Source organism: Musa acuminata, chromosome BXJ2-8 (assembly GCF_036884655.1).
Source record: "Musa acuminata AAA Group cultivar baxijiao chromosome BXJ2-8, Cavendish_Baxijiao_AAA, whole genome shotgun sequence".
In the NCBI taxonomy this organism is placed as follows: domain Eukaryota; kingdom Viridiplantae; phylum Streptophyta; class Magnoliopsida; order Zingiberales; family Musaceae; genus Musa; species Musa acuminata.
In genome coordinates, this window is record NC_088345.1 from 44,861,207 (window position 1) to 44,917,626 (window position 56,420).

At 42.5% G+C, this 56,420-nt stretch overlaps 5 protein-coding genes and 1 long non-coding RNA gene across 6 annotated transcripts; 4 read left to right on the forward strand and 2 right to left on the reverse strand.

Annotated features, from left to right (window-relative positions):
* The first annotated feature begins 11,303 nt into the window (after positions 1–11,303).
* LOC135584616 (uncharacterized protein C24B11.05-like) lies at positions 11,304–13,246 on the forward strand. Its single transcript, XM_065119102.1, has 9 exons — positions 11,304–11,456; positions 11,628–11,694; positions 11,773–11,838; positions 11,911–12,008; positions 12,095–12,132; positions 12,218–12,305; positions 12,388–12,660; positions 12,724–12,789; positions 12,872–13,246. Exons 2-9 carry the CDS (start codon positions 11,634–11,636, stop codon positions 13,025–13,027), a joined length of 846 nt encoding a protein of 281 aa, XP_064975174.1. The 5' UTR covers positions 11,304–11,456; positions 11,628–11,633; the 3' UTR covers positions 13,028–13,246.
* A 3,724-nt stretch (positions 13,247–16,970) lies between these two features.
* LOC103995452 (telomere repeat-binding protein 2) lies at positions 16,971–22,411 on the forward strand. The gene is made up of 10 exons (XM_009416049.3): positions 16,971–17,269; positions 18,291–18,406; positions 18,485–19,340; positions 19,445–19,654; positions 19,747–19,809; positions 19,926–20,005; positions 20,482–20,732; positions 20,909–21,220; positions 21,307–21,370; positions 21,726–22,411. The coding sequence occupies exons 2-10, from the start codon at positions 18,311–18,313 to the stop codon at positions 21,900–21,902; spliced, it is 2,109 nt and encodes a 702-aa protein (XP_009414324.2). The 5' UTR covers positions 16,971–17,269; positions 18,291–18,310; the 3' UTR covers positions 21,903–22,411.
* Positions 22,412–26,872: 4,461 nt separating this feature from the next.
* Positions 26,873–30,156, reverse strand: LOC103995451 (receptor-like cytoplasmic kinase 176). Its single transcript, XM_009416047.3, has 6 exons — positions 29,755–30,156; positions 28,700–29,046; positions 28,370–28,505; positions 28,104–28,246; positions 27,901–28,024; positions 26,873–27,637 (listed from the first exon to the last, which is right to left on the reverse strand). Exons 1-6 carry the CDS (start codon positions 29,816–29,818, stop codon positions 27,177–27,179), a joined length of 1,275 nt encoding a protein of 424 aa, XP_009414322.2. The 5' UTR covers positions 29,819–30,156; the 3' UTR covers positions 26,873–27,176.
* A 2,472-nt stretch (positions 30,157–32,628) lies between these two features.
* LOC135619622 (uncharacterized) lies at positions 32,629–36,660 on the forward strand. The gene is made up of 2 exons (XR_010489424.1): positions 32,629–33,057; positions 35,389–36,660. It is a non-coding gene; the product is annotated as an uncharacterized LOC135619622 (long non-coding RNA).
* A 6,480-nt stretch (positions 36,661–43,140) lies between these two features.
* LOC135619623 (heat shock 70 kDa protein 4-like) lies at positions 43,141–47,767 on the reverse strand. The gene is made up of 2 exons (XM_065121808.1): positions 47,475–47,767; positions 43,141–45,092 (listed from the first exon to the last, which is right to left on the reverse strand). Exons 1-2 carry the CDS (start codon positions 47,686–47,688, stop codon positions 43,360–43,362), a joined length of 1,947 nt encoding a protein of 648 aa, XP_064977880.1. The 5' UTR covers positions 47,689–47,767; the 3' UTR covers positions 43,141–43,359.
* A 1,574-nt stretch (positions 47,768–49,341) lies between these two features.
* Positions 49,342–51,865, forward strand: LOC135619624 (heat shock cognate 70 kDa protein 2-like). Its single transcript, XM_065121809.1, has 2 exons — positions 49,342–49,627; positions 49,997–51,865. The coding sequence occupies exons 1-2, from the start codon at positions 49,414–49,416 to the stop codon at positions 51,730–51,732; spliced, it is 1,950 nt and encodes a 649-aa protein (XP_064977881.1). The 5' UTR covers positions 49,342–49,413; the 3' UTR covers positions 51,733–51,865.
* Positions 51,866–56,420: the final 4,555 nt, after the last annotated feature.

Below are 56,420 nucleotides of genomic sequence, written 5' to 3' on the forward strand. Positions count from 1 at the left end.
TCCATCGACAACGACGTCCGATCTGGTTCAAAGATTCGAAAACGACAGGGTCTTCTCCCTCACTTTTGTTCTTGCTCTGTAGCCCTCAGGCAGCAGATCAATTCATGCTCGAAGGCTGCACTGCCATCACTGTAACAAAGCAACACCAGTGGCTGTAGCGCGCTATATCAGTTAGGGTTTTTTTTCCCTCGAGTTCTAGATGTCAGCAAGGGAAGGAGAAGAAGTAGCGTGGAATCACAAGAAGAAGAAATCGGTCACTATATCAAACAATCTTACCTCTGCATTATGTTGATCCAGTGACTTCATCTCTTTCCTGTTCTATCGGATGGATGGCGACTCCACGGTAACTACATGACCTAAACACACATGAGAGGATCGAAGCATTAGTTGAATGGTCCATAAATAACATACTCGTTGGTGGAATTGCCACTTTTTGGTCCGCTCAAGCTATCGTGTACATATCCAACAACCCATTCTCATCAGAACCACAATAACTCACTGATGAGGAAAACGTCAAACCGAGGCTCTGCCGGTGAAGAAAGGTGGTAATTCTCATGTTCACTTACAGCAATCTGATTGGTGACGGTGGAGGAAGTGGTTTCTTTCAAGCTATGTAATGCTTTAGAAGTGTGTATCAGAATAAGCTACACGTGTGATGGAAATCATCACCAAAAAATCAAGAGAACCAGGTTGGTGACTTTCAAATTATTGGTTCAGCAGAAGCAACAGAGTATTGTGGATTGACATGATACTTTACGATCATGCTTTCGGTACCATCACAACCATCAATTTACAAAAGATGTATGCATCAACAGCTGCAGTCTGTTCTCAAAGAAAGCAGATTCATGACCGGTTATATAAGTACCGTGAATTGATATGCTGCACATATTTTGGATTCCAACTATGTCACGATGCGCATCACATTGTACCCTTGCCAAGTCAGCACGGGAGGCGTATCCCCATGTCGACGAGCTGAGACACGTACAGAGAGGCGCCGCCTCGACGAGTCTCACTCTGGAAAGCTCGGGATGGCGCCACATAGCGTCGTTCCTTGCATAGCAGGCGACGACTGAACAATGGTACCATCTCGTCACTCAAGGTTGATCGTCGCGCCAAATCCGCATATGACCAATCCCCGCGTAATTGTATAAAAGCCCCGGATCGACATCTAGCCAAGGGAGAACAAAAAAGAGAGAAAAAAAAAAAAACTACTAACTTAACCTACGAGGTGTTACGGACGGTCGTCGTGCACCCGCAATAACTCCATTCAACGAATCGTTCGTCACTCACATCCACATATACAACTTCTTAGCAGCATGTTTTGCCTTGGTTTTGAGTCATTTTGCTTGTACAAATGTAAGTTCGAATAAGTTGCAGCGTTACCAAGTAATCACTCATCGAATCGAGCAAAATAGCCCAAAACAGCTCTGTTTTCTTGTGCCACGGGCTGTTTTCTACAGTCCGCCTCCGCTAACCAAAACGTCAACCATCTCAGCCCCTTTGAACCTCCCAGATGGCACAGGACTGGATGGGGCTTCGATATAGTGTCGGGTATTGAATAATCTTTCGCAAGTTCACACGTTACCTTGACAGGAATTTGTTGTTGCGCCCGGCACCCGGTGAGCAGCTATTTGTGGACTTGTAGCTATTCATTCAACTCTCTAATGTCTTTGTTTTCCCCCTCTCCCTCTTTTCTCTTGTGCATGCAAGGTGCTCGCTAAATTGCTTGTAAAGCTTCCCCTCTTTTCGCGAGACGTCGGGACTTGTCCGTCGCTCGTTCTTTCAAACTAATTAACTTTCTCTTTTTACAGGTCCTTCGAGACCTACGAGAGGTTACAAGTGGGTTGATCTTTGTGGAGCAATATCGCAAGGGTGAAGCGCAACTTAGGCAATGCAAGCTAAATTCTCGTCTTTACCGCAAAGGTGCCTCTCGACTTAGGCAAGGCAAGCTAAGTACGCGTTTTAACCGCAATGGTGCCTCACGCATTAGGCAATTCCAGCTAAGGCCGTGACATTATGGTATCAGAGTGGGCAAGCACTTCGAGCGAGCAGTGAAGGAACTTCGTAACTTCGCCATGGCAAAGCATTGTGACGAGTCAAGCAAGACGGGGCAAGCCGGACCCTTGCCCCAAGTAACCACAGGTGGGCTGCATGTGCATACTCGCTCTTATGCTATTGGAGCCGCTCAAGAGGAGCGCAGCAACAAACATGATGAGCGAGAAATTGGCTACTCTCCACTGTTGGGAAATCATGGGGGGCGACATCATATGCGCAGCGGAAGAACAAGAAAACAAAAATCCCCGATTCCCAAAAAGATGTTCGTCGTCGTGCGAAGATTGGTGCGCAAAAATCCGTAAAACACAAAACTGCGTATAGAGATTGTGTTACCTAGGGAGATCGTATATCCATGTTTCCTTGCAGATCCTTAGGAGAGGGTGAAGGAGGTCAAGCGCCCTCCTCTCTAGCGGTGATCCACACAGCAGGGTTGCGACGACCCTCCTCAAAACTCCAGGCCTCTGAGGTGGAGAGGGAGAGGAGAATAGGAAAGGCAAGCAAAGACTCTAGCCTATAAGGCTGTGAATCCCTCCTATTTATAGAGATCCCGTGTCAAACCCTAATGGGTCCTTCCCTAGTGGGTATTGGATCTGCATCCAATAAGACAAGGGGTTCATCGGATATCTCATATCCGAACCTCTACTCATCGCAATGCCTACCATATGTATGTGACCCTCTAGGCCCAATATCGAGCTGGCCGTGAGTCATACCTGTCAGAACTCCTTCTAACTTAGTGAATTATTATCTCTGTAATAATTCACTCGACTCATCGACTACGGACGAACTAGGCCACTACGCCGTAGTCCCCAGACGATACAGGGGAATCCAATCCATTGGACCTGTCTGTCCTCAGTTACCGTATATCGAGCATGGTGTTGTCAGACCCACACGGTTTCTACTCGAGTCTTGCTCTAATCGGATTCTCCCGGAGAACTCTTTCTCTCTCAACCCGAATGACCCTGGCCAGGGATTTGTCTGAGCAAGAACACATGAGATATTCCTCTCATGACGCCGAGAGTGGATGATCCTCTATCGACACTCAATAGCCCTCGTAAGGTCAACTACAACTCCCAATGACCAGCTGTACTAGATCTAGGACAGCCAAACCTATAAATCTGGTATCAAAGAGTGGAGCACTCATACAGGACATCCTTGGTGTCTCAAGTCTAAGGACCAGATACACCACTAGGACTACGGAATCGCTGTCTGACAATAAGGCATCATCAACCATCCAGCATTCCGTAAGCGGATCAATCAGTGAACTCATTCTCCAATGAGCACCTGTACTGTATCCCTAGTGTCCCTACACGAGCAGCTATGAGACCAGCTGCATCCATCATATGGACGGGTATACAGCACACCAGTCTATCCGGTTATCACGATGTCCCTCTCGAGTAATCTATGACCGGGATTATTTAGGATATATGTTTAAAGGTGAATCGATCTCATTATCGTGATCTCATCACGATCCGATTCCCATTGCACAAATCCAAGGACATCACAATATATATATGCATTTATGCAATAGTTATAAAGTGATATACGCCAAAATATAATAAGCAAAAAGATTCGGTATCAAGTCACACGTGCCATCACTCACGTGATTGGCTTGCTGGGCACCTATGACTAGCATCCGCGAGCGGAGGAGACGCAATTTGAAGCGCCAACTGGAAAAAAGAGTCACAAGGAGAGACTCACAACGACGGAAACCCGCTTGGATGTTCTTAAAGCGAGCATGGAGGAACTCTACTATGGCCAACAAAGACTTATTGGGGTAGAGAGCTCACAAGAGGAAGCGAAGTCCAGGATCGACAAGGTCAAGGCCCTAGTCGACCGACTATATGATGACACCAAAGACTCCGTGCAACACTTACAGGATGTTGTGGCGAAACTCACTTCAAAGGTAGCCATTCTCACAAGAGCACTAAATGCGAGAGGAAGCAACACCCGCATTGCACCACCACAAAACTTAATGGCACCCGAGCCTTATGGTTATGGAGGGGCCAGAGATGCCAAGGAGCTCGAGAATTTTCTGTTCGACATGGAACAGTACTTTCGAGCTACGAGGCCCGATTCTGAAGATACCAAAGTTTCTATAGCAACAATGTATCTGAACGGAGATGCGAAACTTTGATAGTGAACCCGTTGAGAGGAGATCCAACAAGTCAGTGTCGGGTTGACATTTGGGAGGACTTGAAGCGGGAGTTGAGAACTCAGTTCCTTCCGGAGAACACAGAGTTCGTCGCAAGAAGGAAGTTGAGACAACTCCGCCATAGTACTTCCATCCGAGACTACGTGAAATAATTTTCTACGCTAATGATGGACATATAGGACATTTCCAAGAAGGACAAGCTGTTCAGCTTCCTCGATGGTTTGAAGTCATTGGCTCAACAAGAACTAAATCGAAGGAATGTCACCAATGTGGTCGGGGCAATTGCTACTGCAGAAAGGCTCACTGACTTTGTTTCCTTTGAAGACTTGGAAAGAAGGAAACAATCTTCAGGCAATCACCCTCCAAAGTATTCTCGAGGGAAGGAGCTCGGGGGCGAACTGTTAGGTCCAGCCCATATGTGGACTTGAACAATTGGGCTTATTGAGCCCAAATTAAAAAGATAGGGTTTGCAAGGTGCAGCGTGCGTGTGTGAACAAAAAACGTGAGTGTGCAGCGTGCAGCGAGCGGCGGCTCACATAGAAAAGAAGAGAGAGAAAAAGTAAGGTTTTAGAGTTTTCTGCTTGACGATCGGTGGCAAAACGTTCTCAGTTTTGGCCCAAATCATATGTGGAGAATCCTTACAGCAAACTCTACAATCCTAACGGTGTTGATCTATAGTTTACCCTCTCTAAGGTACTTTCCTGCTATATTCACTTTGTGAGACCTAAAATTTCATTACGATGAGATATATGATCTTGATGTTATTGTGATCCTCTGATTATTCTAGAAAAGATCGATTGTAAACCTGTTATCATTACTATTGATAGTGGAAGTTTGAGGTGAACTACGGTCCCGTGGTTTTTTTCATATTTGGTTTTCCACGTTAAAAAGATTTGGTCTCACTGTGTGGTTGTTTTTTGCTCTATTGTTTATGTTGTGCTGGTTGATATTTTCATTTGGATATTAAGTCGGTATTTTTGATGAGGAACCCATTTTGATACACAAAGAGGGAAAAGAATATTCCGCTTTAACATGTTTTTCCCAATACGAACAAAAGAAAAAGAGTTCCCATAAAGGGTCAAGCCCGAAGGGCAAGGCCTTGAAACCTGGTGGATGCTTCTTGTGCGGAGGGCAAAGCTTTAACAGCTTTAACAGCATCCATCCACCCCCCTCAGTCAGACAAAAGCAAAGTTGTTGCTCTTAGTTCGAGTACTTTTGAATCCAGCAACGACGACGAGGAGTCGCAAGGATCTCGGATGGGAGCAATGCATTTATTGAATGTCATGCGAGGTCAAGTGGGGGAGAACACAAAGACAAAGCTATAAAAAGCAGGAAGTGGTGAGCTGATGTATGTAGACATCAAGCTAAATAGCCAAATGACCCGTGTAATGGTGGACACGGGTGTTACCCACAACTTCATAGCCGATCGAGAAGCAAAGCAACTTAGGTTGATCTTGGAGAAGAGCCCAAGTCGAATGAAGGCGGTGAACTCAGAGTCCAGGCGAATCTCCGAGTTGGCAAAGGGAGTTCCCATCAAGATCGAAACATGGAGCGGGAACACCAACACGATGGCAGTGCCATTGGATGACTTCCAAGTTATTCTTGGAATGGAGTTCATGCACGCGGTGAAGTTGGTGCCTATGCCATTCCTAAACTCCTTGTGTATGATGGGAGGTGACGACCCTGCGTGGTTCCCGTCTCTGGGAGAGGAACCAAGGAACCCCAATATATATCGGCATTGCAATTGAAGAAAGGGGTGCAAAAAGGTGAATTAACCTTCGTGGCTGCTATGAAGCTAGAGCCACTCGATGAGAAGGCTATTCAAGAACCTATTGTGGTGACAAACGTCCTAAAAGAATTCACTGATGTTATGCTACCCGAGTTGCCGAAGACTCTTCCACCACGCAGAGGCGTGGATCACAACATCGAGCTGGAGCCAGGAGTGAAGCCTCTAGCGAGACCACCCTACTGCATGCCCCCACCAGAGTTGGCTGAACTCAAAAAGCAGTTAGGTGAACTGCTAAGCGATGGTCACATCCGCAGCTCTAAAGCACCATTCGGAGCTCCAGTCCTCTTCCAAAAGAAACAAGATGGGAGCCTTCGACTATGCGTCGATTATCGAGCCCTTAACAAAGTGATAGTGAAGAACAAGTATCCCATCCTACTCATTGTGGACTAATTCGACCAGTTGGGTAAAGCCAAGTATTTCTCAAAACTCGACCTTCGGTCGGGGTATTGGCAGGTGCGCATTGCTGAAGGCGATGAAGTGAAGACTACTTGTGTGACCAGGTATGGAGCATTTGAGTTCTTGGTGATACCTTTCGGCTTAACCAACACTCTGACCATGTTTTGCACTCTCATGAACCAACTATTCAAGGAGTATTTAGATAAGTTCGTAATCGTTTACTTAGATGATATCGTTGTCTATAGTCAAATGCTCGAGGAGCATGTCCTGCATCTTTGGACAATTTTCAAGGTTCTCAAGGAGAACACTTTGTTCATGAAAAGGGAGAAATACTACTTTGCCTAAACAGAGATCTTATTATTGGGGCATCGAATTGGTGATAGCTCCATTCGCATGGACAAATCAAAAGTGCAAGCGGTTGCGGAATGGCGAACTCCAAAAAATGTACCAGAGTTGAGATCCTTCCTTGGTTTCGTCAACTACTATCGACACTTCATAACGGGATACTCGAAGCATGCAACTCCACTAACGGAGTTGCTGAAGAAGGAGCAACCTTGGAAGTGGTCGGACAAGTGTGAAATAGCTTTCCAAGATCTGAAGGATGTTGTTATGGAAGAAACGGTGCTCAAATTGCTAGACTATGGGGAGCCTTTTGAAGTCCATACAAATGCTTCAGATTTTGTTATTGGGGGAGTACTCATGCAAGAGGGTCATCCGGTGGCCTATGAGAGCCGCAAGCTCAACGAGACCGAGTGGCGATATCTGGTGCATGAGAAGGAGATGATAGTGGTGATCCACTATCTACGAGTTTGACGACACTACCTTCTCGGATCACGATTCGTGCTGAGGACAGACAACATCGCCCTGAGCTATTTCCAAACACAGAAGAAACTTTCCCCAAAGCAAGCACGATGGCAGGACTTCTTAGCTGAATTTGATATGGCAATGGAGTATAAGCATGGAAAGTCAAATGTCGTGGTCGATGCATTGAGTCAGAAAGTAGAGCACGTGAATGTCATACAATTGGAGGGGGGAGGCCAAGCAAGTCAGTTGCACTCTAACTTCCTTTCCAGAATCAGGGTTAGACTGTATAGTGACCCCCAGGCAGTTATCCTGATATAGCTCATCAAAGAAGGCAAGACACGACGATTTTGGGTTCAGGAGGGACTCGTTTACACAAAAGAGAATAAGATTTATGTTCCCCGAGTGGACAATTTGAGGCGTGAACTCTTAAGAGAGTGTCACAATTCCCTTTGGGCTGGATACCCACGCATTCATAGAACGTTGGCTCTCGTGGAGAGGGCCTTCTACTGGCCAAAGATGGGGATTGATGTGGAGGAATATGTTTGAACATGTCTCACTTACCAACAAGATAAGGTGGAGCAGCGAAAGCCGGTGGGACTTTTGGAGTCGTTGCCCGTACTAGAAAGGCCATGGGAGAGCATTTCCTTGAACTTCATATCAAGCTTACCACTTGTAGGGAGACTCGGATTGATACTCGTGGTGGTCGATCGATTATCATAGTATACAACTTTCATTGCTACTCCCCTACACTGTTTAGCAAAGGAGGCGGCCAAGCTGATGATGAAGGATGTGGTGAAGTATTGGGGAGTCACGCATAATATCATTAGTAATCGAGACGCTCGGTTCTTGGGATGATTCTGGACCGAGCTATTCAAATTGTTGGGGTCAAAGTTATACTTCTCCACAAGCTTCCACCCCCAGACGGATGGCCAGACTGAAAGGATAAACTCGCTCCTAGAGCAATATCTTTAGCACTACATGAGTGCCAACCAACGAGATTGGGTGAAGTTGTTGGACATTGCCCAATTCTCTTACAACTTGCAGCGGAGCTCTGCGTTCAACAAGAGCCCCTTCGAGATTATTATAGGACAACAACCATTAACTCCTCACACCATAGCAATCAGGTATACTGGGAGTAGTCCGTCAACCTACCACTTCGTAAAGGAGTGGCACCGAAATGCAGATATTGTGCAGGCGTACTTGGAGAAGGCGACAAGAAGAATAAAGAAGTGGGCAAACCTGGGAAGGCGACCACAAGAGTTCAAGGTCGGTGATTTGGTGTTAGTCAAGCTCCAACCAGTATCACTTCAATTCTTTAGGAACAAAGTCCACAAAGGATTGGTGCGCAAGTATGAAGGGCCCTTCCCAATTATCAGCAGGGTAGGCAACGTCTCCTATAAATTACAGTTGCCAGCGTGGTTCAAAATTCACAATGTTCTTCATGCCAGCAACCTAAAAGCCTACCACTCAGATCCACAATATGCTTCCTGAAGTGTTTCAACTCGGCTACCACCCACCACAGCCTCCTTCGAGTAGCGAGTTGAAACTATTCTGGTGGTTCACAAGAAAAAGCTACCCAATGGAGTTGAGCAGACAAAGTATTTGGTGAAGTGGCGAAAGCTTCCCCGAACTGAAGCCAGTTAGGAGCCTGAAGATGCCCTATGACATGAAGAAGCAATCATCAACAACTACCAACAAGCGTCGACGAGGGCATCGACAGTTTAAGTGGGGGAGAATGTTATGGACGATCGTCGCACACCCACAACAACTCCGTTCAATGAACCGTTTGTCGCTCACATCCATATGTATAGCTTCTTAGCAGTATGTTTTGCCTTGGTTTTGAGTCATTTTGCTTGAAAAAATGTAAGCTCAAATAAGTTACGACGTTACCAAGCGACCGCTCACCGAACTGAGCAAAATAGCCCCAAAACAGCTCTGTTTTCGTGTGCCACGGGCTGTTTTCTGCAGTCCGCCTCCACTCACCAAAACATCAGCCATCTCAGCCCCTTTGAACTCCCCGGGTGGTACAGGATTGGATGGAGCTTCGGTATAGTGTCGGGCGTTGAACAACCTTTCGCAAGTTCGCACGTTACCTTGACGGGAACTTATTGTCATGCCGACACCTGGTGAGAAGCTGTTTGTGGACTTGCAGTTGTTCGTTCAACCCTCTAAAGTCCTTGTTTTCCCCCTCTCCCTCTTTTCTCTTGTGCACGCAAGGTGCTCGCTGAATTGCTTGTAAAGCTTCTCCTATTTTCGTGAGATGTCGGGACTTATCCGTCGCTCGTTCTTTCAAACTAATCAACTTTCTCTTTTTACAGGCCCTTCGAGACCTACGAGAGGTTACAAGTGGGCTGATCTTTGCGGAGTAATATCGCAAGGGCGAAGCGCGACTTAGGCAACACAAACTAAGTTCGCATCTTTACCGCAAGGGTACCTCGTGACTTAGGCAAGGCAAGCTAAATTCGCGTTTTGACCGCAAGGGTGCCTCATGCTTTAGACAATTCCAGCTAAGGCCGTGATAGAGGGGCCAAAGTCAAGAACCCCTCGACACGGGCCTTTGTGTAGGAACTCGACGACCCATGGAAGCACAACAATCCCAATCGAGAGGCACCTTCCCAGCAGACGGCTTCAGCATCCCGCCCTCCTGATCCAGTCAGCTTCAACACTTCTCCTAACCAATTGAGAGATGCCTTCCTGTAGACGATGTCGACGGCCCGACCACTAATCCAGCTAGCTCCAACACCTCTTCCAAGCGACCGAGAACTCCGAACATCGATCCAAGGACAAAGTCGTGCTGACTCTTCGATCGCGACGCATTAGTTCACTAACACTACCAGGATTTGAAGATTGACGATTGCTTCTCCTCCATTCTATGTGGTTACCGCGAGTCAATGATAGAACGAGTGAAAACATTGGAAATTGATACCAGTAGTTTAGTTGATAGTCGTAGAAATCAATGAACAGCAGGTTCAAATATTTTAGTTAGATGTTCTTGTCACAGTCTACAAATATCAGATTCAGAGACGAATAGTATGCTGCGCCTAAACAAATTCCATACGCCATCCTCCTCTCTTTTCCTCTCGCATTCCTCCATGTTAGGTTCACTACTTCACAAAAAAGATGACCCACATCACGACGAGAGTCCCTGTTTCTACTGCAAGCTGATACGATGACGATGCTTGGAAATAGAACAGGTGTGTGGTGATCTCAGCTGATTTAGAAGCAGTAATCCCATGTTTTAATCTTGTCTATGATGGATGAGCAATATAAAGCATTATAGATTGGAAATTGAACAGGTGTTGCTGGTCGCCACCGTTGTTGCAACTCCATCGATGACAAGATATTTTTGTCTGTAGTTGACCTTCTTCGGTTGAATTAGTAGGCAGAAATCCCAAGTGTGAGTTGCAGACAAGAAACAAATGGTTCGGAAGCTGCAGACGAGAAGCATTGAAGACAAGACAACCCCACCTTCAGTTTGGAAAAGATCAACAACACAAATAATGATGAATCGGAGAGTGCACAACAGGTCGATGACAGCGAGCACCTCCGGGGCCAAAACCGACGTGACAATCCATCCATCAGCTGCTTTCTCTTTAATCCCCGTGGCTACTGTGGTCGAGGTGAATCAGAGAATGGACGACAGCCGTCGATAAATTCCACTCTGAAGCGTGCTTCCCCCCCCCCCCCCCCCCCCCCCAAGAAGATTTGCTCAATTCTTCCTCGTGCAATTGATTAATGGTTCAAGAGCTAAGAACAGTCCTTTGGGCGTCAGGGATGACGACGATGTATTTTCTTATGAATAGATCGGAAAAGTACTGTTCTTTTTCGTATTTTAATATCTATCTATATGATCCTTGGCGGGCACGACACGCCGTTCGATCTCGGCCGAGCACATCGTTTTGGACGGTCCGCGTTCCTCCGACAATGTCGCCGCCGAATTAGATTTGGCATGCGTACTTGTCCGGATATTATAATCAAGAAACCAACCAATGATATGCTGACAGCTGGACGGCTCGGAAGCCTGCCAGCGGCCTTCCTTGTCCCCTTCTCTTTTTTATCTCGATTAGTATCTGCAACAATTAGGAGGCCAATTGATGGCTTTTGAATGCTGCCAATGGCAGCCAGAGGAGGCAACGGCTTGCCTGTTCTATTTAAATGGACTCCTTCCGACCTCTCTTCTCCCCTCGCCTCGTCCTCTCCCTTCTCATCGTTGCTGTGTTCTTGCCACGTTCTCGTCGATCTTTCTTCGATTAGGAACAGGTACTGTTCGACTAAGATTTCTTCACGTTAAATCAACAGAAAACTATAACAGGGTCGCAGTTTGCCCGAAAATTCTACAAAACGGGTGAAGATTTGATCGGCATTGGCTAAATAATTCGCTATACGATGGCTAAAAGTTCGACCTTTTCGTGTTTTGGCTGACTATAACAGATCAAGATGGAGTACGAGGACCGACACCGACGGGCGCAGCGACGCAAGCACGATTGCCTGCTCTTCGGTACGTTTTCGGATTAGGGTTTCGAAGTTTCGCTGCAAGCTACTCAATGCGCAGGTCTTGTTGTGTTCTCGAACGCAGATCTGGATGACACGCTCTACCCTTTGAGGTCCGGCATCGCAACCGAGTGTCTCAGAAACATCCAGGGTATACATTGACACAGTTCGACTGTATTCTGACAGCGACTGTGTGTTCTAACTCTTTCCTTTCATGTTTCAGATTACATGGCCGAGAAGCTCGGGATCGAGCAGACAAAGATCCCGGACTTGTCGAATCTGCTGTATAAGAGCTACGGGACGACAATGGCGGGCCTACTGGTATGCAGAGTTGCTCCATTTCTTCTTCTTTAGACTCAAATCCGGTACAGTATCATGATGTTGTCTTCGTGCCGTCCGTTGTTCAGGCCATCGGCTACAGATTTGACTACGACGACTACCACAGGTTTCAACTCAACTCTAATCTTGCTCTTTCTGCTTCGCTGATGATGACGATGGATGGTGCCGTTGACTTCAGCTCTATTCGACAGCTTTGTTCATGGGCGATTACCTTACGAGAATCTGAAGCCTGATCCCGTTCTCAGGCATCTCCTGCAGAGCCTTCCAATTCGTAAAGTTGTAAGCTGTTCGAACTTTACGTCAGAGATCATTGAGAGTTCACTTGGCAGAGGTGCTGAGGTCTTTTCCTGTCCCGAAACAGATATTTACCAATGGCGATAAGGTGCATGCTAAGAAAGTGCTTGAAAGGCTTGGGATGGAAGACTGTTTCCAGGGAATTATATGCTTTGAGACGCTGAATCCACCATCGTCTTCCTCTGAACAGGAAAGCACAGCAGATATATTTGACATTGTTGATCACTTCTCTGACCACAGAACTGGAGCTGAGCTGCCAGAGACACCGATAATCTGCAAGCCATCTGCAAACGCCATGGAACGTGCTCTCAGAATCGCTCATATCGATCCTCAAAGAACGGTGAGATGCTCTGTCCTTCACAGACAAACTAAGACTTGATCTGACCGAACGAGTCTCCTGCAGATCTTCTTCGATGACAGCGTTCGCAATATCCAGTCGGGGAAACGCATTGGCTTGCACACAGTACTGGTAGAGTTCATTATGCTGAAATCTGCCTATGCTCGTTGAAATGATATGATCCATTGCGACTGATGTCTCACTGTGGATTCAGGTTGGCACTTCACATAGAATTAAAGGTGCAGATCATGCATTGGAGAGCATCCACAACATCAAGGAAGCATTCCCTGAGCTCTGGGAGGAGGGTGATAAAACAGAGGATGTTCATCACCCGCGCAAGATTGCGCTGGAGACATCCGTGATAGTTTAATTCTTCCATGAAATTACTGTCAGAGGAGGATAGCAAGTCCGCTTCATGAATGTAATCAAGGGGAAGGAAAGAGGCCAAGCATAACATGGATGAACTTTTCCTCCAAAAATCCCCTGTTCTGCTGCTACATATGACTTGTACTCCATGCTCGGAAATAAATCATTTGGCTAAACGAACAGACATGCAGAATGAATCATCTGTTCTTGTTTCCTGTTTGAATTCTGGTTTTTGTTGTAGCTCTGTGATGAGAGATGTCATTGAGTTGACCCTTTTGCTGTAGTATTTATTATCTCGTACAAATTAATGCCGGGTGAGGTTTGTCTGATGCTAAGAAAAGGTAAGCCATGGCCTCCATTGCTGAATACTAAGAAATTAAACCAGACAGATCAATCTGTAGCTCGTGCACCTTCCATCATGTCCGAATATTCTGCAGGTCAGCGGATTCAGATCCATGCTGGTAGTATCTACTCTAATCCAAGCTTTATCCAACACTGGTTCTTCCACTTTGACTTCTTTCCACAACTCAATTGTATGTGCTCGAGCTTGTGACCGATCCACCGTGGCCCAACTTGGAGAGAAACAGCGGAGCTCTGAGTGGTATCAGCAGATGGACAGAGATTGAAAAGAGCCGTCACCACAACCTCTGCATTCATAAAAAGACTAGCCATGCCTGGCACTAATCCTTCCCATCCACTGATTTGACCTGCGGTAGCACTTCTTCTTTTGTTTACGTGTCCTTCGTCTGTGATTTGGACTAGTACAAGTCAAGCTCAGACCTTGAGGTAAGGTTTCTATGGCGGCATTCCTCTGATGTACCATCATCTGAAGGCTGTGTTGGTCCTCCACATGCGCAAGTTTAGACCCCGTACACCCATACTCATGGAGGCGACTGGGGAAGAAGAAACGGAGGGGACATGGTAATGGAAACGTGTTGGTAACTTGCAAGGCTGTGTTGATTGCGATCTCATCTTCCCACACGCACACACCAAACTACTCGTTCATTCTTAAGCGACGGCGTCGTCGTCGTCGCGTGGTCAAACAGCCGATGCAATTGGTATCGTGTTTTGTATTTGGTGACGACTCAGTCGATTCTGTCATCTTTTACTTACACTATTCATACCTCATTTTGTTCAAACCTAACCAAATGAACATTGTTGTTATTTGTCATGTCAATTTTCACAGCCATCAAATCTCCTGTTGGATACTTTATAATTAAGAAAATAATTTAATATATTATCTTGAGAAAAGTATAATTTTTAATTATACTTTCCATTTCAAAAAACATATAAGTATTAAAAACACGAAAGAAGTTTTGTGAATGAGGGCACAAAAAATGATACTCTCCTCTCCAAAAAGATAAAAATCTAATTATCTTTACATATTGGGCTAATCTAATTATCCATACATGAAAAATTACATGAGAATCAAACGCATTTAAAACATGCCAAATCTCTTCACTTACATTGCATATAGCTCATGAAAAACGAACTTATCTTGTGTAATATCTTAACCATCACCTCAAAATTATATTTCACATGGATCTTTTTGACTTCCTCCTATACAATCGAAGGTATCTCTCACTACTATAATCTTGCAGTATAACATATTCGACCTTTTTTTATTACTATAACATATTCTTTTAACAAAAATATCAATACCACCAAACTCACTATTCAACCATCAATTAATTGTACTCTCTAGTTCTATTTCATTCACCGAGTCTAACTAATTTTACCTTACATCCTTAAGTCAACGTATTCCGTCTTCCTCCTAGCGAGGATTGAAACCTTCCTCCGCATAATTTCATACCAATTCAAAGTCAATTTATCGTATTTGACTACTATTTTGACACATCTCCTTCATAGTTCCATCAAATTGAGACATCAATTTACAATCCGAGACATACACAACAGGCTTGTAAATAAATAAATTATATATATATATATATATATATATATATATATATATATATATATATATATATATTAGAGAGAGAGACAGAGAAACAGAGAGAGAGAGAGTCCATGTGATGGCAATAAGGCTGCTTCCTCCCATGTGCTTATCCTTGTGGCCAAACCAAGCGTCGACGACGCCCACGTATACGTCTTCAACATGTATCTGTTCCCATTACAACAAGACAAGATTACACATTTATTTTCCCGTAATATACACATATATAACCTTGGAAAATATCATGGCAAGACCGTGGCCACATGCACGTGCCAAGTTTACTTGCCGTGTCATCGTCTCACCGAGCGGGCCAAAACGACATCCTACACGTTACGAGATTCCATGGCAGCGTGGCTCACCACGCCACGTGGTCCGCATGCACCGCCTCGTTGTCATATCAAATTGAGCTAAATTAACTCATGCCTTGACCGAATCTTAAAGCACATCAAAGCCGACTAGTACATGTGTATAAAGTGATCGTTCGCATTGGTTGGATCCGATCAGTTGGGTCCCTCTCAACCACGTCACAACATCCCTAATTTTGTTTCATAGCGTGTTTGTGTTAGCTGCTCGGGTGAGAATAATAAAATTAAAATTATTTAATAATAAAATAGAAAATAGAAAATAGTTTTAAAATTAATGATAAATTAAATTTTAATAATAAAAATAAATAATATTAGTATTATTATTATTATTATTATTATGGAAATTAGTGACAGTTCATGACAGTGACATGCTTAGTCTCCACTTCCTTCCAATTTAATTTATTACAAGACAATCGATACCACTTTACATACATTCCTCGCGACGCGTGGAGAACCCAATATATATTACTGGAATTCTGCATTTAATTAGATTACTTAAATTATAAGAAACGAAATTCCACGTCTGCACGCCGCCACCAATCAAACGATTCCTTTTCGTCTCCCCAACCCCCGTAACTGGATAAGGCGCTTTTGACATCCATCGTTCTCCGTTCGACACGTGTCCGTTGCAGCGTTATGGTCGGGCGAATTTTGACTGGATAACCGTCCCCGCTCCTCTCTCTCGTATGCACACAAACGCGTACACTGTTATCGTTTCCACAGCCACACGAGCGTAACCCCCTTATCCCCCGGACTAGTAACGCCGTCAAATCCGGTGGCTGTCGCTTCCGCCACGTCACCCTTTCCCTTCACGCCGTCAGTCAACCCCCCTCGAAAGTGACGGTCCATCCTCATGTCCCCCCATGCAATTGCTCCGTAGCTCCACGTGGCCCCCACCCCACTCACAACGGACGGGCCACAATTCACCTCCCCATCCTCCCCGAATTGACCATAATGTCCTTCCATTCTCGCACGTGCTCCTAGATCTCGAGGGTAGTCTCGTCAAATCGAAACGGCTACATGTGATTGAGCCCTCTGATGGCGGACCCCGAACAGGAAACAGCTACCTCTAATTCTGGCTTCATTTTTTTGCCACGTGCAGCGGAAACTTAGCATCCGGTTTCGCATTATCCCACATACTTCCAACCAAAAAAAAAAACATATATATATATATATATATATATATATATATATATAAACATGAACATATTTGAGGCAAAAAAAAACGTTTTATTTTCACTTCGGTGAAAATAAAAATGATTTCTGCGGTTACCCCAACACCAAAACCCGTCTGGCGTACAGTAAACGGCACGCTTCTGTCACAAATCATCAGACAGGTGTCGAGTCGAGTAGTCGGTAAAGCATTTTTTAACGTACAAAACCGTTGGATGCCTGAACTGAATCCTCGACCGTGCGATCTCGGGGAATGGAAACGTGGACGGTAAGGGAGCGGTTGGTGATGGCAAATGGATCACGCGACGGGAGGTAGCGGCCATGGTTGGCTCCGACAACCGGATACAGGCGGTGACGCCGCGGAGAGCGTTACCGGATGAGCCGGTTGCCGGGTGGGGAGGGGTCAAAGGCATAATAAGAGCGGGGGGGGTTTAAGCCAAAAATGGGATGGTTTAAAGAGAGGTTTTGGCCGTCGATAAAAGGGGGGAGAGGGAGAAAGATGTATATATAAATCGTAGAATTGGAAGAAGTAGGGGAAAAAAATAGAAATTGAGGGGTGGAGAGAAACGATTCGGGAAGAACAAAGGCGTTGATGAGGAGCGACTTGGGTGGGAATTCCCGATTGAGATCTGGAGTCGAGCAAGTTGGAATCCTCCGATCTCGTTTCCGCTTTAATACGGACGGGTGTTCGGCGGACGTCCGGCGTTTTCCCCGCGATCTGATGCGAGTTTGAGATCACATCGTGTTCTTGAAGGTAAGCGGATGGAATCCTGCTCCATTTCAGGTGGTTAATTCTTCTCGTGGACTCGGCAGCTCCGGATTCGGTGCATTTCTCTTTGGTCCTAGCCAATACCCTGAATTGTGCCTCGCTTACGCCTTTCGTGATGAATTTGGCTTGCTCTTCCGTGATCCCGTTGGTTTGTCTATTTGGAGAAGCGATCGGAACTCTTTCGTGTACAAATTTCAGTAATTTTCTTTTAAATTCGGTTGAATTCGTTTGCGATCCGATCTGCGCCTGTGCAATTCATCTCGAGCATAAGGATTTTTCTCTATCTCTCGTTTGTTTTCTTGGGGTTTTGGATCTGGAATCTCAATTTCGTAAGCCTTACGGTTCCTTTTGCTTGTGATATTTATCTTGGTCGCTTCTTTCCAGGGTTTCGTGATCTCTTAAAACTTCTTCCGTCCCCGGTGTAGGAAACTTGTTTTCTTTTCTACTTTAAACCTCCCCGCTTGAGCGAAAATTTCGAAGTAACCTGACATGGTAAATCTGCGATTTATCCTGGACGTACAGAAGCTAAATTCCCCATCTCAATGTCTGCTGTAAATCCTCGTTTTTCGTATTAAGCTCTGTTCATGAGGTTTTGGGTTTTTGAGATGGGTTTTGATCATTTTGTTATATTCTTCTGTCCATCGTTGTAGTTTTAAGACTTAAAAGAAGGAATTTTACCTGATAAATGAGACAACATATGTTTAGTTTCCGTAGAATTTGCCCATGAGATTTTTCTTTTCTTTGTTAACTGATTTCTTTGAAACGCATTCTCAACTGGAAGTGGCAAATACCCAAGCAAGCTCACTTATCCAAAGGATTGCATTTGTTTCACAGAAAATGTCTTCTGGCATTGTGGAACTTGGATTGTTATTTTTCTACTCTTTGTAATTTTATTAATCACGTGAAAGTTTAGCAATTCCTTTCGATCTCAATTATGGACATTTCATATATGTTTCTTTCGGAATTCATGACGGATTGTAGATACAGTGATGCTTCTCTTTTGCAGCTGCTGAGTTTCTTCTTCCTATGAGTCTTTGGGATATGGTGTTGCAAAAGAGAGTGGATTGTGGATCCAGTGGCTACCAGGCCCCTGTGATGCCACATTTTCCAAGATCAGCTAAGGTATATTTGTTGTCCCAATTTGCTCTTATCTTTGTTTGGCATCTACGCTCTGCGTAACTCGTCACGGTCCATCTACAGAGAAAGCGTTCTGTAAGAAAGAAGGTTGAGGACAACCAGATGTGTGCATTCGATTTGCTTGCAACTGTAGCAGGCAATTTATTATCGGAAAGGGAGAATTCTTTGACTCCATGTAATGATACTGGAACATCTAACACTGTTGCGGTTAAGGATACTGTTACCCAAGATCAACTGGATAAAGAGAAGCCATGCAAACTTGAAGCTTTTGATTGGTTAAGATGTTCTGAAGATTTATCAGGTCCCGAAAATGACCTCAAAATGCAGATCGAGCATGACATAAGGGAAAATACCTCAAAAGCAACATCGTCTGATCCTGCTTCTCTCTGTGTAAAGTCTGACATATCAGATGAGGATCCTATCAGTGGAGAATCTAAGTTCTTTGGTGCCAGTGGTAAAATTGGACATGCTGTTGATACTGTTGCAGAAAGATATGCCATGGGAAGGCCTTATTCTAGTCCTGCAGGATCACGCGAATGCAAAGAAGATGGGAGCAAGACACCGCAGCAAGCTGAACGACTAGTGGCTGGAAATGCGATAGATGGAAATGCTCCACATACGTACAGTTTGAATGATGCTATGGATTTGGACGGCAAAACTCCTGCTTTAGTTAGCTCTGACAGCAGTTTTGAAGATCCCCTATACAGGAAGAACACCCCTTGCAATAGTTCCTTTCCCAAGCAGGATGAGTGCATGGATCTCCCTATAGATAAAGATGGTGATGAAAATTCTTCTGGATGCACTCACCCTACTATTGTTACTAACAAGGCCTCTAGGTTGCAGCGTATAGGTGACCGTAGGATAAGGAAGCTTTTAGCATCGAAGTTCTGGAAGGTATCTCCAACAATGTTGCAGGATGGTGAGGCACCTAATAATGATAACTTGGCAAGCAGAAATTGTCATTAATATTTTTAATTCTATCATTCAAATAGCATATTCATCTTAGTTCCCTTTCCATTTCAGATGTAGACCAGAAGCCTGCTTTACGAGGCAAGAGAATGTGTTATACACGCCAAAGAACACAGAGGAGCTCCTTCAAGAGAAGGAAATTATTTTATAACTGTTCAGTATCAGCTTCTGATGGGGGGATTTACAGTGAAGATGTGTCAAATATACGTGAGAAGGGTAGGATCAAGTTAGAAACAAATGATTTGCATGCCACTTGGTTTGGAGGTTGGTTATATATAGGCTATCTACTTGCCTTATCCACCTGCTTGGATGCTTTTGAATTTTGAGTCAAAATCATTTCTTTTTTATTTTTGCAGCAAATAGTGCACCGTCCTCCACAACAGGACAGAAGCCATGCTGTGAATTGCCAGACTACCATGGTAAACAGTCAACTTAGTACATCATATATTCATCACCATTATATGTCATTGATTATTTTGAGAACCCTGACATGATTAGGTTCTGAGCTGCAATCTTTCCTACCTCTTTGTTTCAGTGAAACTCAGCATTAAGTCTTTCAAGGTGCCAGAACTCTTGATCGAAATTCCTGAGACTGCTACAGTTGGTTCCTTAAAGGTATTTTGCATTTTTGTCAAATTATCAATGCAATTTTCTTTTTCTAAATAGAGGACTGTACCTTGCCACAGGATTTACTTTGCATTTTCAATGTGATACAAGGTGTGAGAACAACAATTCTATGATAATCAAACTTAATAAAAGCCATTTATCTTATGCTCAATTTTAGAGTTGGCTTGTTGTCTAGGATGATAAAAACTAGTGCTTTAATCAGAAACCAATGACATTTTCCGTGTGTCCAATTTAATTCGTTGTGTCGGAGTACATATCTTATCTAGCTCACTGTTTCTCTTTGCTTAAAATGAGCCTGTCTGATGTTTTTTCTTTACTTGAAAGATTTTTGCTTCCAAACAATGTTCTCAATTTGTAGTTTGATGATTGATGGATTTTCTTTTCTTAAAAAAATATCATTTTTTTTCAAAATGATGTTTTTGTTTTTTAATTCTGTGTTATTATATCATTGCAATTATGTGCAGAGGACAGTTTCAGAGGCTGTGACTGCTATCCTTGGAGGTGGACTGCGTATCGGTGTTCTTCTTCAAGGAAAGAAGGTTAGACATGACAACAAGACCTTGCGTCAGGCAGGGATTTCCCAAGGTGACAAACTGGATAACTTAGGCTTCACATTGGAGCCAAATCCTGGACAAGCCCCAGCACCGCTAACAGGTTCTGAAGACCCTCATTTCCTTGGCCTTGGTTGTGCCCCTGAACCACTACCACTCGCTAGGTAATTGGCTTACAGGAACCTTTCCGTTTTTGTTAGTAGATAATTCTATAAAGGTTCTCTTTTACGGTTGCAAATTCTATTGTCAAGGAGACACCAACTGCCCTATAACATGATTTTGTAATTTTCTTTAAGAAACTAAATGTTTTTTGTTAATGATCATTTTGTACATTTCATAGGATACCACCGACTGCCCCTGCCACTACAGATCAGCGGGTATCTGATGCTTCTCCGCAGCCTATGACGACCTGCCCTGAGAGCGATCACGATTCAGTGTATTCCCCAGCTGACGCATCATCACCGGAGAAGACAACAGCAAACTCACTAGCTCTGGTTGCTGTCCCACCGACGAACGTCGAGGCACTGGCCATGGTTCCACTCCGCAGCAAGCCCAAGCGGCCTGAGGCTGCTCAGCGCCGGGTCAGGAGGCCCTTCTCGGTGGCCGAAGTGGAAGCCCTGGTACAGGCAGTTGAGAAGCTTGGGACCGGAAGGTTTGCTTTCATTTTGCTACACTGATATGTCAATAATAGATCATTGCAGGCAGGATTCCTTACGGCTGCACGTATTCATTCTACAGGTGGCGGGACGTTAAACTTTGCGCCTTTGAGAATGCAAACCACCGTACTTACGTAGATCTTAAGGTAATTACTGTCATGAACCTACCATCAAGAATACGAGAACCAACCCTTGCATGCTTCCACTTCTTAATCGTCAAATGTATCAATCATGTGCTTTTGACTCGCACATTTTGACTTCTCTGCACGTCCGGCTTCCGTTTCAAGTCTTACTAGTTCTTTGATTTAGGAGACCATGTAGGATGGTTAGCAATATCTGTGTGTCCCAGCAAGGAAAAGCTTGTGTTTTTAGCATGCTTGGAGCTGCCTTTACGTATCAAATTTAAATTAAGGACTTCTATCCAGGGCGAATCTTCCTGTCATGATTCAAAGCAATGTGTGCCGTGTGCTAATCGTGGTGAATTCTTTTTGTTTGACGCAGGACAAGTGGAAGACCTTGGTGCACACAGCCAGGATCTCCCCACAGCAGAGGAGGGGAGAACCGGTCCCTCAGGAGCTCTTGGACCGGGTGCTCGCAGCCCATGCCTACTGGTCGCAGCATCAAGCCAAGCTCCAGCTGAAACCACCACCTTCAGCTGAGATCTGCCAGCTTCTCTAGCTCCACAATCTAAAAGCCAATTGACCCATGTACAAAATCCCAAAAACACACTCACAAAAGAAAGAACAAGGTAAAAGTAGTAGATGAAACTGCATAATAATTAATATTCACTCACACCATTATTCTTGAAGCCAGGGGATTCTTCTCCTTGTGAAGTAACAAGGGAAGGAGCTCTCATTGGCGCTTGTACATGACGACTGATGATGATCCAGGGAACAATTGGGCATGGGTGGTAAAAAAAAAAAGAAGGAATAAGGCAGCTGCCACTAACAGGATTTGTTCATCTAGTGCACATCCACAGGCTGACTGCAACCAGTGACCTCTCATTCTTTTAACTCATTCTTTGTTGGGGGAATAGGAGATGTCAAGAATGCATTAGCCGCATTAATCAGGTCATCCTGTTGCTTTTCTTTTCATGTTGTAATATTTACTGAATTCATTCTCTCTCAAACATTTATTTGATGTAACATTTAATCCAGATGTTCCTGCAGTACAAGCCATTCAATTCATGCCGTGATTGCTCTGTTACTGGTTCTCATGCAGCATTTATTGCAAATTCTAGCTGTTCCTAGTGCATTAGACGTGGCAGAAACACCATTTTAGGTGGCAACTAATCGACTAATACAATGTGAAAACAACAGAAACCCATTTGTGCATTCATTCAGCATTTACTTGACTCTGTAGATGTATAAACAGAAAATCTTAGAAAAAATATTTAAAATAATAATAAAACAAGATTCGATCGTTCTTGATTTGACTAGTGAATAAATTTTATTGATAAAAAAAAATCATATAATCGATCCAAATAGTTGACATCCTATAACTAAGTAAACTAGTGGAGATGATAAGTATTGATTACTTTAAGCAATGCAAATGCAACTGGCACTTATTAAAAAAAACTTTTTTTTTTTTTTTTTGTCTTTTCGATTCTCATTTCTATCTCATCTTTTCTCTTAAAACTTTCATCTAATTAATATGAGTTACAAAGTATATTAAACTTTCGATCTTGTCTCCCTCTATTATGCTAGTAACGAAGATGGGTAACTTGATATTGTCATAGAGGATCATCTTTTCAAGATCAAACGATAATTGAATCTAAAAGTTAATCTAGACATCAACAAGGTATTTCTAACTTGCTTAAGACATGGTTGGAAGATTTTTTTTGTTTTCATTTTTATTTTATAGAGAATATGAATTATATATTATTGGGACATGGTTGGAAGATTTTTTTTGTTTTCATTTTTATTTTGTAGAGAATATGAATTATATATTATTGGGACATGGTTGAAAGATTTTTTTTGTTTTTATTTTTATTTTGTAGAGAATATGAATTATATATTATTGGGAGGGTTATGATTTATTAGAGGTTAACTTTTAACCCTCAACTGTTGGAAACCCTCATTTCAGTTTTTGTTAGAAAAAATTAAGTTCATTCTCATTTGGCTGGAACTCTTTGGTCTTCCTCTGGAACTCATTCAATCCAATCTCCTCATACAAATTGTCACTCAATTAAACATATTCTTGAAAATAGACTAGGTTATCTCTCACACAATGGGTAAGTATGCTTGTATTTGTGTACTTCTAAACCTTTCTCAGTCCCTTAGGGAATTTGGATTTAAGTTAGGGTTTTTAATTTTTTTTCTTCACATAATTACATTTGAAAACATTCTCAATATTTACTTCCAATATGGCAAAGTGGGCCATAGAACCACCCATCCCCTCGACCTTCCTTGTTATTCCTATCGGAACATAAGGTTTTCCATCAAGACAACGAAGGCTAGGGATGATCTCCTCTACAAACCTTGAGTCTATGTTCAAAGCTATACTAAACCCAAGCCCGTTAAGACCAACCTGCATCTTCAAGACACAAGTAAAAATATCTCTTTCGACCCACCAAGTCACACCCTCCCCTTGATATGGTTCAGTCTATTCATACCCATCCTGTATCCGACCCAAGCCTTGGTCAGGAGATGACCCAAGTCTCATCACTTATTTCCAATGTAGTGTCCTCTTTGATGAAGGTTCTTAATGCAGTAACTCATTTGTTGTCTTGTTTGTCACTCCTTTGCTAATGCATGCCACTATGTAGTTGGTGAGCTCAAAGGCCATTGAGGGTCAAGCTGATAAGTTAATGTCGTCACTCTCTCAAGCCTCTTAATATGTCACGTGTGTCTAGGAGTGGCACACATTTTGAACTTAGAATCGACTCTAATCGTTCACCTATTTCAACTTTAATTAGACACAATAAAGCTTTCTAAAACCCATCACTTTTTCTATTTTAAAATTTTTTAGATCGAGAATAAAGTCATTCACAATTTGCTTTCCAGATCTTTCTCTCTCTAACCCTAATTACTTAGAACCAATATTTTACTCTATCGACACTTGTCCACTCTCAGCTCCTCCCTCTTAGTGGAAGAGATTCTATATCCCTAGCCTTAAATCCGTCATTGAACATACCCTATCGATAACTAATAAAGAGATCCTAGGATTTTATCTCCCTTATTGCTCCTCAAATATCTTGACTCATAGCCTTTTAAATAAAACCTTGCTCTCAATAGACAACTCTATTTGAAATAGTGGCCTCAAACAAGAATATAATGACTAGAGTAAGAAGAAAATAATATCAAAATTTTTCATAATATGGCTTCCTATTGGCATAAGAGAATAAAAAATTATCTATTTAAGAAAAGGATGGTACCATCCACCATAGTACTGGGGGCATCATCTTGTTTTCTCTCGTTGGTATATAAATTTTGAGCCTCTTTTGATTTACTAGGCTTCCTAACTAGCCTCCTTCCCCTACATTACTCAAATTATCTCCTAATACATATTCACATCTTATCAAGGCCTTTTTCCTTCTTGAAATTGAATTAGCTTTGCGAGATAGGTCTCGATAAAAGCTTAAGTCTTAATGGATTCAATATGAAATTCTTTGTAGCTTCTAGAATATTCTCAACATGGAATTTATTAAGTTTTTTTTTTTTATCAAAACTATTTTTTTCCTCTCTAAAATTAAATCAACTCTCCACTAGATGGGCCTCGGCAAAAGCCCAAGTTTCGACGGATTCAACATGATATTCTTTCATAGCTCCTGAAATATCCTCAATATGAAATTCATTAACATGAAATTCTTCCCGAGTCAAGGATTTCTAGTCAAATATCTTTTACAACATAATTTATAAACTCTTATCTAAGATTTTGGCCAATCATATCAAATCTTTCCTTCCAAGACATCATCGGTCTTTAACAATATGCTTTTATTAAAGGAAAAAACTGGTTTCATCCATGTTTCTTCTCGTAATCTTTTTTCTATCTTGTTAGTGGTTCCCCCTCCAACTATTTTACTACTAATACGGGTATTAGGAAAGGAGATCTTCTCGCTCCTTACATCTTTATGATAGCTCAAAACAACCTCTCCTCTCTAGTTAACTCTTTTGTCAATTCCAAGCTTATAACCTCATTTAATCTCAAAGTGTCAGAGCATCATGCATTATGTTTGCATATGACCTTCTTTTGACCTTCAAGGCCAAGAAAAAATTTTATGCTAACATCCTTAAATCTCTTAATGTTTTTAATTGATTTATTAATTTTAAATTTAATATTCACAAATCTAATATTTTCTTTTCAAGGCATTGTCTTCCATCAACCAAGCATACTATATGCCCTTCTTTGGGTATTAGAGAAAGCAATTAATTTTTCAAATATCTTGGATCCTTTTTGTCCCTTGGTCATCTCCCTTAAGGTGTCCAACACTCCCTCGTGGATAAGACATCCTTGGACAGACTCCTCTTCCCCTAATCCTTCTGAGTTTAGAAAAAATATTGATTAGCTAACAAAAAAAAAAATCCAAACTAGATTCTATAAATCGATCGATATGATAAATCCATCAATATTTGTACTAGCTTATGGATCGATAATCTACCTATAAGCTAATGGCCTACTTTAATCAATATCAATGAGATCATTTCTTTCTTTTAGTTTTGGTTTGTAATTGTTAGAACTTGTTTAAGCACCAACTTCTTTTTCACTCCTCCTTAATCGAATGGATTTCCGTGATGATTATTTGATATGATAGCTCAATCCACTAGGCTCTCTTTCTACCAACTAATGATGTTTATTAATTTCTTAAGGTTGAATTTAAGAATATAAGACGAAATGATTAGAAGGTGATTTGGAACCTTTTTATTTCTCCAAAAGTTAACTTTTTCTTTGAAAATTTTACTGGAATCATTTGTCTATCTTAGACTTATTTGCTCACTCACCTTTTTCATCATCAAGTATAGGGTTGTCAGGTGTACAACCTACCAAGGATGCTCCAATTTATATTTTTTTTAATATTTTAATTCTATTTTTAAATTTTTATTTCAAATAAAATTATACTTTAAACATTTTTAATTCTTACTCAACTAGCTTTTAGCTCCAAGAAGATAAAGAACATGAAAAATCTATTAGTAGATGGATCAAGATGTATTCTCTGTCTTATTTTATTCTTTTACTCGAGAGAAATAATCAAAGGCTCTAAATCCATATTCTTATCCTGAGGGGATTGGAAATATATTTCCACAGCCTCCTTCTTCTCCTGCAGAGTGGCTTTTATTTTTTTATTATACCTTGCAATGTGATGGCTCTTTTGCAGGTATAAGGTATATTCGCACCTCGCCTTCCTCTACTGCTCTGGCAATCGGATGCCAGTCGTTCTAGGCGCACTACTTAGCCATTGTGGAGGCCCTCAAGCATGTTGCTGTCTTGACTGGAATTCCTTCCATCTGCCTGCCTTCAATATGATGCACAAGCAGTTAAGCACTGAAGCCAAAAATAATAATTGCATGTTTTCCTTGGAAGGAAGATGAACAAGTAACAGGTAAAGTTTTGAGCATGGTTGCAGTATAAATAGTGACTCAATTAGCAGCATCAGCGCAAGAAAGAAAGGAAATGTTGGAAGTTGAAGAGAAGACAACTGAGGGAAGCTGTAAAGAACAGCAAGGGAAGCACTCTTGATGGTTGAACCAAAAATTAGTACTACTCCAGCTATGGCAGAGTCCTCCAACTATTCAAGACAAACAGTACATCAAAGAGTCCTCCACACTCTCAAAATCAAATGGGAGAGTAGTAGCAACTCTATATTTCCAACCCAGGAAACCGAAAAGTGCGATATAGACAGGTTCCGAGCACAATGATAGGAAAGATGTACAACAACAGGTGACAGAGATCTGATTGTTAAAACAAGACTCGGCCTTTTGTTATCGATGGCACCTTCAGCTTCTGAGATTTTCTTCAATTGGTACAAAGAGGAGATGCCGGAGGCCTATGATGAGCAACCTTCCCCTTGGCACATTCGTCCGATCTTCTCCGAAGCGACCTGTGTGAGTTGCTACTGATGCTTTGGCTGCTCGACTTCTGTTCACTCTGAGGGCTTCTCTCTGTGTCTTTAGCATCCTGAAGCTGTTCTAGTGCAGCCACCACTTGATCCATGGTTGGTCTGTACCTTGCTTCCGAGGATAAGCACTGGAGCGCGAGGACAGCAGCCTTTTGGGCTCCTACGAGTGAATACTGCCCTCCCAATCTTGGATCCAAGACGCGGAAGATCTTTCGCTTGCTCGTGAGATAAGGCCTTGCCCATTCCACCAGATTATGCTCTCCTGTCGGCCGGTTCTTGTCCACAGCACGTCGGCCAGACAACAACTCTAGAAGAACAACTCCAAAGCTATACACGTCGCTTTTGGCAGTCAAATGGCCTTTTAAAATGAACATGTATGAAATCCAGTGTCAGTACGTTCTCATACTTCAACATCATATATGCATGCATATGCTTGTCCAGAATGAAAGTTGTTTGGCTGCATGCAAACAACTTTCAAATGAAAAGTCAGTTTGAAAATAAGGAAAATCATGATTATGTGTTGCAAAAATATTGGTAATTGCAAATGCATTATAGGCCAGACAACAACTATCAATTATGCGATCATGGAGAGAAAACATTCGACATGTATAAGAAGATCACCTGTTGCAAGGTACTCGGGAGCTGCATATCCATACGTTCCCATGACCCTTGTAGATACATGACTTTTGTCACCTGTTGGACCATCCTTTGCCAATCCAAAATCAGACAGCTTTGCTTCATGATTCTATAAAACCACAAAAAAAAAGTCAGTGATTTTTGTCAATTTTGAAGGAATAATAAATAAAAGCCAGAAGACCACTGACTGAATCTAGAAGCACATTAGAGGCTTTAAAATCACGATATATCACTTTTGCCACATCGCTATGCAAAAAGGCAAGCCCTTTTGCAGCTCCAAGTGCGATCTTCATACGAAGTTTCCAAGATAGTGGTTGAAAATATGAACCCCCTGCGTCGATATCAAATTACAGCGAAGAACGATCAGAAGAGCTGAATGACAATCGACAGTAGTCATTTTCAAAGAAATGCTTCAGCCTATCCAATAGATAGGATGTAGATCATATATACTTACTCCTGAAGAGGTGGTTTTCCAAGCTCCCTCGAGGCATGAATTCATAGACAAGAAGCCGTTGCTCGTCCTCCAGGCAGTATCCAATAAGCTTTACAAGGTGCGGATGAGACAATTGACCAAGATAATTTACCTCTGCCTACAAGAAACCGAAACAATGTCAGATTTGTTGCAGAAAACAGAGCACGCTTGCCAACATACCGTGACATGTTAAAGATAACCTTATACGAAGGCACTGAATAATCAACTCTCCAGATTAAGCTATTGCTAAATAGTTAAATTAAAAGGAATTAAAAAAAAAACTCAATACACGCAGAGCAAAATGATACTCACCAACCATTCCCTGTGACCTTGATGACCTTCCTGGTTCAGCTTCTTCACAGCAATAACCACTCCAGTGCCAGGTTTGGCAGCTGCAAGTGTGTGCTCATCGATCCATCCCTTGAATACCGAACCAAAGCCTCCCTCCCCCACCACACTGTCCGGTCGAAAGTTTCTGGTGGCTATTCTCAGTTCAGTGAAGGTAAAGCTCTTCACATTCACTGACTGCAAGATCTCACCCTCGCTGCGCGGGGTTGGAGGCACAGATGCTGCAGACACCTTGCTACTAGAACCACTTAATTTCTTTCCATCCCTGCTACTGCTTTTAGAGTGAAGTCCCAGGCACGAAAATACGTCTCCTGGTGAATCAGATTCAGGAGAACTGATCAAAAAAACCTACAACTAAGGAGCAAACTGACACATGAAATTCCCATGCGCTCATACCCCCCAAGTTGATCATTAACCCAACATGGTTGTCGAAGAAAAGATTAATGCATTGGCCTCTTACAGAATGATTTTAGATTAACATGACCATAAACACAGAGGTAAGAAAAGTCACCACACCCCATCAAAATCATTCAACCAAATGAGCCTATGAAGACCGAAGTCATGATATGCTACTACATTTATGTACTGTTGTCCGGTAAGACTGATTTCTTGGGATAAAATCCTCAAACTCATCTGGAGATACAAAGATAGGGATGCAAAATAAAGACAGGATAACACCTGCATGAACAGTTATTCACCATACCTCACAAAAAATTTCCGGAAAAGGTAGGTTCAACAACATGCAAAAGAAAGCCCCAAGTTGATCTCTCAAAAACGAAGCCAAAAACTAGGAGATTTAGTCCGGGAAGACAAATATATCTTTGGCTAAAAGTAAACCTAACCAAAACACACCATCGATCTCTGCATTTAGCTAAAAGGGGTGAAAATGTCACAAAACTCCATTTTTGTTGCTGCCAAACACGATATGAACACCCCAAAGATCAAACTTTCCATTCCTATACTTCTACATGAACTCCACTCGAGCTCAAAACCCGCTCAAAAGATCATCTTGTTGGTACCTGAGGCAAAGAAGCCGTGGGAGGGACTCTCCGCCTTCACCTGAGCACCCCAGCAATTCCCCATGACGATCCCCCAGCAATTACCTCACGAACTATGGCTCGGGACGGCGGCACCAGATCCGTCCAAGAAGCAATCTTTCCTATAAAAAGCCGGTCGAATCGAGTGCTCCTGCGACCTCAAAAGCGAACACCGACCACCACGGCGGTTCCAGCTAGCCAAAAGCGTTTCCCAGCTGCCGAACTCCAGAATGGAAGCTCAGGTTCCACAACGTGGCACATATTCTGGCGCTGCAAAAGCGACGAGGATAGGAGAACCAAAAGGTGGCTGCTTTCGTTCTTCCCCGTCTCCCCTGTGTGTGTTCTCACCTGCCCCTTCCGCCCCGCCAAGGTTGTCTTCACACCGCAAACAGTGAGTGGGGGTCGGGTGGTGCTTTGTTGTAATGTCATCAAACACACACGTAGTATAGACCCGATCGAATTCATCCACGTAGCACTAATAACCACGTGTCTTTATTGCAGTCGCCGATTATTTCAAGTGTCTCTGGCTAAGACCAGAAGCTGGTGCCATTGGATGGAGGTATTAATAGCGGGCGCGCTCCCCGTTACGTAACTCAGTCGGCGCCCATCGAGCATTATATTATGATGCAGTGGGAATCGTTATGTGCCGCTTGATGGAGAGCGAGGAGTGGCATGATGACCGTCAGATGGGAATCGGACGGCGCATAGACCTGCAGCCGCCGGTGTAAGTGGACCTTCTTTGTCGGCTCCGGTGGACTCCAACTTGCGTGCTGCTTTTGCCCGTTAAAGAATATATATATACACACACATATATATATATATATAAAGAAAATAAAAAAAATAAAATTAGATGCTGAGTTGGAGATGGAATATTAGGAGCTGACATGTTCATGCAAAATACCCAAATATTGTGTACGTAGTAAAAATACTTGTTACAACATGATGGATTTGAAGTAGATGTTTTGAGGAAATTGTGGGTGGCAGCAATGGAAACCAGGACGAGCACGTCAACTCGTTCATCATCTCCAGCTATGATTCTCAAGTTATATATGTGAGATGCAGAGCAGATCTGGGAGACTGCTGATAGCAGGTGGTTGACTTCGCTGCTCTCTGCTAGATAATGATACAACATTGCTGAAGCAATGTCTCTGACATCTAAATTTAACATCAGAAATATTTTGTTTGGAATGATACAACACTGCTTGAGGCATTGTCTCTGAAGCAACGATATAACATGCATCGCTTATTTTGTTTGGAATGCATTTGCCACTAGAAAACTAGTAATGGAGAGAGAGAGAGAGAGAGAGAGAAGTTGATCGAGGCATTTTGATGCATGGCTGCTCTCTACTAGGAGACAAGGCGATCGGACGAAGACAAGCAATGAAGTCTAATCTACTTTGAAGAAACAAAGTTCCCTTTTTTCTTCTTTTTTGGGAACTTTACACATGTGATCTATCCAATGAGAAAAGTTTCATTGACCTTCAAGCGCCTGCAGTTCATTGGCTAAAATGATCCTTTTGTAGGAGCCGCAGCACAGTAGTAGTAGTAGTAGGAAGGAAGGAACTCCCACCTTCATCTGAGAGCCAAACTTTGAGCTACCATGATAAAGAAGATCACAATAAAAATCATGTGTTTCTGCAGCACTCTGCTCCTCGATACCTTTCAAAGTCTCATCTGTCTTTTGGATCTATACCAGCAGAATTCTCTCGTCCTACCATGTCGTTCACATGGACATGGCTAAAGATGAGAGTAGAATATTAAAAGGTGAGCATTTGATGTGGATGTTTGTCCACATTTGGCAGCTCATGGGAACGTTCCAATGGCTTTTATTGGGACCCCGCAATTTATGGTTGCAAGTGGGCAGGTGTGCACTCTTAATCTCTCCATTAAATTATATGGACCACAGGGATTAACTCTGCTTCCATTTGTGGTTAGGCAAAGGCAGGCAGCCATCCCTTTGACTCTTCCCCAATCCCTTCATCACGAGACCTCTCTTTTCTTCTTTCTTACCCCTTCCTTCCCCCCACAAATAATGACTCTGTTGGGGAGCCTCCATGACAAGCACCATGCATCAGTTTCCTGTGCTGTGCTGTGCTGTGCTGTGCTGTACTGTTAACATTATAGTCACAATCACAGAAAAGATAGGAAATCTAGATGCGTTCGGGGTCAAAGCTAAACAAGAGTCATGATGTTTCCAAAGTGTGTGCTTTGGAAATGTTGAAGGCCTTTCGCTTCACTCAATCAGCAACCAGTTTGAATGAAGGATTAAAAACATGTGCAGACGTGAATTCTATAACGTGAAACAGATACTATTGTCATTCTGATGCAATCACTGCATCACCATGCACTATTTATTGGACACTATAGTCAAACATTAAATCAACAACTGCAGTATGAAATTTCATTCATTTTTGGGGCTGAGAATGGCCTGACTTCTGTCTCAGAGTCTACAGTGAGTAAGTTTTTAATAGTTATATATATATGAATATAAATACATTGATTACAGTTATTTATAAAAATATAAATAAATGGAAGGAATGGTGAACAATGGATTTTTTTTTCCCAAAAGAAAAATCTTATTCATTTCACTCCCTAATATTTGATCCAATAAACACATGACTATTAGGAATGAATTGTCATGTTAGCAATTGGGAAATATTGCAACAGCATTTCCTCTTAATACTATTTATCATGATATTAAGAGGGCTTATTTTGAAACCACCCCAATCTTTCGTTGTATATGTTCATGCCATGTTGCCCGTTATGATGATCCGTTACAGTTGTTAACGGGTCGGATCTAGTCCGTTGTAAATAAAAGCAAAGAAGGGAATCAATTCCCGCCATTTTGAGGGAGGTACCATATAGACCTTCGAGCGGTAACGGCCTCCGATTAGGAATTAGGGTTTGCTTTCGTCGTCGGCCTCCTCTTCTACCGCACGATCGAGTCCCCCATTCCCCATCTCATCCCCGAGGGTTTCCCAACAACCCGAAATTTCTTATCAATGGCTGGCCAATCCGATCCCTACCTCTCCCACTTCTCGGCTCCGGAGGTGCTCAAATCTGGTGGAGTTCATCCCCAACATCTGAACGGAGTCCCTCCACATGATTCATGTAATTTGAGCTCTTTCTTGATCTCTTTATGCCTCTAATTTGATGGATTGATGGCGATTTTGGTGTTATGCCCCTGCCAAGAGGATGTCGGCCTTTCTTTCCGCAAATCGCGAGCGATGGCTCTGAAGAAACGTGAAAAATGCACCATCCGTTCTCCCGAATCGATGTCGGTTGGTGAGGGTTTATTTCTTGGCTGTCATCCAAATTGTTGCTTTCATGAGGTCTGATAACATAAGAAACAAAGAAAGAAGACTTCTTGCTAAACTATGTCTCCTTATAATGCCGACTCTCCGTTAAAATCCTTATCGTAAAGTGCTTACCATAATTATAGTAGTCTTTGATTGGTGCATAATACTTCAGCCCTTGTTCCAGGACTCCATGGATTAGCTTGTCATGGAAGTAAAGAGACTATAAATTTGTCATCTTTCTTCTGTACCTTTCAATTGAAGTCCTGTACATGCTGTTAATATCACACTTAAAGCGAGATCCACCTAATTGCTAAAAGAATCCATAAGCTTTCTTTTCTTTAAGAAAATGCTGGTAATTAAACAGCTTCATGCTATGCAGTTGATCTATTCTTGTGTTTGATGAGCATATGTTGTATCATGACATATATGCTGTTGAAATCTGAAAATTAGTTATTTTAGTTATATAAAAGCTTTTTAGTTGTGTCGGGCCATTTTTCTATCTCATGAAGAATATTTTTTATTAAACTGCTTAATATTTTACGGCAGTAGGTGCTTCAGTATCTTGATTAATGCCCAGAACATCAGCTAAACTTTTTGATACATGAGAGTCTTGTGATCTAATCTAACCCTTGACATCCATATACATGGATTGTGAATCAGTAGTTCAAGAATTCCATATTTCTTTCGAGAGTCTTATGTATCAAAGTTCCCTTACACTGAGAATTCTACTGCCTTTATAACAATAAGTTGCAGATTCTCAGGTTTCCTTCCCCTGGAAAGCAAGTGACTGATGATGGCAATCAGGCATTTGGTATGTCCTTGGTGCTTGCAGCTAGTGAAATGTAATCTATCAGGGAACCCCCAGATGCTAAAACTATCTTTTATCTTCATAATGCTCAGTCATATTTTCATGATTTGCAATACACACAACAATGATAAAAAGAACTATAGAAAATTGTTGCACAGTTCATCCTAACAAGATGTTGACACATCATCTTGCTGGTATTATTTGGTTGTTACTGTCAAAGATTTTAATTTCGAATAATACCACCCATATCGGGCGGTACGTACCGGTCCGCTAGCAGACCGGTATGTGGACCGCCCATTACCGGGTGGTACCGTCGATTGGGGTTGTTTCCGCCCCGTTACCATTCTAAATTGGTCATCACCGTCCGCTACCGGGTGGGTATTAGTCGAGGGAGAAGAATGAAGAGGAGAACTTGGAGATCCGGCGCCGCTCTCTCTCCTCATCTGAGGTGATGAGGGCTCGCTGTCATCGGTGACTTCTCCTCATCCACGCGGGGAGAAGAATCCTCGGTGACGTCGTGGGGAGAAGAAACCGAACGTCCTCATCCGCGCGGGGAGAAGAATCGTCGGCAACGTCATGGGGAGAAGAAATTGAGTGTTGTCGAGGCAGCGTTTCTTCTTCCCACACAAGCAGAAGAAACAAGGTGACTTGCACAAGGAGAAGGAAACAGTTTCTTCTCCCTACCTTCTCTCCACGCGGGTAGAAAAGAGGCAACATCGCCTTTATATATATATATATATATATATATATATATATATATATATATATATATATATATATATATATATATGTTTCTTCTTTGCACGTGCCAAAAAGAGCAATGAGACAGTCGACCTTTTTTATTTACTTTTATATATATCGAGTAGTACACCAAAATGTACCACTTGATATACAGTACCATATCATACCATACCGAGCGAATCTCGAAACTCTGGTACGGTATGAAATTTCAATCCTTGGTTACTATATCTATATTCTTGGAGTCTACCATCATGGTGAAGATTCCACAATGATGACCTTTTCAGAAGTGAAACACTTAGACTTAAATGACATATGTTCTTGCAGCTAAAATGTCTCCAAGTAAATATATTGAGCCCGTTCATGGGAAGGGCCTGACAAGCTTTAAATGAACATGAGAGCCCACATCATCAGGAAGCAAACAGATTAGATCATGACCCAAGAGTAAGTCGGTCAGTTTTCATTCTTATAGCATCTTATTGGCTTTGCACTTGAATCAAATGGCAAATGCATGTATATAATCTACAAGTGATTTCTTCAAGCATTAATCTGCTGACTTTATGCTTGCATGCCTCTTGTGTACATGTGACAGTGCTTTTGGCTATCGTTTCTTGACGAAGTTTGTCTACAACTTTATTTTCATGTGACTACTTCTTGAGTATAAATTATTCTCACTTAGATTTTGTGGTTATCCTTTCAGATTCCGTAGCTTCTGCGTAATTCTTTGTCCGCTAATGAGAATGCTCGCTCTAATTCACTTTCCTTTTGCAGCTTTCCATTGCAGGGAACAGTTCTGTCTTCCCTTCATGTAGGACTCGTGTGATCCACCGGTCTTCTTCCTCTCCCCTTGTAGGCCACCTCCGCCATCTCTATGCACAGGGCTGTGACGACGATTGCTGCAAGAAAAGCAACGCCCTCGTGTTTCAGAGAGACCGGAACCTTGTGATCTATGGCCCAGCGCTTTGGGCCACCGGCACGAGAGTTCTGGTCTCTGCGGGTGTGGTGGTGACACAGAAGTCAACCAGTGCCGTCGGAAAGCCCAAGAACAAGAGCATCTCCATTCATGGCAAATGAATCAATTAGACCGAACAACGACAAAGGCTAGCTATGTGTATATGAAGCGCTATGCTCAGTGCAACTGTAACAGAAGTGATATCTTGGTATCGTCGAACCCGAGGCAGCAGTAAAGAGACACCTCCTGCTGCTCATTCTACAGTAACATCGCATGCGATGAATTCAGAAGTACGCTTCAGTGATAAATAATGATGAACAGTAGCAACAGCATTTGCAAAAAGCTCGGAGGAGGCAGACCACCAACGGGCATCGGCGTCGCCTCTCGTGTCGCAGACCTTCGTCGGTCTTATCCTTGGATCTTTCGTTTCTCTTGTTGTAAGTAGCACTTCGATTCTTTCGTCCGTCTGTTGCTCGACGAAATGCCAGCAAGACCTTGTTCGCCTTTGCGGACTTCACCGCCCGTGTATCCTCCCACAGCCCGCGAGATGACCTCAAGTAGCAAGCTGGGACAATTTGAGTCGATTTTTCAGTTCTTTCGTTATGGGACTTGCGCAATGGAGCTCCACCTCTCTGCTCCCTCCGTTGTCCCGTCTCAGTTCCTCTTTCTCCTCTCTATGCAGCTTGGGCTTGGGCTATGATGGCGACGATTCTCTTGGGCAGATGCTGGAGGCGCTTCCTTGGTCTTTCCATGTCCGCTCTCTCTTTTTTCGTCTTCAGTATACTGTACCTGTGGGAATCTGTATCACCATGATTCAACAAGGTATCCATGCTTCCAGGTGCTGTGTGTGTCTGTTAGTTGCATGCTTGTGACTTGTCTTTTGTTGCAGCCATTCCTTCAATGCTGAATGCCGTCCTCAATACTGAGTGAGCATTGCTTCTATATGGTCTTTTATAGGTGAGAAATCTGTTTCTAGGTGCTATGTGCCTCTGTTAGTTGCACACTTGTGACTTGTCTTTTATTGTAGCCGATACGTTATTACTGGATGTCATCCTCAATCAGTGAGCATTGCTTCTATATGTTCTTTTGCAGGTGAGCTTCACATTCCATTCTTTGTTTTTTATATAGCTTGATTCAATTGGTAACTTCTGTGAGATGATTTTAGATTTTGAAGCTTATATAGGTAGGATTTTAACTTTTGTCAGTGGTGGGAAAAGACCCATGTGGTCATCCTTTGAACATGTCCATATCATTTTAGGTGATTCTCTATCTTATTCTCTATTTGTACTACACATATTTCTTCATGAATGTGTAATATTTCTGTCTTTCCTACAAAGTTTGCATGTCTACTTCAACATAATCATGAACGCTAAAACATGACTTGTCTACCAAATTACAATCTTTTTAGTATAGAAGGCACTCAGTGATCACAAAAGATTATCGACGTCCCCTCTCGTTTTATCATTCAGCTTTTGCACCATGAATTGATTTTAGACTTTTTTTGTCATTCCAACAAATAATGTTCCCTTTGAGTGATAAGGACCAGTGGCAATTTAACAATCCATTTGTTTTGCTTAGCACTTCCCACGAAGAGGTCCTGCATCATGATGATTTCCAATCTGCTTTCTATCAGATGGGATTTTCCGCAGGTTTTTAATTATGAGCATAGTGGCAAAACCAAGAAAAAAATTCTGGATGTGTGCCTCACTGTCATCTAAGGGAAGCATTGGTTGACCCCACCTCGCTAGCACAAGGTGGGGTTGATAAACGCAAGCTCCATCAGCTTCGCCCGACCCTTCGCTAGCACCAACCTCATCTTCACCCTCCTCACCCTCCCGGTGAGGTTACAGTTGCATCAATCTGAGTGGGCAGGGGTCTCGAGGGTTGTCATTGTGGTTGAGTGGAGTAGAGGTCGGCACAGCAACAATGTTATAGTGGGGTGATTCTTGACAGCATCACCATCCGGAGCTTTCCGACATTTCGAACGCTCCCGATCTATTTGTGTAGCCGAGCATGATAGGGAGCACTTAATTGTTATCTAATAATGGTATATAGGATGAAAGGAAAAGATGATGATCACCCTCTATCTATCTTCCCACATGGGAAAGGGTCAAATGCAAATGATTATGGGTTGTCTCCACTTATTACCCATGTCACCAAGAGATTAAGGGGAGGTCGTTAGAGGTAGTTAGAGACCGTCTCCTCACATAATATTTTGTTGAATATTTTGTTCATTTATGATTATGTATAAAAGCTCATCTTAAGGAGGGCTTATTTTTTTTTGACCACTCATATATACACTCATATAACTCATGTTACTAATTTAGGTGTCGGAGAGATCATGTTAAAAAACCTCTCCTGTCCTCATGCAGGTGGCACCTTAGAAGCTTAGCGTTTTCACTTTAAAGACACATCGGACCACCCTACATATATGAGTTCGAACTATATTGAGCTGATCAGGACACCAATGATTTCTACCTTTATTATTTTGGCATTAGAATGAGGGTTCAATATTACAAGAATGCCCACCTGTCAATCCTCTCAATGAACACTCGAGCAAGGAGGCTTTACCCCCAACCCACATTACTTTCACTCAAGGGGAGCAACAGTTAACCTTTTCGCACATGGACATATCCACCGTGGCACAAATGTCGATGTGGTACTAACGTCTATTCAATGACCTAAGCCTCTCACCCACAACGATGACCCCGAGCCACTTGCTCATCTCCATTGAGGTGTTCTTGAATCTCACACAACAAGTCTAGACGCTAATACGCATGATACAAGTCATCCTCCACTTTTGTCCTAGTTAGCTCAATAAGCGACGCCACAGCTTAGCCACAGTCATCGGCTCAACCGCCACCTACACTGGCACCCATCGAGGTTCCCCACCTGACATGGTGTTGACATCTCATGAGCACCCGAGACTCATCAAACCGTCGACCAGGGGGGCAGTTCACTCCCCAACTATAGAATTTAGCGAGCCACACCACCACTTTCCCTACCTAAATCCGAGACCCAATCAATAGATTCAATAGAGGATTCTCTACGAATCCAACTACAGTAGATGGATCGACGTTTAGAGGAGATGCAATAAGAGTTCTAACAATCCAAGGGAAGTATTGGTTGACCCCACCTCGGGTCGGTCACCATTCACCTAGAAAATCTAGGAAAAATCGATTCTAGCAAACTTTTGCCTCCCATCGTTGGAGGCATTTGATGGCAATGTCGACCCAATAGAACACATTGTAGTTTTTCATGCCCAAATGTTATTGTATGACACTTCGAACGCTGTGATGTGCTGCACCTTCTTGATTATATTAAAAGCCCTAGAACGAGAATATTACACTTGCTTGAAGCTGCTATCCATAAGTTCTTTTGCCCGTCTCGTAAAGAAGTTCGAATTTCACTTCCTCGGAAATATGCACCTAAGGCCATTGGCAACAACGCTTCTCAAACTCAAGCAAGAGGAGGAGGAAATGCTTACATACTTCATCACTTAGTTCACTAATGAAATCCAAGGCATGGTAGATGTCCATCTGTTGCTTATAATGCATACCTTCATGATGAGGCTCAAGCACTCTCGTCTCTTCTAATCGTTAGTGGAAATGCCATCGACGACAATACCAAGGTACTTCAAAGGGACAATCAATACATTGCCACCGAGGCAATGGTCGCTGGTAAGCATAGAAAGTCAAGCAAGAGGCCGAAGCAAAAACAACCACAATTCACCTTGACCTCGAGATCACTACGGTGAAGGAGGAACGAACGACTTTAGTTACCACGCCCAAGGTCCGAGCTAACTCCCCTGAATATGTTTAGAACTAAAGTTTTTCTACAGATATAAGAGAAGGGGCTCTTAAAAGACCCTCACTCAATGATGACTTCGTTGGTAAAAAAAGACGGGTCTAAATACTATTAGTTCATCGACATGAAAGAATAGATTGAAGAACTCATACGTCGAGGACATCTCGAGCAATTCGTTCAATAACACAAGGAACTCTCACCCTGACCTCAGGCACTAGTGGAGAACCGAGGCTAAGTAGAGATGGCTCCTAAAGGGGCTTTGGAGGTTCAAATGGAAGAATAAGCCTCACCCCCCACAATCAAGGGAGATTTATAGTGAGGTGATCAATCTCCCTCCTCCAACATTGATGACAAGTGTCCTTTCAAGTTGATTCCAAAGAGACATCAATTGATGAAAGGGCACCTCGGAAAGCGTAAAAGTGATCAATGTGCGAAGTGTTGAATATCGGATTTTGATAATAAAATCAATTGATGAGTTTACGATCTAATCTATATTTTGAGTGACACAAGATTAACTTCGATCAAAAAAGATAAATCGATTAAAGCAGGAGGAATCAGACATTGGACCGGAGTGAAATAGGTCGGGAGATTGGACATCGAGCCGAAGGATCGGTCGACATACCGGCATAAGGTCTTCGTGTCATGAGTTTAGGCATCGAGCCAAATGATCAAACATTGCACCAAAGAGATCAGAAGTTACGGGAGTCAACATGCTGCTTGGGTAATACGTTAAAGGAGATGACGATGCGTTGAAGGATCGGAGGAAGCGCTAGATGAACCAATGACATGTCGGACAATATAGGATTCATGCTTGTAATCAATTATATCTAGATCAAGTTAGTTTAGGTCTAATTGAGTCAGTATTTGGGTGAAACAATGCCAACTCAATTAGGGGTCAATTGGACCCGAATTAGGGTTATTTTGGGCTAAGTGAAAGGCTCATTCAGTGACCCATAGCAAGCCTAAGCGGTGGCACCGTCAGACTAGGCAGTGATACCGCCCAGATATAGTCTCTCAGACTGTGTCAGACAATGGAACTGCTAGACTGGGCGGTGGTACCGCTAGATTGAGCGGCGGTACAGCCTAGTGTTAGTGCTGCAGGCGATGGTACGGTCAGGACTCAAGAAACCCGGGATGAGACTATTTTTTACTTTATTTTTGAAGTCATTTGGGATCTATAAATACCCTAGTTATTTTCGCTTGGCAAAGCAAGAAATTGAGTAGAAAAGGGAGAAAGAATACTTGAGAAAAAAAAAATAGAAACTCTCTTAGGATTTAGAGTCTCTTCCTTTTAGAGTTAGAAAATTTTCTAAGGGAATAGTGAAGTCTAAAAGAGAGGTGTAAAGGTTCTCTCCTGAGCTTGTGAAAATGAGAAAGAGTTGTAAGAGTAGTTGATTTTTGCCTGTTGAAAGAAGATCGATAATGGAAGTCGATGGCCTCGAGTGAAGAGTAATCGGGAGTGGATGTAGGTCACGACGATCAAACCACTATAAATCTGGTGTACTTAGTTTGTATTTCTATTATGTTTTTCATTCTCATATTGCAAAGCGATTTACTTGCTAACGACTCTTACTACGCATACGAACGTGCTCTCTAAGTTTAAACACCCCCCCAACCCCCCCCCCCCCCCCTAGTGCCGATTTCGGTCCTAACACGAAGATTATCTTGGAAGTACAAAAATGATCGATGTGCATAGAGCACTTCGAAGAGCATAAAAATGACCAATATGTGAAGACCATATTGCAAAATGCAAAAGTGATCGATGAGCAAAAAACTCGACCAAGGTAAGAAGAAATCCGTCACGGTAGGAGATACAAGATAAAATATGCTCGAGACGCATGAATCACAAAAACCCAATGTGCGTTAGAAGGAACCCACACGACGGGAGGCATAAGGCAAAATGTGAATGAAGTGCGTGAGTCAAGAAAGCCCAACCCGTATAAGAAGAAACACGCCACGACGGGAGACACAAGAGAAAATGTGTCCAAGTCGTATGAGTCAGGAAAACCTGATCAATACCAGAAGAAACTCATCATGACGGGAGGCACAAGAGAATATGTGCTTGAGACACACGAGTCAAAAAACCTAACTTTTGTAAAAAAAAAAAAACCATAACAACGAGAGGCATAAGGAAAAATATGCCCAAGGCGTGTCAGCTGGGAAAGCCCGACCTCCACCTCCACCTAAGGTGGAGAGATTGGGAAGTTCAAACCCCGTCTCCACGCAAGGTGTGGAGGTTTGGAAACTTGACCCCCGCCTCCGCTCGAGGTAGGGAGGTTGGGAAGTTCGATCCCACCTCCGCTCGAGGTATGGAAGTCGGGAAGCCCAACCCCACCTCCGTTCGAGGTATGGGGGTTGGGAAGCTCAACCCCCACCTCTGGTCATGGTATGGAGGTCAGGAAGCCTGACCCCCGCCTAAGGCTCGAAGGTCGGAAAACCCGACCTCGTCCGACCAATATGCATCCCTCGATGATATGGGAGCCAGGTCGGTAATTGATCGCAACCAGCAACGCTGGGGGAGGCGATCCTAAATGGATGTGTCAAACGAACTCATGTCAGACGATATGAGGTGCATGATAGACTAGACGTGCAGGACGAATTTGTGTTGGATAAACTAAACATGCCACTAGGTCGACAATGGATTGAAGAGGTATGAGCCCTTAGGCATGCCTTTAGAGGAGGACAAATGATAGGGAGTACAATATCAAATAATCGTCATCTGGTATGTAACAACCACGTGGTGTCTAGGGTGAAAGAAGAAGACGAATATCACCCTCCACCCGTCTACTCACATGAATAAAAGTTTAAAATAGAGGTTAGAGGCTACTCCCTCCCTTGTCGCCCACATAGATAAGAGGCCAAGGGGAGGCTATTGGAGGCGGTTATAAAATATTATGTCCCTTTACGACCAGGTATAAAAGCTCGTCTTCAACAACACAATGAAGAGGAGCTTATCTTTTTTGACTGCATTACTAACTTGAGCATCGAACGGATCAGGTCTGGAAATCTCTCCCGAGCTCAGTCTTCATGTAGATAGCACCTCGAGGACTCGACATTTCCACCGCATAGGCACCTTAGACAACCCTACACATATGAGTCCAAACAATATCGAGTTGATCAAGACGTCAATGACTTCTTCCCTCATTAGAGTTCGTTCAGCCATGGATTTCGATTGGGTCGAGCCGACAACCCTAGCTTGAAGATGTCAAGCTCATTCCACCATGGACTTTGCTTGGGTCGAGCCGACAACCCCAAAGATGCCAAGCTCGTTCCGCCATGGACTCCGACTGGGTTGAGCCAGCAACCCCAACTCCCTACTCCCACCGGTCCAAGTCGATGGCAGCTGCGGAACCTCATTTCCGCTGCCATTGCTACTGCTACCCCGATGATAAGCTTGTTGCTATCATAGAGAGCAAATGACAGAAGTAACAAAGCAAGAAATTAGCAACACTGGTGTGAAGCTGATGAGGGGAAAAGAAATGGACAAAGAGAAAAAGGCAAAGAGAAGGCTCACCTGGTCCAAGTTAGGTGGATGGACATTTACGGGAACAGACAACTGGTTTGGAGACTGCTTGCTTCTCTTTCGGCAAAAGAGAACGGAGTGATGATACGTCTGCTTTCTCGTGGCTTTTATGTTTTTATATTCTTGGGTGAGGTTCTGGCCATGGCGCCAGGGAAGAAAGAGAGAGCGAGAGCGAGAGAGAGAGAGAGAGAGAGAGAGAATGATGTGTTGGCTACATAAATCGCATACCCAATGCTAACAATTTTGTATCATTTGACTCGACAATGCCGAAGTGTAATTAGTTTCCAAAAAAGGTATAAGCAGACTTCATGTAAAACTGACGCAACAATAATAGTTCAAAAATAAGAGGGCATGGCCCATGACATACGGCCAATAGCAACCCCAACAGTTCAAATTTGACATTCAATGAAACTAAATCGAGAACGAGATACCATTGAGACAACATCAAGGACGGCCGAACTTAATCCACCTCCTCAATCTTGGGACCTGCACCACTGGCACCAGCAGAGGGTGCGTCATCATCCATTCCACCACCCATGTCAGCACCGGCACCCTGATACATCTTGGCGATGATGGGGTTGCAAATGCTCTCCAGCTCCTTCATCTTGTCTTCGAACTCGTCAGCTTCTGCCAACTGATTGCCGTCGAGCCACTGGATTGCCTGATCAATGGCATCCTCGATCTTCTTCTTATCGGCAGCTGCAAGCTTGGATGCAATCTTATCATCCTTGATGGTGTTTCTCATGTTGTAAGAGTAGTTCTCCAGAGCATTCTTAGCCTCCACCTTCTTCTTGTGCTCCTCGTCCTCCGACTTGTACTTCTCCGCTTCCTGCACCATCTTCTCGATGTCCTCCTTGCTGAGCCTACCCTTGTCATTGGTAATGGTGATCTTGTTCTTCTGGCCGGTGGTCTTGTCCTCAGCAGAGACGTTCAAGATACCATTGGCATCAATGTCAAAGCAAACGGTGATCTGAGGAACACCCCTAGGAGCAGGTGGAATTCCAGAGAGTTCGAATTTGCCCAGCAGATTGTTGTCTCTGGTCCTCGTCCTCTCACCCTCGTAAACCTGAATCAGGACACCGGGTTGGTTGTCAGAGTAGGTAGAGAAGACTTGCTCCTTCTTTGTGGGGATGGTGGTGTTCCTGGGAATCAAGACAGTCATGACTCCTCCCGCGGTCTCCAGACCAAGAGAGAGAGGCGTGACATCCAACAGAAGCAGGTCCTGAACCTTCTCATTGCCCTCACCGCTAAGAATTGCAGCCTGAACAGCAGCACCATAAGCAACTGCCTCGTCAGGATTAATACTTTTGCATAGCTCCTTACCATTGAAAAAGTCCTGCAGCAGTTGCTGAACCTTCGGAATTCTGGTAGACCCACCAACAAGAACCACATCATCGACACTGCTCTTGTCCATCTTGGCATCCCTCAAACACTTCTCGACAGGATCCATGCACTTCCTGAACAGGTCCATGTTAAGCTCTTCAAACCTGGCTCTGGTGATGGTGGTGTAGAAATCAACACCCTCGTACAAGGAATCAATCTCAATTGTGGTTTGTGCAGTGGAGGAGAGAGTCCTCTTTGCCCTCTCACATGCTGTCCTCAACCTTCTAAGAGCTCTAGGGTTCCCACTTATATCTTTCTTGTGCTTTCTCTTGAACTCTTGGACAAAATGGTTGACCATTCGGTTGTCAAAATCCTCACCACCAAGGTGAGTATCACCAGCAGTAGCCTTGACCTCAAAAATACCTTCTTCGATTGTAAGAAGAGAGACATCAAAGGTGCCACCACCAAGGTCAAAGATGAGGACATTCTTCTCACCAACACTACTAGCCTTCTTGTCAAGACCATAAGCGATAGCAGCAGCAGTGGGCTCATTGATAATCCTCATAACATTAAGACCAGAAATGACACCAGCATCTTTAGTGGCCTGGCGCTGTGAGTCGTTAAAGTAAGCAGGAACAGTGACAACAGCATTCTTGACGACAGATCCCAGGTATGCCTCAGCAATTTCCTTCATCTTCATCAAGACCATGGAAGAAATCTCTTCAGCAGAAAACTGCTTTTCCTCCCCCTTGTACTGGACAGCAATCATAGGCTTGTCACCTGGACCAGAAGTGACCTTGAAAGGCCAGAGCTTGATGTCGCTCTGGACAGATGCATCGGTGAATCGCCTTCCAATCAATCGCTTTGCATCTGGAAGGAGAAGGAACATATGAGCCACTACACTTTCAAAGTAACAACAACTAAAGGTTTCTAAGAAAATAAAATAGGTAAAACAATCTTTCACATGCCAAAAAGGGCAAACTAAGCAATGCAATAGAACGTGCAAATATGAACCATTAAGCATTTAAATGAGTGCCAACAAGCAAAACTATTTTATCAATATTAATTGGACTGCCAAGCATTTCCTTGTCATTATCAAAGATTCTAGACACTGTTACTGTATTTAGTAACTTGAGAGGAAGATAGCCGCATCTGTTAGAGGTTATACAATAAAAAAACCTTTTTTTATGAATACAGCATTAGACTGGCCAGAAAGAAGCAGACAAGAGACAACAAGCATTCTAGAGTTTCATGGCTAAATCAATCTTGGCAAAATTGTAGTTGCACATAAGAAGAAACTGACATCACAACCTTACTTGCAGCAACTAATACATTACCACAGCACATGAAATGAGTTTGTTTCAAAACCATGATAAAAGAAATCCTTGAAGAACCACGAATTATATGGTTCTAGCATTAAAGAAAGCATTATATAGCCATGAAGCAAGGGAACATAATAAAAAATTAATTATTGCCTATAGTCAAGACTTCTGCACCAAAGTAAAAGTGAGAACAAATCATACTTGAGCACAAGTGATAGAAGCAAAAAATAAGATCAACAAGAACATAAGATTACTGGATTATAAAAATAATGAAAGTAAATAAAACATGTGGAGCCATTTGGATGTAAAAAACAAGAATCCTTGGTTTGGAATCAATTGATCGTGCAGAATTTTCTAAGAAATTCTTTGACTTCTTCAGAGAGCAGATGATATTTTTTTCATTTGCTTCTCATGTTCTGTGAATAACCAGGACACTAAGGTAGAGGCCTTTACCTCTCCTCTGCTGTGATCAAACGTGAATTCATAAGAGGTTTGTGGGATTGGATGGTAGGGTAGGGATGGCTATATTGTCAAAGGAGAACTCCAGGCTAAAATGAAACACATGGCTACATGTTATGCCTATAAATGAGAGAATTACAAATCTGCTATTTCTACAAACAAGGAAGAGCAGTTGGATGCCAACTGGTGATTGCTTGTGGTTTCATAATTAATTTGGGATTATCAAGTTAAGTCAGCATATACAGGTTAAATGTTATACAATAGCATCTCGGAAGAGTACACATATGTACCACTGTTTTGTCCTAGAATTAGCACCTCTTGACTAAATTTCTCAGCTCATGAACTCCAAATGGCACTGCCTTGAACATACAATTCAAGCCTTAATAACAATTTACAATGGCCTTCACAGTCGTTCACTATATGACCTATTGAATCATTTTAAAACAAGTGCTTGGGAAACTTTCAAATTATGTTTTTCAAATCCTATTGAAATCATTCTGACTATTTATTTTCATAAGCTCGTATTAATACCTAAAAGACCCATACCTATTTTAGCTTTCTGTAAGAAAAAGAACAAAGCAAAGAGAGTTCAGCTATTGATTTCTCTTTGTCATGATTATGACAAGTAGGACCAAGTCAAACCGCCAACTAGCTGATATACAGGAAGTGCGAAAGAGTAATCCAAGCAAACTTTTTGTAATAGTTCTAAAGTATCATGCAGTAGATTAATAAGCTAATATTCACTGGTTCTTCTTCCTTTCATGAATTTTCTGCTATTATCCCAAGCATATCTTTATTTCCTTCCCCACTCTGCTGCAAAAACATCTATTAGATAATACCCTTATCCCAGTTAGCGCTATCGTAAACCAATATAAAAGTGTGCTTTCTTCTCTTGTAGGTAGCATCAAAGACACTATCACAGAGGCCTCAAGTACATGAGCACATTCAAAATCCAGGTAACACAGCAACTCAACCCATATCCAAATCCCTGAAGCTCTGTATACCAAACGGTGCAAGTATCAAAAGGCAAATGATCTGTTGACTCGAAGCTACATAGTCTGCTTTATTTCCTTGGCGAGTTATCTAGTCACAAACCTCATAACTACTACAAAAGATGTACCAGAAAACATTCAAACCAATGAAAGAAGGGTTCTAATAATTTGGTTCTTGCGAGCAAGCATACCTAAAACGTCTCCAAAGAGAAGAACCATACCCAAGCAAACATATCACATAACAGCCAGATCAAACTCACGATTGTAAACGATCACAAAATAATAGCTAATGATTCCAGATCTAGCCAGATCTAGTGCAAGTAAGCCCAATGGAGCAAAATTAATCATAGATCTTTCATCAATAATGAATGATAACGAAAACCTAGTGCTAACATCGTTCAGAATATAAAGCACAGATCCAAATCACCATACGTAAGCCATCTCAAGAATCATCAAGCGATCTCGAGGGGCATACTCACCGAAAACAGTGTTGATAGGGTTCATGGCGACCTGGTTCTTGGCGGCATCACCGATGAGCCGCTCGGTGTCCGTGAAGGCGACGTAGGAAGGGGTGGTGCGGTTGCCCTGGTCGTTGGCGATGATCTCCACCCGGTCATGCTGCCACACCCCGACGCAGGAGTAGGTGGTGCCGAGGTCGATCCCGATCGCCGGCCCATCACCCTTACCGGCCATTTCCCTAGAGATCGAGGACGAGAGCCGCGGTTGAGGAGGCGTGAGAGGCGCTAGGGTTTGCGTGAGAATGGAGGAGACGATGGAAGCGAGAGGGAGCGGTTATAAAGAGCATTTCAGGGTTCTAGAATGTTCGGGCGGCTTCGTGGGTGCCACCCGACCAAATTGGAATGGACGGTCGAGATTAGATGTTTCTTAGACGAGAAGGAATCGGACTCGAAGTCCGTGTGAACGCATCGCCGTCTGCAAAGCGGCGCATAAAACGGTTCGCGTGCGGCAGTGGTAAGACGGATCCTCTTCAAAAAGGATTTCAAATAAAAACTTTAACGTCCATATCCTTATCGTTGCTTGATGTGAGATTCTAGAATCGACGGATAGATCCTGCTAAGGCGTACTACCTTTTGGAGATGATCCAATTAAACACGTGAATTCCCAGTCAACGGGGCGGATTCAACGTTCCAAAGTGAACGCTCACACCTCAGCAGGATACAGCTGTGTGGCTTTCAGTTATAATAATTAAAATAAAAACTTTCTTTCAAAAAAAAAACTCTTATAAATTTGATTTTTTAATAAAATAATAACTCGATGAATAAAATAAAAGAAAATTGAGATTAATTTCATTGGCGTTTTATGGAATTTAACAACAAATAGTAACTAAAATAAAATAATAAATACAAGTAAATACATTGAATAATTATTCATATTTTGAATTTTAATTTTCATTCGGGAGCAATTTTGAAGCTTGAGGATGCAGGCCTCCGTGGCATCGGAACTTGCTTAAGAAAAATAAATGAAATAGGAAACGCATTATTATGACAAAAAGTTATGCAATGATTCCAACCTGTGCGATGCACTACGAATAAACTAATTTGAATTATAGGCACTTATTGAATTCATTGATGACTTCTTTGGTAAAAACAACTGTCTGAACACTTAATGGTCGCATACCTTATAATGCAGCCAACTACAAAGGGTCCTATGAATTTTTCTTTCGTTAGTATCGTTTATTTAATCAATAAATACGACAATATATGTGCCTGACGTTATCATATTTATTTTTTTCAATAAATATCGGAATAAGTAGGCATCTATATTGGTTTTGGGTATATATCGAGTCCATAGAGTGATGTGTTTATTGAGATCAATGAGATGATTTCATTGATCTCATCTCATTGATCAATGAGATGAGATATTTTTAAACAATATAGCTTTTTCAATTAAAATCTTCCTGTTTTATTATAATTTTGCTTTGAGAATAACATAGGGTCTTTGGGTGCTAATGTCACAAGCTTTCCTTAGCAGACTTACCTAATACATCGACGTGTTTAGCGTAGGTGAGGCTAATCTCATTTTTCGCATTTGAAGGTTTGAGATGAATAGAAGGATTAGGATTATCATCCGTGAATAAAATAATAATATGAGAAAGTAATTCTAATTTAAGAAGAGGGGTAAAGAAGGTAACGTCCCACCGAATATTTTTATTATTCAAAATGGTTAAGAATTGAAATATGAAAACCGTTAGCCTATTCAACTTGATTTGTTCAACCCTTCCGCAACAATATCGCATACAAATTAGGGGTCGAGAGGTCACCAGAACATTCCAGAAACACCCATACCCCTTCACTATAAATAGTCCTTACATCCCCTTCCCCTTCACATAATCCGCTGCTCTCGATTTCTCATCTTCTTCTATTTGATTCTTGCGCGCAATCCAATCGGCGAGATAAGATGGCCGGGAAGGGCGAGGGGCCGGCGATCGGGATCGACCTCGGCACCACTTACTCGTGCGTCGGGGTGTGGCAGCACGACCGGGTGGAGATCGTCGCCAACGACCAGGGCAACCGCACCACCCCCTCCTACGTTGCCTTCACCGACAGCGAGCGCCTCATCGGAGACGCCGCCAAGAATCAGGTGGCAATGAACCCCATCAACACCGTCTTCGGTGAGTGCCCCTCATCTATGATGATACATGCTAATCTCCTTGCGATGTCTTCCTGCTTCGATCGTGGTATCGTCCATGTGATATTTCTTATATCGCGATGGACACGCAATGCTTGGAAGGTTTAATTTTGAGTCTAGAGCTGTATAAATTTGATCTATTAAGCCTTTTGAGTCCTTAATGCTGGAATGTTAGGCATATGGTTGTCTTTTTGTGTTCGATTGGGATGTGCTTCAAGATAGCTAATGGTAGATTAATCAGTGTTGTTATTTCATCGAACACCTTCACTTCCTGATAGGCTTGTGATGCAATTTAGTATTTTGTAATCCTTGAGAACTAACGTTAGAATCCTTTTGTATTGTGAACATTCAGATGCAAAACGTTTGATTGGAAGGCGGTTCAATGATCCGTCTGTTCAAAGTGACATCAAGCACTGGCCCTTCAAGGTCGTTGCTGGCGCCGCGGACAAGCCCATGATTGTCGTCCAGTACAAGGGTGAGGAGAAGCAATTCGCTGCGGAAGAGATCTCTTCCATGGTGTTGATCAAGATGCGTGAGATCGCAGAGGCTTACCTTGGTTCTACCGTCAAGAACGCTGTGGTTACTGTCCCCGCTTACTTCAACGACTCGCAGCGCCAGGCCACCAAGGATGCCGGCGTCATCGCGGGCCTTAACGTCATGCGCATCATCAATGAGCCCACCGCTGCTGCTATCGCCTACGGCCTCGACAAGAAGGCGAGCAGTGCCGGGGAGAAGAACGTCCTCATCTTCGACCTTGGCGGCGGCACGTTCGACGTCTCGCTCCTTACCATCGAAGAGGGGATCTTTGAGGTGAAAGCTACCGCCGGAGACACCCATCTCGGAGGAGAAGACTTCGACAATCGCATGGTGAACCATTTCGTCCAAGAATTCAAGAGGAAACATAAGAAGGATATAAGTGGGAATCCAAGGGCTTTGAGGAGGCTGAGGACAGCCTGCGAGAGGGCGAAGAGGACTCTGTCTTCCACAGCTCAAACCACGATTGAGATCGACTCCCTCTTCGAGGGCGTCGATTTCTACTCCACCATCACGCGAGCCCGATTCGAGGAGCTGAACATGGATCTATTCAGGAAGTGCATGGAACCCGTGGAAAAGTGTTTGAGGGATGCGAAGATGGACAAGAGCACTATCCATGACGTGGTCCTCGTCGGTGGATCCACCCGAATCCCGAGGGTGCAGCAGCTGCTGCAGGACTTCTTCAACGGCAAGGAGCTGTGCAAGAGCATCAACCCCGACGAGGCCGTCGCCTACGGCGCTGCAGTCCAAGCTGCCATCCTGAGTGGCGAGGGCAACGAGAAGGTACAGGACCTGCTCTTGTTGGACGTCACTCCTCTCTCGCTCGGGCTCGAGACGGCGGGAGGAGTCATGACTGTGCTGATTCAGAGAAACACAACCATCCCAACCAAGAAGGAGCAGGTCTTCTCCACCTACTCGGACAACCAGCCCGGAGTCCTTATCCAGGTTTACGAGGGGGAGAGGACCAGGACCAGAGACAACAACTTGCTCGGCAAATTCGAGCTCTCCGGCATCCCCCCTGCTCCCAGGGGCGTGCCTCAGATCACCGTGTGCTTCGACATCGACGCCAACGGCATCCTGAACGTGTCAGCGGAAGACAAGACCACCGGGCAGAAGAACAAGATCACCATCACCAACGACAAGGGAAGGCTGAGCAAGGAGGAGATAGAGAGGATGGTGCAGGAGGCGGAGAAGTACAAGTCGGAGGATGAGGAGCACAAGAAGAAGGTCGAGGCCAAGAACGCATTGGAGAATTACGCATACAACATGAGGAACACGGTGAAGGACGACAAGATCGCGTCGAAGCTGCCGGCGGCCGACAAGAAGAAGATCGAAGATGCAGTCGACCAAGCGATCCAGTGGCTCGATGCCAACCAGCTGGCCGAAGTCGACGAGTTCGAGGACAAAATGAAGGAGCTGGAGAACTTGTGCAATCCCATCATTGCGAAGATGTACCAAGGTGCCGGCGGCGGTATGGCCGGTGGCATGGACGAAGAGGAGGGTCCATCTAATGGTGGTGGTGGCGCAGGCCCCAAGATCGAGGAAGTTGATTGAGTGAGATTTCTTTTTCGATCGGTGATAAATCTAATTTATTCCTTTCTGATTCTGTCAGTCATTTTTGTTTGAAGGAATTTTTTTTATTATTTCTTAAAGCCCCAATAAGATATCAATATTTGTTGTTCTTATATTCTTATATTAACACTGTTCATATAAGTTTATACCTTATATTAACATTTACCAGTTTGACTATAGTTTGCCGTTTGTCGATACATTTATACTCCTTTAGAAGCTGTGTTATAATAATAAGAATATCAAATGTAAGATACTGGTAAATGCATTAGTAATAGTTGTTTGCACGGAGGATCATAATATTTGGATTTATAAAATTAATGAGTAAATACTTTGTTTCCAAACTATCTTATGTTAGTTATGCTAAAATGCTGGTGAGATTTGGGTTTGAACATGAAATTTGCAAGTCTGATAATGTTTTGATCAAATAGAAATAAAATTAGTTTGATTTTAAGTATGGTAATTGTTTTGGGAGACGTGACTAATTCTACCAAAATTTAAAATTCAAATAAATTCACATCAGGTCACTAAATTCAACCCCAAATCCCACGTCTAGATTTCCTAATGATGCTTAATTAAACCGCATTAGAACCTCAGCGTAACAACAGCCTACGTATGGCAGTAGTTTTGCAAAAAAAGATTTCACCATCCCCATCATACAAAGCATCCAAGGCAAATAATAGCAGATAATGAGTAGTCCATGATAGGTAGGGATGATGAATAGTAATGCTGGCCATGCAACAGAGAAAGCAATGCATATATCTATCTATCTGATAAGGATGATGAATAGTAGACGATGGCCAATTCTCTCAGACCTCATCAACACATTCAATCCAACAATTTTCACACACAAACACGCACGCAAAAAGTTCACAATCACCTCGTAAAATAGTTCCATCGACAATCAGTCACAAATGGCTGGCTTTGTGAGATTTAAGGTAGTCAAGATGACGATGAAAAAAAATTAGAAACATGTATTCGGAAGTGGCAGTCATAAAACAAACTCACTTTCTTCCACCTGAAAACCGAAACACATGCTAGTTCAGAATTATTCTTTATTACAGTTCAAAAATCCACATCCACCGAAAGTTGCTAAAGGAATTTGTCCCTCCCAAGCCGCCGCAAGTGGTAATCGATGCTTCTTGCTGCATTTTTGGGCACTTTTCTTTCTACAAAAATAACAAAAAATGTTTAGAGACTCATTTAAGCTTATTAAACCATACAGATCTTATGTATGATAGAAATAAGCATTCGACATAATGACATAAACTGTAGCGGTGTCGAGCGCCGGATACAAGAATTGAGCTCCTGGGATTCCACACAGGCAACCATGAGATCCTTCGGTCTCACACACTTATCGTCATTGTTCTTGTTCAAACACAAACAACCAAGCAAGGATACCATCTCTTTCATACATGGTTTCCCTACTGCACCAATCCTATCAGAATCTGATCATCCACACACACACACACGCGCGCGCAAAGGAGCTCTTGTTAGGTTCTATAAAATCCATTAATGCTAGAGCTGAAAAGAGAAAGCGAGTAGTTAATTGCCTGAAGAATTTCCATGATCTGGAAAAGTTTCTGACAATATGGTACCTTTGACAATCTTGCAGTGGAATTATATATAAACTCTTCAGTTTCAGAAAAACACAAATATAAACCCAATCGATGCAATACTACGCATGAATATTAACCACTATGATTCCTTCTTTTGGCTCATATGAAACTGCGTCCATGATGCAATTTAGCAAGAGGCATCACAATCCATAATGCACTTCTCATGAAACTCCTACAAAATTGTAATAGAGCCCTCCAAGTATTAACATCTTCCGCATATACTCCAATGGTTGCTAGTTGCAAATAAAAAATAAAAATGTTAAAACACATAAAAAAGATTGTTAAAATTCAGACCATCATAACAATGCTTTTAAAGGATATTAAAAGTCAATTACAATCTAAACATCTCTGCATATATATGTTTTACACACAAATATGTTGAACTTTGTCATTTATATGAAGGTTTGCATGTTACATTGACTCAACCTAACTCACATAAATTTCTCCTGAAGGTAAGATGTTTATCCTCCATGAAAAGAACCAGAACAAGATATGTGGTTGCCTATTTCATCCCCTACACAATATAAGTTTGTTCACAATCCTTATCACCTCAGAGAATCAGATGTATAAATTTGTAATGGAGGAAGGGAGGAGGAAAATTTTAAATTGAATCTTTTATATTCATCCAATCATTTTTTTTAATTATGATTTTAAATCTTATATTGGTGATTTTCTATTTTATGAAGAAACTTCAATGTGAAATAGAATATTAGAATTTAATATGAATTGTATCCTTTTCTTATAGTTTAATTTTTGGGACTAATGGTTGCCCAATTCAGATACATCCCAGTTTTGTTGGTTTCTGTGGATGGCTGGTGATTGGTTTGTGATGACTCTTCATCATGATGAAAGCATGATGGAGAAGGCATGCAGCTCAAGGGGCTGATGGCAGAAAGAGAAGCCTGGGCCAGGTGTTGCTCCCCAGCACTGCTTTTATATTGTTTTCTACTGGGTTCCAGTACCTTGATTGATGTCAACAGATTTGACAGGTAATGTTGACTTTATGATATATATATATATATATATATATATATATAAAGGTGATAATTGGATCACTTGAAATTCACAAAAAAAAACATATAAGTCTTCACTCATCAAATGTAATAGTTTGAAGGAAGCAGATCAATCTGGTCTTGTGTGGCTATGGAAGCAGAGCAATCTTGTCTTGTCATTGTTTGATTTATTTATGTGTACATCTTCCATGTGAATGCATGGTTGTAAAACAATAGGAAAATGTTGATCAATAATTGTAGATGTTAATCCATAATCCAATTTGAAGATGAGCAAGCTGAAGTATCTTTGTCATCAGTGAGCTAGTTAACAGACTGGGATTTGGCACCTATCAGCTGCTAAAATCATTTTGTTTTCCCTCTAATGTGTGGAGAAACTGCACCCTGATTTGGTCTAATCTATGTTCCATACAGGATAATATAAATGATTATGAGAACTAGTGTTTTGCCACATGAAAAGACTGTCCCTACTGAAGCACTATGTCTTATCACCAAACAAGAAAAAAAAAAAAGGAATAGGATCTCTGCAAGGGTGACCCATGCAGACAAAATACAATCCATGGCACACTGTAGTTACTGTGTTAGGGTCCTTTACAATCATAAGAAGAAAAGTTGAATTGATGCTTTGTTGGTTGCAGCATCAACATTTTGAATCATAAGGATGAGAGCTACATAACAACTGCAGATTTAATGGGTTCAACAAAACTGTAATTGCTGCATATTGTAGCACTCAATTCATCTAGGAAGCCTATAATAAATCTGCTGAAACAATTCAAGAAACTAACATGATATTGACTTGTGGAGAAGATATCGGAAGGCATTTGGAAGGGCCTAACTCATGGAATCAATCTTTATGGTGTTGTGTAGTTGCCTGCTGCAAACCATAGCCAATCAGTAAGATCAGAGAGCAGATTGCAAGAATGAATGTGAGGCCAAGAATCATGTATTTTATTCTAGCAATTAAGACTCATAACCACTGTTTGATCTCCGCAGATGGAGATCAGATGAGTGGTCACTTAAAAGTCTCACCAATTATCTTCTCATTCTTTTGTCGTTTGCTTTTCTCAAAAAGATTTCATGTCAGTCCTTACAATACTTTCTGATTAGGAAATAATGCAAGGGGGATGTGGTAGTCTGAAAAGAAATGCTTACTAAATCTTAGAAAGGAGAAAGGAATGCAAGACATCCCTCTCATCCTCTCGACGACAATTTCTACATGATTCTTGGCCTCACATGCTAAAAGTAAAAGCCTTGAAGACTCTTATCATACCATATGCAACAAGATAGCATTCTCTTGCAGGTTGTTTATGGTGGAGGAAGACTAGTGTCAGATATCAGAGAAGGTACATTATTATACGTGGAGATGACAAGAAGACACTGGAGAAGAACCAAAGCTACAAGGTGATAGACACCCTGGGCAACATAAGACTCTGTTGTTGTCATAATTTTCCCCTGGTTTCAAATTCTTCCTCTATTTTATGCACCTATTTTGTCAAAGGGGGGGATATTTTGTACAAATAGGCTGATGCAAGACATATATGAAGCAGGAATCTTCTCGAGAACAGATGCAATGAATGAGCTTTTGCTTTTCTATGTGAGGATATTTTAAGGTCAATGATTCAGTGGCATGGAGCAATTGCCCTTGCTCAGATGGAGTCCCACTTGACAAGAGAAGTAAATTACTGCAATTATGAGCTTAGGTTTCAGGGCATGGGGTCCCACAGGTGGACATCTATTTGAAGAGTAGCTGGCCATGTTCAATCATCCAAGCTATTGCTGCCATTGTGGGCAGTGGGTGGTAACATCCACTGGTTCTGAGGAGCCTGCACATCACAGTCAAAAAATCTCAATTATGGAAAAGGTTCACCAATCATCCATCAAACCTGTTCTAAGATGATGGTGATGATGAGTTGAAGCATTCAGAATTAGTTTGACATACTTCATCACATTTCTAATGCTACATAATTAGTTTCATGTGGATCTGAATGTGACTCAATTTACCATGCTGAAAATTTCATAGTACAAACACTTCTTCATATTCACA

Excerpts from the sequence above, each read along its gene's own strand:
- LOC135584616 (XM_065119102.1), top strand. The coding sequence starts at position 11,634 with ATGGAGTACGAGGACCGACACCGACGGGCGCAGCGACGCAAGCACGAT. Across the intron at positions 11,839-11,910 it reads GTGTCTCAGAAACATCCAGG|ATTACATGGCCGAGAAGCTC; the intron begins GTATACATTGAC and ends TTCATGTTTCAG. Across the intron at positions 12,009-12,094 it reads CGACAATGGCGGGCCTACTG|GCCATCGGCTACAGATTTGA; the intron begins GTATGCAGAGTT and ends TCCGTTGTTCAG.
- LOC103995452 (XM_009416049.3), top strand. The coding sequence starts at position 18,311 with ATGAGTCTTTGGGATATGGTGTTGCAAAAGAGAGTGGATTGTGGATCC. Across the intron at positions 18,407-18,484 it reads ATTTTCCAAGATCAGCTAAG|AGAAAGCGTTCTGTAAGAAA; the intron begins GTATATTTGTTG and ends GTCCATCTACAG. Across the intron at positions 21,221-21,306 it reads GAGAAGCTTGGGACCGGAAG|GTGGCGGGACGTTAAACTTT; the intron begins GTTTGCTTTCAT and ends TTCATTCTACAG.
- LOC103995451 (XM_009416047.3), bottom strand. The coding sequence starts at position 29,818 with ATGGGGAATTGCTGGGGTGCTCAGGTGAAGGCGGAGAGTCCCTCCCAC. Across the intron at positions 28,506-28,699 it reads AAGGTCACAGGGAATGGTTG|GCAGAGGTAAATTATCTTGG; the intron begins GTGAGTATCATT and ends GGTTTCTTGTAG. Across the intron at positions 27,638-27,900 it reads TCCCGAGTACCTTGCAACAG|GCCATTTGACTGCCAAAAGC; the intron begins GTGATCTTCTTA and ends TCATTTTAAAAG.
- LOC135619623 (XM_065121808.1), bottom strand. The coding sequence starts at position 47,688 with ATGGCCGGTAAGGGTGATGGGCCGGCGATCGGGATCGACCTCGGCACC. Across the intron at positions 45,093-47,474 it reads CCCTATCAACACTGTTTTCG|ATGCAAAGCGATTGATTGGA; the intron begins GTGAGTATGCCC and ends TTCTCCTTCCAG.
- LOC135619624 (XM_065121809.1), top strand. The coding sequence starts at position 49,414 with ATGGCCGGGAAGGGCGAGGGGCCGGCGATCGGGATCGACCTCGGCACC. Across the intron at positions 49,628-49,996 it reads CCCCATCAACACCGTCTTCG|ATGCAAAACGTTTGATTGGA; the intron begins GTGAGTGCCCCT and ends GTGAACATTCAG.